Source organism: Polyodon spathula, chromosome 23 (genome assembly GCF_017654505.1).
Source record: "Polyodon spathula isolate WHYD16114869_AA chromosome 23, ASM1765450v1, whole genome shotgun sequence".
Lineage (NCBI taxonomy): Eukaryota > Metazoa > Chordata > Actinopteri > Acipenseriformes > Polyodontidae > Polyodon > Polyodon spathula.
The window spans coordinates 4,565,071-4,637,159 of NC_054556.1; the positions used below are offsets into that span (position 1 = coordinate 4,565,071).

Here is a 72,089-nt window from a genome sequence, read left to right on the forward strand (position 1 = left end):
GCTTCGCTTAAAAGAGAAAGGAAGGCTTTCTCGGGAACAGTGGCTTACTGGTTCAGTGCGACCGGTTGGCCTTCCCGTGTTGTGCCAACTCCCTTATATTGTCAACACGCCGCTGCTAAGGATGTGATGTAACATGTTCAGTTAACATAATGTATGCTGATCTCACTTCAGAGTGGTTAGCCAATGAGGATGGTTCACTTTCACCACCTGCTGGGAAGAGAATTCCATCATTCCGCACATTCTTCACAGAGCCGGTTGACGCAGTGCGAGTTTCAATTCAATGCAAGCGCTCTCTTTTGTCATTGTGTTAGCTCTGGGATAACCATCCAGCACTTGCGCCTTCCGTGACTTAAAAGTGAAAAGGTGTTGTGTGTTCCTCTTAATAATATTAATAACTGTAAAACATCTTCAGCATTTCAAACTTCCAAGACACCACAGTGGCGCTACAAGGTGGTATGTATTTACACAGCGATTGCAACGAGCTGGCTAGTTAGAGATATTGTTATGCACATGATCAAAGAGCAAAGCGATTTTTGGAAACTTAGACCCAGCAGAATGCCATACTAGATTTCAACATCTGAGAACCTTGTGCATAATAATAATAATAATAATAATAATAATAATAGTTCAGCTGACCGACTTGAACAAAGCGCATTTTATTTGCTGTTATACTAGCACATTCTACGTGTGGTGATTTTTTGGTTGCGGTGTTAACTAAAATTTATGACAGTGTGTTGTGCTTTATGGTAATGTAAGCTAAAAGGAAACAAATTAGGCGTTGTAGTGGGGAGCTCGCTATTTATGATGTGTTGTAGAAGAAAAAAACATTTTGTCTATCGGAAACTGCGAGAAACGTTTGGAGCATGTGCTGCGGTTCTTAGTGCGCTTACCGTATTGCCGCTGTGGTTGCATTTCTTCAGTGGATAAAGTTTCTCGTGTTCATTACTAAAATTTTTCTAAAGGATCTACAGTAATGTGTTACTTCATGTGAACTGTGTTATAAAGTTGTTTGGAGACTTGACTATACACATAGGTTTTGTACTATAAACTGTTACTGTCCTGTCGCACTTGCGCCTTCACTGTTTGTGCGTGTTGTTCCGCTGCTTCACGGCATATACGTAGACGTGCTGCTAACACTGTCGCGGAAAGCCACTGCTACATACTGTATGGTGTGCTGACTAATTTCATTGAGAATGCGTGCAGCATGTGTACTGTGTTAGGTGCTAAAACCTGGCCAAGTGTTTACAGAAACTTTGTTAATGGTTTACGGGACTCAACATTTTTTTTTTTTCTGTAGTGCCTGGCAGTGCCACCAGCAGAGCAATGCTGTAGTAATTTTTCCACAGTTACGAAAAATGGCATCATTGCAATGCGGTGTGAGAAGTGCTGAGGGGTTACAGTAGCGCAATCTGCTTTCAGTATGCTCCTGAACTTCATCGTTCATGTATTTGCTGGCGATTTACTCTGTATAATGATTTTAAAACAGAAAGCAATAACCCTTTAGCTACTTTATTTTATTTTGTACCCATACACTATGTTGTGGCAAAGTTTTATTTTCATCTGCACTGGTACAATGTAAACCAAATGTTTAACAATGAAACATAAATATTATGCAACACATTTTAAATACATTTTGGTATTGATATGCACCACACTAAGATTTGCTTTGACAACACTTTTGTGTTTGTTGTGCATTGCAAGTATTCTCAAACAAAATAAAAGACTTGTTTACCATTAGTTGCAGAAGATCCCTGAGTAATCCTTTGCGGTTTGGTTTTACAGTGCACGGTCGATTACTGGGCTACAGCATTATTATCTCAATCCCACATGGTTCTGTTTTCTGTCAACGTTTTGGAGACCTTGTATAGTTTCCTTGTTAAAATGAAACCAGCGACAGTTTGGAGTACAATTGACAACATTTCATAATGGTTCTTTTTTCTTCCTTTTTTTCCTATCATTTACTTATTTGTAGGGTCTTGCCAAGAATGGAGACTCCTTTGGATGTTTTGTCAAGAGCAGCATCTTTAGTACACGCTGATGAGAAACGTAAGTTTGGGCCCTGGTAAGAGCTGGCGTTTTTCACTCTTGGACAGCTGGTTTGTATTTATGCAGTTTGAGGGTGGATTTCTGTAGAAGCACACTGCAGGGATGGGGATAAGATTTGTTGCACAGCAGTGTCACCCATTCCAGGTTTTAATACAAGCTTGATTTGCCCCAGTGTATTGGTAACAAGCTCAGATGTGTCTTGTTAAACTCCCAGTATAACCAGGAATGGATTGAACTGCTATTCAGTGGGAGTCTGTCTTATTTCCATCCCAGGACTGAGTGGCGTGAAACCATATGTTGTTTTTGTATTTCTTTTTGGGCACTGTATTGCAGTGTTTTATGATCACACTTTTAATCTGTGAATTTGATTCCTTTATGTGGCTGCAGAGAATGTATTTAGATAAAAAGCCATCAAATACATTTGCAGGAGGGAGAGTTCAGAAGTGAACTTCAACTTCTTAGGTGCTAGTTAAAGTTTAAAGTAGTCAAGTATTGGTGTACTTTTGACTATATATTTTAAAAACATCTTATATAGACTCCCAAATTAATTATATCTATCTATCTATCTATATATATATATATATATATATATATATATCTATATATATATATATATATAATATATATATATATATTATATATATAAATAAAACTTGGTAGATGTTGTTGGATTAGGATTACACTGAAGAAGTCCACTGCCCATAGTTATTTTGGTTGATGCATAATGATCTCACCATATGGCAAGGGGAGACTATCTGCATATTTACATGATTCAACCCTGGTAAAGAAAAATATTTCAGTGGCACAAAAGATGATCCCAAAACCATAGAAATAAGTTGCATGGCGCAATTTATTGTGTACAATACAATTTCAAGATGAGTCAGTTCAGTATTTTGCTTGAGGGCCATAAAGCAGTTAGTGTAGTCGCAGAAATTTTGACACATCTTACAAACTTGATATGTCACAAGAAACACATTTGAATATGGATGATATGAGTAAACTATTGTTACTGGGCGTTTAGCGAGGGAAGCCAATCAGTGACTCTAAAATAGATTTGACCTGTCAGTACAAGTAAATGATACTCTATACCACTATATATGCCTACTCATTTCTTTCAGTACTGTAGAGAACATGAATATGCTTACTGCTTCAGTTGTAGACTGATCAAAGTTATAATGAAGTAAGATAAGAGAACTGCATTAAAAGGAAGGTTTTCAGTGTATTGCCATTTGCCCATATTGCTGTTTTTTGTGTTGCTACTAGAACTGATATCGCATGTTGGGGCTGGCAAAGCTTTTTTTGTACAAATACAATGCAGTACATCTTTTCCCATAATAGTAAACCAGCATTACTATCAGAGACACATTGTGTAGGTGTTTGCCTTTACAACAAGAAATGGAATTGCTAAAGAATTCAGATGGCGGAATACAGGCCCCCAATTATGTGTTCTTGGTCATGGGGGGGTCTGGTATGGCAGGGATTAGCAGAAGACTTTGGACACATTATTTGAATGTAGGTTTGTCTTTTGCTGTATGTTACTGCTGCTTTAAGGCAGGTCTCCTGCTCTCATGGATATGTTTGACCTTTTGTATTGAAAGCCTTTCTTCTGGTATTTCAGTGTTCGTGTCAATATTACCTCAAGGCTGTTGTTTGTAGCATACAGAAAAGTAAAGTATTGATTTCACCTAGGAAGCATTTGAGAAATGTGTGCTATCCAACACGGTTCTCTCAGTGATGTTTTGTGTACGTTGCATGCTGGCTGACTATTATCGTCAAGCCTTTGTGTTTATGTTTCCCACACAATGGAGTGGCTCTGAAGCACAGGTATGAGTCAGAGTCAGTTTGTAGCTGCACCTGTGTCAACACAAATGAACTGTATTGTTTTGTTTTTTATACCTGCAGCTCTTTATTCGTTACTTTGACAAGCATAAGCATTGCCTCAGTGACAGACGAAATCCTTCTGCTGGCTAATGATTAGACAGGTTTTTCCTCATACCGCATGTCTTTCATATGCAAATGAATCTCCTGAATTGCATTTGCAAAGCAAATGGCACTTCAAAAGTAGACATAGAAAAAATGCATGGGACCGCATGTGAATAATTCCTGCTGCAAAATTGGAATTTACTGTTGTACTACAGCAGCAATCCACTTGTCTTACAAAATGCAAGGGCAAAAGTAAATTATGAAAGAACAAAACCCCTATTAAAACTTGCAAAAAAACTTGAGTTGTATGCAAGCTTTGTAAATTAGGGATTATTGTAGTAAATTGTGGTTAACCAGTTCTGTGTCGCTCCCCGATGAAGGAAGATGTCATTCTCATAAGTTTCCTGAGTGATGTAGTGACAATGAGGTTTTAACAGCAGAGAGCTTTATACCTTTGAGAAATGGCCAAAACAATTAAAAAACCAAACTATATGAACATAATTTAATCTTTGTTTAACGCCATGTAATCAAAGAAACTACAAAATGATATCGCAACAGTCTACCGGAAGCCGTAATAGTAGTACAGAATTTCATGCGAGATTACGAAACGTCACATTTTTCAATTGTTGTCACTAAGCATATGGTAAAACTACAAAGCGGTATGTAATTCAATATGTTAACGTAACATTATTCAGCAGGCTTCATTTAACTTTATGAAGCAAAATGTATTAATTCTATAGGGTGATGCAAAACTTTTGGCCATAGCTGTATATACAGACAAACAAACAAGCTGTAAACTGGTCAACAAGGTCTGCTTCCTGACCAACATTCAGCGAACAGAAGACTACATTTTAGAATACTGTGGGAAACAGACTCCAAAGTATGATATTTTAGTGTAAAAATACTTTAACAAGAAAAGCTGACTGCAGGTTCCAGGTCATTGTAATGTGCGAGTGTGTGGGAGCGTCAGTGAGGAAAATGAACACAAAACTGGCACGTCTTACTGTGTTTGCTTATCAGCTACTTTTCAAGGTCTTCTATCCTCCCCTGGAAAGCAGGAGACGATGTCACTGCCAGCCGATGAGCACAATGGTCCTGGAGAGGCACTCGATGCAGCTCTCTGCAGTGGGAGAGCATGGCTATAGATCCTGAAGGTCTCTGTTTTCTATATAGAAAATAAATAAATAAATAAAAAATGTTGTGAAGTGGAATCCTGTTGTTGTTACATAGCAGGAAGGAGGGGGCTCTTAAGTGTTTCGTTTTGAGTACTTCATCAGAATTCAAAAGAAGCCCAAAGTGCTTAAAAGTGCTAGTAAAAACAAAATATGCAAGGGAGGGGGAGCACATTTGTGGTCTTAAATTTTATTCTTGTCTTTAAGTAACAAGACAGTTGAGGCAGTAATGCATGAACTATTCAGGTGAACAAAATAAATGTATGAAAGACACAAATATGCAATTTGTTTAACACTCCTGAAGGTAACGTCAGCATCCTAATTATCAGTCCTCTTTGATTATGAACCATGTGGTGTTGGTGAATGTGGATGGGTGAGTAGCACTCAGTACTTTGCTGTAGTTGCCTGTTGGAATATTCAGATACAATCTTTTGCATAACAGGCAAAATGCCCCAATGCCTTTCAAAGTATTTACTATTCACAACCACTGAAACAGTGGTGTGAAATGCAAGATGGGGGAAGGGAAAATGGAAGGGGAGGTGTGGTACTTTAATCATCTAGAATACATTTTTACTAAACTTACTTTAGGTGGTCCCATTTGGTACTCACTTAGTAGTGGTGTGAATACATGCAATTCCAGCAGTCTGTGCACTGATACTGTAACAGCTCAGTGAGTATAAACATACTGTGCGTGATCTTCCTGATTGATAGTATAAATTAATTATTATTTCTGTAGAACTCATTTCAACTGCTCAATCTAATTTGGAGAAGAGGAAGTTATTCATCTGGATTACAAATCTGTGAGGTTTGTTTACTGCTGTGACAAAAAAAAAAAAAAAAAAAAAAAAAAAAAAAAAGGATTTACAGTCCAGATACAGTTAGTTAAAATAAATATGTATTTTCTTGTCAAATGATATTTAATAATCTACAAGCTGATACTAAAACACAGTACATTATGAGAATAAATTTGGTTTTGTGTAGGTGTCATGTCTAGGGCTTGAAGTTTTCAGGTTTTATTTTTGATCACATTTAAACTAATTGTGAGCCAATTCTGTTTCCTAATTAAACTCAGAAAAAGCTGTTAGTTGTAAAACAATGTCACTTGTTTTTACCTTCATACCTGGACTGATTCTGATTCTGTTTTGCTTATGTTTTATTTCAACAGACATGACAAATGATGTTAATTGCTCAAAGCTGATCCTAACTGCATTTCATTCTTTCAGTCGCTGAGTTCAGTTCTTTCCCAATCCTGGTCCTGGGGACCCATGGTGCCTTCTGGTTTTCATTCTCAATTACGTCATTGAACTATTCATTAGCTTAAATTAGACCTTTAATTGTTTTCAGCTTTTAAATAGTTGGAGATTTCAAGTTACCGATAAAATTGTATAAGTAACTCATGGGTCCCCAGAACCAGGATTGCGAAACCCTGTAGTTTATCATTGTGCTTTTGTTTTTTCACTTGTTTAACAGTTCAACTGATTTTCTTTTCAGCATAAAATACCCACTATGGAGTGTACACTGATAGCAAGTCCATTTAAAATCTTCATTTGTAGCAAAAAATAAATAAAAGAATCATAAACAACGACGAATTAACATTTAAAAGGGGAGGTAGAAATTTAGAAAATAAAAAAACTAAAAAGCTCAAGCCCTACTTTTGTTTAACCAATGACTGAATATTTTAAATCATGAAAATGTGTTCTGACTAGCCAGCAAGAATCAGTTTCCTGGCATAGCCAAGTGCGGTCATGTTGCTTTTCTGCTACAGGCTGGAACTGTTGGCAACACCTATCGTTAAAGTGCAATGCAGGGATAATAATGAAACCTGAAATCCCTCAATTACTGACTCCACCTAATTTCCTGCATCAGTAATATAATAACTGCAAACCAACATCAGATAACAACTTTCTTCACCTTCTGTTCAATAGCAGCAGGACATCCAGATCATTCTCATTATATATATATGCAACTCTATGCTCATCTGTGGTACACCATTTTATCCAGACTGTTTATATTAATACATTTTTTTAAAAAAAAAACCAAAAACACCCCATAACTTCAAACCGTCTAATAACACGAATTGAATTAATGGCAAAAATGTGTCTTGGAGAGGTTCGCTGTAATTTGCTCCTCTCTTTAAATCAATTTCTTCAGGTGTGTAAATGAACACTATCTGCGTCTTGCACAGTGGTGCTCTCTGTCGTCTAACAGTGCACTGCACAGGTTGTATTTTCTAAGTCCTCTCAGTGTAGTCTATTAAAGGAAATGTTCCTTTAACATGTGACGGTTGTTATGCACAGCCTATCTTATTTGGATTTTCCTGGAAATATCTTTGCAATGCCAGACTAACTTTAAGTACATTTACTGGTCTTCAAATTATTGACTTACATTTTGATCTTGCATACCAAGAATGATGTGTGCTTTTGGGATGAACAATTTTGCTGTTGGTCTGGTGAAATCTTGTTTTTTGTGGGCGCTATTTTGAGTCAAGTTTTCTGCAAGAAATAAAACTGTTTTGCCAGTATTGTATGTGACGGGAAAGGCTGGAAATGGCCCTCTATTTCATGTTCCAAAAAAAGCAGTTTATTTCTGTGGTAATTACTGTGATTGTACAGGGATGAATTACTTCAAGCACTGCTTGCTATTAGCAAGACATACCACCAACCTCTTGTTTTTAGATGGTTCCTGGCAGCTCACTTAAGTGCAGGAAGACAAATAATTCTATGTAGGACTTCATCTTGTTTATAAATAGTTTGTGATATGCATGTTCTAGCCGTCACGGACAGGCAACTTGTGGTGCATTATTTAAAACACAGCACAGGACTACCTGGTATACGGATATCAATGGGTTCATGAAAATTCACTTTTTTCATTCATTGAAACGGAATGCTCTGGTCATTCTCTGGTTGGAGACACTCTGTCACTCCTAACATAAACAAATAAATGAATGAGTATTACACTGAAGACTTGCCATAGTTCCACAAACTTTCTAAAAGCTAACATGTGGTATGCACTGCTTTCCTTTAAATCAGTAGGTGTTTTTGGAGTCCACATCGCTTTCTCACTTAGAAAATAAAGCAGAACTTGAACTAAAAGCATAACATTTGACATCTTGTTGATGCTGTGCATTTTGAGAGAGGTTTTCTTTTAGTCTGGAAAGAGGGGTGCCCCAAGTGCTTCAATGAACTAAGCCTTCTGCTCACATTTTTTGAGCTTCCCTAAACGTGCTTTGCAAGGCTGGAATTTATTATTTTGCAATACAATACAATGGTCTGTATAGCAGGTTTCGTGAGCAACTCAAATCTCCAAGTCTTAATATATAAAACGGCCCAGCAACAATTTAAGCCCACGATCAGGATAAACCAGGGGAATAAGTATTGAGCCTCTACTTAAACACATGAATGAAGTCAGATTCCAAAGGGAACAGATAGCCCTGGCATCCTGGGACTAAAGCAGGCAGATCAGCCTCTGTATCAATGCACATTATGGCGTTTGCTTTTTTTGTTTTCCAAGGTGTGGCAGTCTACATAGAGGGGATCATAAATAAACTCTGATAGTGTTCTAATTACCTGATCAGTAGGATATCTTCAAGGACTTGGGTTGATTTACGCTTTAAGCTTTTGCTTGTGATACCAGTTGGCTTTACAGAAACCCATTTTAAAGCATTATTGAAGAACATGTACGTTCTATAGGTAGTACTGGTATGAAAAGTGATCCTAGGTTTTCAGTAACCTTTGTCCTTGTGACCAGTAACTGGTGAAAGGCATGCTTGACCGAATACACCTTTTGTCTAAATCAGTTAGTTAGTTTGAAGCCAGATGGTTAAGTTTAACCATTTTTAAGCAGCTTGTATGTATCTTTTTAGTTTATTTTTACCAGGTGTTTAGGGCCTTTTTTCACGCTTAGGCGTAAGGTGTTGCAGATACACACCTATAGCCTGTGGAGCTGATATAATTGCTTGAAAATATTTGAATAATTTACATTAATCTTTATCTATGAAACATAATAGTGCAAGCTGCAACAGAACACAGGGAGGAAGGAGAATTACATACAGTAGGATTTCTTCAGCTTCAGAACTGGGTGTTGAGTTTCAGCAGATCACACCAGTGAGGTCATGCTCTGGGGTTTGTAAGTGCGTAAAGTGCTCGACACATTATGTTATAAAAGCATTCGAGAGGGATTCAGTGGTTCAGTCAATCTGACATGAATGTCCCCATTACTCGTATCAGTCAAAGTAAACCCATCCCGTTTTGGTGTAAACTATACCATTTCTAAATCTGAATTGAAGCAGAAAATTTGTGTCAAAGCCTTATGCGCACTTAACTGGTGTGGCAATTTAAGAGGAGTTGAGCATCCATTGCCATAAAAAGTTGAAGTTTTGTCAAGTAATACCTGCACTATGTTAAAAATCATAAGTATGAGAACTACTACAGTGTAATTGTAGTAAAAGTAAAAAAGATAGCCTGTATGACCTTGTAGCAGGATAGCGCCACTGCACAAGCTGTTACCAGCAGGAATGAGACTCAGAGATGGAGAGCTGCAGTTAGAGCCATGGCGCATGCTTATTTACACAAACTAAACAAAAACTCTAGAACAAACAAACAAGGTACAAAATAAAAGGTTTAAACAGTCACCTTCAACTTCACTAAAACTCTTTCTCCAACCTCTCTCTCTCCAAACAAAAGTCCTTGGTTCCCTTTTATACACATGGCCATTCCCCTTATCAGCACCCAATCATCTAATCTGGGAATGGCCACATTGTACACATGGAATTGGCAGGGATGAGATTTAACCCCATCCCTGCCAAACTTCAACAAAACATACATTTACTAGCAGGGCTTCCACCCGGCCACAGACCTATATTTCATTTCTGAAAAAGAAAAACAGTTCATATTAGTCCCATTTTAAAAAATTGACACATTCCCATAAACACAAACAGAGAGAAATAAAAAATTAACCAACAAGTAATGCTCACACGTTGGGTTTGCTTTAGCGGTGAGGGTTAAATATGTGTCAATATAACATCTGTACACATTTCCACTGGGATAGAGCACCTTGTGTAACTGTTAAGAAAACTTCCTTCTCCCTTTCTGCCTCAGGCATGTGCTACGCTGGAGTTTCAGCTCTCGTCAACACCAGGATATCTGGCATTCTGGGATGTCTTTGTGCAGGGATCTTGCTTGATTTGGAAGATAGCATCTCATAACAAATCTGAAAGTGTATGGGTACTGTATAACCCAACAACATAATAATGAAGCCGCAAATGTTTGTTGTGCTCCTGTTTTTTTTTAATTTTTTTTTTTATGAAATGTCTTGGACTTCCAAGCTATCAAAAATGATTTTTTTCTTCATTCTACACTAGCACAACAACCCTTGGAGTGACAAATTAGCTCTTGTAGCACTTGCTGTTTCTGTATAATATTTCCAGTTTACTTTAATTTTCACCTGAGCAAAAGTATAGCTGTCCTGTGTTATTTGTACGTCTGTATATTATATATTCACTGGTTGTGAACCACTGGCTTTGTGGTCCTTAACTACTGTACAAAAGGATCTGATCCCCATTTCACAACTTATTCTCCAGCGCTTTGTTTCACCAGCAGGGGTCAGCAATATCTGAAAACAGAAGTGTGTCACAAAACTCACTGCATATACAGGAAGAATTTGGTTCTGTAAAAAAAATAAAAAAAAAAGAAAGAAAACAAAGAATATATTGAAGAAAGGAAATACTTGGACAGACTAGGAGCGTCGGTCAAGCAGACAGTTGGCAACTGATCCAACAGAATACAATGGGAATTGAGGAATAATGTTAAAATGCTTGTAAATAGTTTGTGTTTCAAACAGTGGTGTTGGTATTAAACAAAAATAATACCCGAAGCAACTGAACATTAGGGTTACTGTGTGGTTGTGCCAGGAGCGATGGTATACAGACATTCTGTGTACAGTAATTTATTACTCAAACAGCTTTAAAATATTACATTTATCAGTGGTATCTGGGAATGTTAAAGAAGGGTTAAGGTATAAATTATGAGAGACCACACAGGTTATAGAAAAACTTATAGTTATACTACTTAGCATGCCCTTAGGCTTTTACTGCAAAACATACTACCTTCTAAATTACATACTTAATAACTTCCTTAATAAAGAAACAGACAGATTACACTAAGATAAGCATAACAGTCTGTATATATTGCCTTTCATAGTGCACCACCATCACAAAGCACTTCACAAGATACAAGACTAGGGTGTGTAAAGTATGCAGAGCTCCAGAGTCACTTACAACAACATCTTAGCTGAAAGACAGAGCACGAGGAGGTTAAGCGACTTGCTCAGGGTCACACAGTGAGTCAGTGGCTGAGCTGCGATTTGAACTGGGGACCTCCTTGCTACAAGCCCATTTCTTTAACCACTGGACCACACAGCCTCCAATAGAGATGCCACTGATAAAAAAAAAAAAGAAAACACCAATGTTTAGATAATTTTTTTAATTATGTTCATGTACTACATGTTTTTTTATTTAAACAATTGATCCAAATTCACAGAAACTGATTCATAGAATAAAAGTAAAACATACAGTCACACATTTGTGATTTCATTCTAAAAACGGTGTAGATTGTGAGTATTGAATTAAAAAACGCAGTATACTTAAACTGTTTCCCCATTCATGTGCAAGTTGAACAGCAAAATAACAAGGAGAAGCTTATACAGTTGGGCTTAAACATATAGGATAATGCATTTTCACCTGTTAACTCCTGTTTTTTTTTTGTTTGTTTTTTTACAAAAAGAACATATAGTTTGTTTAAATCTAAAATTAAATACACAATAGACAACAATAATTGAATAGCTTCTACACCTTCTTTCTGCAGCTGTGAATGCTTTGCTCTGGGCCATACTGATGGGTTTGCTTGTTAAATGCCTTTTACATATCAGTTTTGTTTTAGTTGGAAAAACATTTTAGTTAGCATTGTATCCACTAAGCATGAAATAGTTACCAGAATTAGGATCTGGACACAGGGCTCTCGTGTAAGATCCAAGCATTAAACCAGTCAAATTTTTTGTACTCTTGTCAGTTTGATGGACTTTAATCTACCACTCCTTCATGGGATAATGACCAGATATTCTGATTGTAGCATATATGCAAATAACCTTGGACATGGCTTTGTAAAAAGTGTTTTTTTTTTTTTTTAAAGATGCAAATGAAATCAATTTGCATCAAAACGACTGTAAAATTAGAAAAATTTAAAATAAGAGTCTGTTATTATGCAAAGCAGTTGGAAAACAAATGGATGTCCGGCTTTGCGTCGAAGACTAGAGACCAAGCAAAAGGGCTTGCTTTATTCTTTCACCACAAGAACCTGTGTAGAATAAACCCGTCCTATCAGTTACCAGAATCTCTGTCTTTCCAGTGAAGAAAACAAGTTGGAACACTGCTTTGATTTTATTTTTATTAGTTTTTTTTTTTTTTTTATGAAATGTGAAAACTTTGCCTTTTTGCTTACATTGTTTACAAAGCAATATCTGAAATATTGTTTATGTTTCATACACAAGATCTTGTACAGTACATGCAAAGAAAACATTTTATACAGGGATCTTGGCACATGACATACTTGAGGTCCTCAAGAGAAAATGTAAAAGGTTAGAGAGACCTGACTGGTGGGCCAAGGACCTTGGCAGTTGAGTGAGAAGAGTTGGCTCACATGGTCAGCTGCACATATAAACCAGGTACAACACATTCATTCAGATTACATTACATATTGTACGAATTACTATTAAAATCAGTTCAGCTGCTTTTGCACGAAAACGTGTCTATATATATATATAATATATATATATATAAATATATATATATATTTTTTTTTTTTTTTTTTTACACAAGTAGATAGTGTCCATTCATTGCTCAGGAAATGCAAAACAAAACTTTTATAAATGAACATATTGGAAAATGGGCAAGTCAAGTCGCTTCCTCTTAGCTTGTAATTGGATCCATGTGAAAAGCTCCTGATCTGCTTTCTCTCTAGGCAGCACTGACAGGCCCCAGCCAGAGCTGAAACAATCGTTTAGCACCCAATTGACACTTTTTCAATAATTGCTGCATCACTCCTTTTTTTAAATAATTCCTGCTCTACCTGTTTTTATTGGGTTGATTGACAGGGCATACATTTATAATTATTGTAAGGTTCTTAAGTTCCTGAAGTAAACAATTATTGTTCAATACAGCAGACACAATTTATCACAATAAAACCATTTGTACTCGGAAAGGAGACTTTGGATAGATAACTATGAAGGAACTTTGCTTTAGAAAAATACTGGAGCATGATGCCTGCTGTAGGCGTGTTTTTACAGTACGGTTTTGACTTGTAGAGAAGCAGTTTCCAGCATACTGATAATGCATGCCTGGGATGATCCTTGGTGGTCAGTGTAAATCTTGAAAAAAACAAAATGGGCATAAAATGATGCTTAGTGCTCAGTTTTGATTTGAAATTGATGACGGTAAAAAGTCTGAAATGAGGAAAATGTTTTAGAACTACTACAGACAGTACGGTTCTTGTTAGACTGCTGCAGCTGTGCGCTGTCCTAAAGATAATTCATTTACAATCAGAGATCTTTAAAATTACAGGTTTGCTGAGACCCCACCCCCTTTAGTCAGACTGGCGTGACTAGGCCTTCAAAGGCATCATTATTTTGTATAATATATATAAATAATTTCTCTGATTTAACAATGTCCCTCGGGGCATTTACTGTGAAGTTGAAGGCTTCAGGCAACGCGAAGAATAAATAAGAGGATCTGAAGTCAGTCTACCATCGAATCTAACAGAAAGATTTAGTTTTCTGGAAAATATTTCCAGACCAAACAAGCCGATTCATTTTCATAAGCTTCCGTCCTGAGACTGTGGAGGAGATTCAATACAGTGTGTCTCTTGTTCCTAAAACTGCATGCAGATTATATAGTATAGCAAATACTTTCTTTTAATGTTTAATTTTATTTTACTTATTAAAAAGCTGATTTAGATTTTCGACCATCTCTGTTTTTGTTTATTACTGTTATTAGGCTTTTTATTCAGTTGTAAAACTTTTGTTACATGAACTTAGAAGACATTGTTTATAAAAATAAAATAAAAAACCCAGTCGTCGTTAGGTACTTGGAGACATTCACAGAGTGTTTGCTGGGCTTCTATTGAAATCTGTCATATAATACTGTGGGATTTGAATTGTTTGAAACAGAGGCAAGTCACAACCACAGTCCCAAGTCCATAATGCACAGAACAAACTGCCGGTTTATGAGCTTCAGTAGAATGTGAACATAGATCATTATCCTCCAATTCTGTGCAACTTGGAAGCAACAACTGGTTGTTCACTAGTGAGAGTCACACGTGAATGCAGATATTGGGGGCAGATTCTTTATAAAACAAGTAAAAACATGCATCGCTTCTGTACAGAACTGGGCTTTGATTTGCATTTAAAAATAGATAAAGATGCAAACCCTTTTAAGATAGGAGATAGAGTTTCTGCTAGTGGGCTTCGGGTTAGAAAATTTGTAACAAATACCAACATGTGCACTACATTTAAATCTATATTTCTATTCACACTTGATATTTCCGGTATATCGATATGGTGCATTGTGCCATTAAAATGAATGGCTTGTCACCTATATTGACAGCCTAAAGCAAAACTACAAAAATGTTTAGCTCTCATTGAAGTTGAATGTAAATTATATCATAGCGGCACCATGTATGCTATTACTTCAGACATAAAACCAGAGTTTAGGCAGATAAGTATTCAAAATGCTTGTCAGTTAACTGCAAGACTCCACTCCACTTTTTGCAGTTTGAAGGATCTGACTTGGTAACCTAGTCTGTTTCAGGGTTATTTGTTGTACAGCTAGTTTCACAGACCCAGATTAATAGTAGTCTTGGACTACTTTACCTGAGGTAACTTTAGGATCAAAGCTCTGTAGATTCAAGCTGTGTTGTGAAATACAGTCCTGAAAGTTTATATTGTGTTCAATTACAGTATGTCTTAAGTTAATTGGGGGAGAGAGTAGGATCAAGTGGCACAAAGGTTAATTATTTGCTTGATGACCGCACTGTATATTTAAAAACAAAGTACAGTTGGTGCCATTTAGAAACAATTTAAAGACTTCCTATAGGTGTTCCATATTCTTCTCCTTACACCCCCAGACAGGAAGTGGACAGGAATGTTATTATGCCCGAAACTTGTTTTAGGGGAAACCATTTGTGCCGGAGTGTAATCTGTTTTTTTCTTAAAATAGCAAAGGTGTGCAGATCTATAGTACAGACGTTTCTGTCATGTGTGAAACAATGGCAGCCCATTAGAATTGGTGACTAGCTCTGAGTAAGCAGGGAAAATCCCTTAGTCTTTGTTATTTCACATGTACTGTTAGATACATATAGAGGGCTGAATTCACAAGCCGTTTACTCCAGATTGTCATAGGTGAATTGTATGGGGAGCTGATAAAATAAGAAAGTTTACAAACGAGAGGAGGCCATTCGGCCCATCTGCTCGTTTGGTTGTTAGTAGCTTATTGATCCCAAAATTTCTTGAAGGATCCCAGGGTGTCAGCTTCAACAACATTACTGGGGAGTTGATTCCAGACCCTCACAATTCTTGTGTAAAAAAGTGTCTCCTATTTTCTGTTCTGAATGCCCCTTTTTGCATTTGTGACCCCTGGTCCTTGTTTCTTTTTTTCAGTCCCTTGCGTCCACACTGTCAATACCTTTTAGAATTTTGAATGCTTGAATCTGAAAGACTGAACAGATTCAATTCTTTTAGCCTGTCTGCATATGACATGCCTTTTAAACCCGGGAATAATTCTGGTCGCTCTTCTTTGCACTCTTTCTAGAGCAGCAATATAGCGAGGTGACCAGAACTGCACACAATATTCAAGATGAGGTCTTACAAGTGCATTGTACAGTGAACATTACTTCCCTTGATTTAAATTCAACACTTTTCACAATAGTATCTTGTTAGCCTTTTTTATAGCTTCCCCACATTGCCTAGATGAAGACATTTCTGAGTCAACAAAAACTCCTAGGTCTTTTTCATAGATTCCTTCTCCAATTTCAGGCGTGCAGTACCTTACACTTTTCTCTATTAAATGTCATTTGCCATGTGTCTGCCATGAATATTGTCTATGATCATTTGTATTCTGAAAGCTTTTGAATGACCTGCTGCTGCAACAGTGTTTGCCACTCCTCCTACTTTTTGTGTCGTCTGCAAATTTAACAAGTTTGCTTACTATACCAGAATCTAAATCATTAATGTAGATTAGGAATAGCAGAGGACCTAATACTGATCCCTGTGGTACACCGCTGGTTACCACACTCCATTCTGAGGTTTTTCCTCTAATCAGTACTTTCTGTTTTCTACATGTTAACCACTCCCTAATCCATGTACATGCGTTCAGTTTGAGAATTAATCTTTTGTGCTTTGTCAAAAGCTTTCTGGAAATCTAAATAAACCATGTCATATGCTTTACAATTATCCATTATCGATGTTGCATCCTCAAAAAAATCAAGCGTTAGTTAGAGACGATCTCCCTTTCCTAAAACCATGTTGACTGTCTCCCAGGACCCTGTTACCATATAGGTAATTTTCCATTTTGGATCTTATTATAGTTTCCATAAGTTTGCATATAATAGAAGTCAGGCTTACTGGTCTGTAGTTTTCATTTGTTTTCCCTTTTTGTGGATCGGTATTACGTTTGCAATTTTTAAGTCTGTGGTACCACCCCTGTGTCAAGAGACTGCTGCATGATCTTGGTTAGCGGTTTGTAAATTACTTCTTTCATTTCTTTGAGTACTACTGGGAGGATCTCATCCGGCCCAGGGGATTTGTTTATTTTAAGAGCTCCTAGTCCCTTTAACACTTCTGCCTCAGTTATGCTAAAGTTATTTAAAACTGGATAGGAACTGGATGACATGTGGGGCATGTTGTCAGTATCTTCCTTTGTAAAAACTTGTGAAAAGTAATCATTTAACATATTTGCTATTTTTTTTTTCTTCCTCTACGATTTTGCCATTTGTATCTCTTAAACATTTAATCTCCTCTTTGAATGTTCTCTTGCTGTTGTAATATTGGAAAAACATTTTGGAATTGGTTTTAGCTCCCTTAGCAATGTTCATTTCTATTTCTCTCTTGGCCTTTCTAACTTCCTTTTTGACTTGCATTTGCAGTTCTGTGTACTCTTTCTGTGTACTTTCTTTTTGGTCCTTTTTTAATGCTCTGTAAAGTGCCTTTTTTTTTTTCGCTGAATATTTTTTTTTAATTGATCTATTAAACCATTTTGGCAATTTAATTTTACATTTAGATTTGTCTACTTTAGGGATATAATTGTTTTGCGCCTCTAGTACTACATTTTTGAAGAACAACCATCCTTCTTCTGTGGGTGTTTTCTCTATTTTACTCCAGTCTACTTCTGTTAGTCTCTGTTTCATGCCTTCATAGTTTGCTTTTCTAAAATTGTAAACCTTAGCTTTAGTCTTTACTTTTGAGGATTTAAAAAACACTTCAAATGAGACCATGTTGTGGTCTGAGTTTGCCAGTGGTTCTCTGACCTCTGTTTTAGTTATTCTATCTTCGTTATTTGAAAAGACTAAATCAAGGCATGCCTCCCCTCTAGTGGGTGCCTTCACAAATTGTGTTAGGAAGCAGTCATTTGTCATTTCCACCATTTCTATTTCATCCTTCGCGCTACCCACCGGGTTTTCCCATTTTATATGGGGGAAGTTGAAATCCCCCATTAGTATGGCTTCTCCTTTGCTACACACATTTCTAATGTCATTGTATAACAGATTATTTTGCTCACCGTCTGAATCTGGCGGTCTATAGCATGCTCCTATTATTATGCCTTTTGAATTTTTGTCTGTTATTCTGACCCATATTGATTCGGTTTTATTTTCTTTGTCCAGGTTTAACACCTGGGCTTCAAGACTGTTTCTTATGTATAGCGCTACCCCTCCTCCTCTTCTGTCCTGCCTGTCTTTCCTATACAGTGTATACCCACAAATATTATATTCGTCCCCATCACTCTCAGATAACCACGTTTCTGTAACACCTATCACATCATAGTTACTTGTTAGTGCAGTAGCTTCAAGTTCTAGAATTTTGTTTCTGATACTTCTAGCATTTAGATAAATACATTTAATGGTTGTCTTACCTGAGTTGTTGTTCTTGTTTTGATGCGGTCTCCCTTCTGTTTTTTTGTTGGTTTCTCCCCCCTTCCTTTCTAGTTTAAATGCTTCTGAACCTGCTCGAGGATCTTTTCTCCAAGTAGACTAGGTTCCCTTGTTATTTAAATGCAGTCCATCCCTTTATTTTACCTGTTTGCTAACTATTCACTAGTTAATAAATTGTGAAATGGCTTTGCTGAGTCTGAGCTAGTAACACTGCTGTGGAAGAGGCTGTCAGGATAATTGGCCATAAGTGAATCAAGTATAAATGTTGTTTTGTTTTATTTCTATTAAAAAACAGAAACATTGAAATACTGTATAGATTACACAGCAGGAGTGAATATTTAATCTGGGCTTACATTGTGGAAACGTAAAGTACAGAAATATTGTGAAATCGTCAGTCTCTTGTTTATTGTTTCTGAACTCCAGTTATTGTGGCCATTACAAAACATATTAAGATTTACAGAAAGCTGTCCACATAAATGTTGAAAGTTCTGCTCAAGGTACCAATGCGAAATAATAATTTTCAAATTACAAGGCATTCATTAAAAACCAAAAATGAAAAGCGGTGCTCCGCAACACTATTTCTCCTTGTTGTTGAAGTGAATGACGTCTCTGAATCATCTGCTTCCTGCTGGCCTGTCAGTTCATGCACACAGACTGAAGCAGAACCGTTCAAACGAGCTGATAAAACTGACAAAGAACGTCTTGGCTACAAAGCAGTGAGGAAGCAGATTCATATGCAGTAAATGAAAATGGCCGAATATCCGACACCCTATTTGATGATGAAACACGCAATTTTCCAGAACCCACTTCAGCTGCCATTCCTCAAGTGATTCATGTTGTCTTTGCTCTCAAAACCGAGTGCATAACATTTAACCAATTAAACTGTCGACCCTGCCTTCGTTCCACTTAATAATGAGGGTACAAGTTGTCCAGTGGAGTGCTGGAGCTCTGGTTTTAGCTAAAGGCACCTGTGTATGTCTTGTACAGTACATTTGGTGTGACAATGGGTAAAGCCATAGATTTAAGAAAAAGATTGGTACTGAAGCAGAGTCATACTTTTTGAAAATGATGAAAGGGTGTACATTTATTAAAATATCCCTTCTCAGATTAAAAATACCCCCATATCATAGAATAGTAAATGAACAAAAGGCAGATGTCTTTCAGAGAATACCTGTGGGAGTAAACCATCTGGACAGGCAAAGTCCTTTTGACCAATCCACAAGCAGACGAGAACTACAGCATTACATTTTCATCTGAATAGTTGTGCCAGCTTGTGGATTTTCAATAGCTTATTGTTCAGAAGACCCCCTCCCCCTTTCAAACAATGTGTTTATTAAACTTAACAGTGTCAAATATTACAATCCCTGGGGATTTAAGATTAACCAAACACTCGATATGTTTTCTGTCATTCACGCTAGTTCTCTCGTATCATTTTTGTCAGCGTCAGTAGTCGGGCTGCACTTAACTGTAGGTAGAGTTTCATTGAGACCAAACCATTGTCTTGTGTACGGACTGCCAAAAATCTATTAAACTTGAATGTTGGAAATTACATGCCTGGCTTGTAACTGATAAGTTCATATGTATATAATACTGTTTCGCTATATTGCCTAGGCGCTCTGCTCTTACTGGAAATCACCATGAAGCAAACTGTCACTCATCCACTTAAAACTTATTGTGCCATGATACTTGTCTGTTTTCACTTCTGCTGATACCTAGTGAAACATACTACTGAATGTAAGAATCGTGGCAGCCTGGTAAAGTATATATTCTAAAGCCATTGCAGTTTTGACCTAATGTTTATTCTGAAGTACTGTGCTGTATATTTTAAGGGTGCCAGTTCTATTTAACGGATGGGGCCTGGGCCTGTTGCATGCTGTTGACAGAGACAGTCCAGTTATACACTGTTCGACAGTTGTTGTTTTCTCCTTAAACTGCCCACAATTGTAGACAATAGATTAAGCAGTGCACTGAATGGAGGTACTGTTCTGTCTTGGCAATTCTGCAGTGTGTGTGAAATTTGAGACAATCGCGCTTTAAAACCAATGAGAACCCTTTTATTTAAACCTGAGCAGAAGTGGGGTGGGGGGCTCAGACTTAATAGACCCCCCACTAATCCCTTTTGAAATCAAGTGAGAGAGTGAAGTTATAACGAGGTCTGTAATCTTGGTGCCGAGAGTGAAGTTATAATGAGGTCTGTAATCTTGGTGCGGAGAGTGAAGTTATAACGAGGTCTGTAATCTTGGTGCGGAGAGTGAAGTTATAACGAGGTCTGTAATCTTGGTGCCGAGAGTGAAGTTATAACGAGGTCTGTAATCTTGGTGCGGAGAGTGAAGTTATAACGAGGTCTGTAATCTTGGTGCCGAGAGTGAAGTTATAACGAGGTCTGTAATCTTGGTGCCGAGAGTGAAGTTATAACGAGGTCTGTAATCTTGGTGCCGAGAGTGAAGTTATAACGAGGTCTGTAATCTTGGTGCGGAGAGTGAAGTTATAACGAGGTCTGTAATCTTGGTGCGGAGAGTGAAGTTATAACGAGGTCTGTAATCTTGGTGCGGAGAGTGAAGTTATAACGAGGTCTGTAATCTTGGTGCGGAGAGTGAAGTTATAACGAGGTCTGTAATCTTGGTGCCGAGAGTGAAGTTATAACGAGGTCTGTAATCTTGGTGCCGAGAGTGAAGTTATAACGAGGTCTGTAATCTTGGTGCGGAGAGTTTAGTTATAACGAGGTCTGTAATCTTGGTGCGGAGAGTGAAGTTATAACGAGGTCTGTAATCTTGGTGCGGAGAGTGAAGTTATAACGAGGTCTGTAATCTTGGTGCGGAGAGTGAAGTTATAACGAGGTCTGTAATCTTGGTGCGGAGAGTTTAGTTATAACGAGGTCTGTAATCTTGGTGCCGAGAGTGAAGTTATAACGAGGTCTGTAATCTTGGTGCCGAGAGTGCATGAAGGTAACCTTAACCTTAATGGTTATCAAGGTTTAATGTTTCATTGATGGAGAGGTGGGTGAATGGGATAAGCACCATATCTTAGCAGTCAGGAATCAGAACTGCATTGAAAGTTAGACAGTTGTGGTATTGGGATGATACTGTATGTATCTTTACGTGTTTAATAAACTCAATCAGATATTCAGAGGTACAAGAAATGAGGTCAACTAGATAGATGGTTTCTGCAGTTTAACAAAGGCATGTAGCTGAAGCATTGTGTCTACTTAACGTGTCATTGTTGTTTGTCATTTGATTGGTGATACAATTTCCAGCTGACACAAACAGTGATTTTTTTTTGTTTTATTCATTTTTTATTTGCTTCATAGAGGCCAAAGGGATGTGGTCTATCTATATGTATCGCTAAAGTCTACCGGAAGCCATAATAGTAGTACAGCATTTCATGTTAGATGTCAGTTTTTCATTAAGTATGGAAAAACTGCAAAGCGTTATGTAATTCAATATGTTAACATAACATTGTTCAGCTGCTTTCTGTCAACTTTATGAAACAAAATGAATTAATTATATAGGGTGACAGACACTCATATAAATAAATGTATACAGGTCCTCAGCCCTGCCACAATCCCAAATAAGAGAGACGGCAGCCAAGATCGAAACTCTGGGGGCTGAGGTCTTGAAGCCATAGAAACAACACGAAGCAGTTTGGCTACTTTTCCACTGTGGCTTTTTAGAACTTTGAATGCTTTTTTTTTTTTTTTTAAAGCCACAGTACAATAGGCCCAGATCTTAAAAAAACAAACTTAAATAAAGAAATGATGAGCAAGTACTTTAATGAGATGAACTCCTTCTTTCTCTGTGCTTAACATGATCAAAGTTATCTCAATGTAAGAGGCCTCTTGGGCTGTACTGCAATATTATAAACGAGATTCTGAAGTAATTCTGAAGCAAAGTAGCATTACTTATTGGAGATTAAAAGGGAGTGCGCTGCTGGTGAAAATCCCATGACGTAGATCTCTTTGGAAAGTGTATTCCATAGCTGCACATCCAGATTCAGAGCAATTTACATGAACTATATATAACAATAATACACTAGTAGAGGATGCAGTTACTTGCAGAACAGAGTGTGCAAATGCTGGCTGGAAGTTTCTGGAAAAGCACTTGGGGAACAAAAGGTAAAGTAATACTTAATGCATTCCCCTTTAATGATGGGACATGCCTTGTAGCCTTAATGTTTAGAAGGAGGAACAAAATGCACGAATCTCAACAATATACGGCCTTAACTATATTGACTTGCTTAAAAACACCAGGTTTTAGAAGAGAGAGTTGTGTGTGACATACAGGGAGTGCGAGTTCCTGGTGGTGCCAAGTTGTTTATCTTGGCTCTGATGCTCCTAATTTTAATACAAAACTTGAAATAAAAAAAAACACATCACCTTAACTATGTTGACTTGCTTAAAAACACCAGGTTTTAGAAGAGAGAGTTGTGTGCGACATACAGGGAGTGCGAGTTCCTGGTTGTGCCAAGTTGTTTATCTTGGCTCTGATGCTCCTAATTTTAATACAAAACTTGAAATAATAATAATAAAAAAAACAAAACAACATCACCTAGGTGCACATTCTTCCGTATTACCTTAAAGTTGTACTACCTGTTGAAAAACAGGTGGCCAGCACAGACTCAACACAGCTAACTAATGTAGAGTATTGTGTACAATAAATAAATAAATAAATAAATTGCATATTTTAAATGCACCGCATGGGTTGCGAACAGAGTCTCTTTTAGACATCTGTTTGCCTATTGAGGGTTATTTAATTGTATAGAGATCGCTGGGATTTGTTATACCCCTCACACCCAATTAAACCACAGAGGGAATCACAGTAAATGTGTGTATACTGTAAGGGTGAACTGCACAAAAGCAGCTCCACTTCTGTTCCAGCCCTCCTGCATTGTAATGCTGGGATTATTAACACACATCTTGTAGGTGTTCAGATCCAGGTGGCTACATGAAAGCCGAATTTAGTGTATTGTAAAATGTTTTTGTATGGCTCAGAATGTTAACCTTATTCAAGAAGAGTCTGGCAATTTTTTTTATTTTTTGCCCCCATACTGAAATATGAAAAAAAACGCTGTAGCAATAGACAAGAACATACATGTCTTTTTTTTTTAAATACGCCATTACAAGGGCTGGGCAGTTAATTTAAAAAGATATTACCTAGTTTTCAGATATGGGGGTGGTTTACAGTAGTTTTGAAAGTAAATTGAGTGAAGTCAAAATGCCTACAAAAAAGTTAAATTCTCCTAAAATCAGTGTTGAGATTATATATGAGTGCGGTTTCAAAACGCGTATGTAACATGGCTATTTATTACCTGTTGGTTTGTATTAAGTCTACATATTTATTGTTTAGATCATTTGAAAATAACCTTGCTTTAAGTCTTGTCTCTATCCTCCACAGTAGCATTAGTTCACTAATTTACCTTGTATTTTGTTACGTTCTCTCAAACAGCATTCCAGCTTGTCGTCTCCTATTCAGAGTCTTTCACCAGATCAGCAGTTTTGTTTTTTATGGGTCGTTGCCATGTGTTGACTTAACACCTGGCGAAGAAGAAAGTTTTCATATTTAATTCATACATCAATATTTGCTTTATCTTGACAGTTGTCAAAGTATCTTTTTTTTTTTTTTTTTTTTTTTTAATTATTAGCAAAAATCACAAACCAAGTTTGATCTCCAAACTTCACAAACCCATCTCCAAATATGACTAGCTGTGAAACTGTTTCCCACACTGCTCAATCTTACAATAAGCTGCCATGGACTGACTTTGTAATTATATATATTTCTACTGTACCAAAGCACACTTTAATTGTCTGTTCTACAATCTAATTTATATTTATTTATATAATTGTATTCTTTAAAAAAAAAAAAAAAAAAAAAAAAAAAAGGAGTGTGTTCCACTAGATGGCAGTATAGTATTGCTGTGAATTCTGCCGGCTAAAGGTTGCAAGTTCTATGCAGTAAATCAGCATTCTAACATCCTGCCGCTTGGTAAGCACCCATACCAATGGCACCCTTCAATAACTGCCAGAGGAAGGACTTCACATCATACTGTTGTGCTCGTGTGGGCAGTGGGTTAGCAGACCACATGCACTAATGTATCTGTTTACAGTGGTATTTTGTTACATAAGTATTTAAAAATGATCCTTTGTTATATGGAACTCTTCTACTCTCTGCAAAAACTGTTTTTATTTTGTTTTCCTCGTTGGAACAAGGGAATCTTTTTAAGATACAAGCTGTTTCCCACGGTAGAAAATGATAGTGTCTGTATCAAGTGGTATAATTAAGTGATTAAGAAAGCCAAGGATTTTAATTGCACCTTATCTGTTGTGTTCTTTCCCTGAAAATCAGTCTTGGCTTCTTAGAGAAGCTACTGCTGTTCAAGCTGCAGTCGTGGGTAATAGAGACATGTTGGAAGTTTTTTTGTAACAAATAATAGAGAATTGAATCCTGCTGCGAGTGTCAAAGTCTGCAAGGTCAGTAGTGTGGTGTAGCAGAAACCTGGGTGACACAAAGACATTTTGAAGAAGTGAAGCGATCTGGATCTGGAGAAACATGACCTCTCTTTCATGTAGTTTGTAGAAACTCAACACAGGACTTTCACACAGCCCTTGAGCTTTAGCCACAAGCTTCCTGCAATACTGTCATGTAGATCCAGGCCTGTCACCTTACAGATAAGGTTCAGCTTACCTATGGGAAAGTGAAAACTCCAGCCCCCGCGACAAAAAAAGGTTATTCATGAAGAGCCTGCTATTAGTGGGTCTGTACATTTCACATATCTGACAACCTGGCATTCTGTTTCAATTCCAGGTTCTCATTGGAAATGAGAATGTGTTCAAGTGACTCACCTGGATACGTGAAGGTTTTGACTGATTGTTTTGACTCGAGAAACAGTCTCTCTAGTGCAATACCAATATTAGTCCATCAGGTGGTGCCAGTTGCTTAGTATAACTCCCCTTTTAGTCAAAGGTAACAGTTGTTAGACAATATGGGGTTTAGTACACTTCTGCTTCATATATAAAATTATCAATATTCTAGTTTAAAAAGGAGTTGTACTGCAACTATGGTTTTAAAAGCCATTTAAACCCTCTTATCTTTTATTTTCTTGTTTAGATTTTAATTTGGAAGATGCAGAGATTTTAAATACAACATAAGAATTGTTCACTGCATGTGTTGTAGTTCAAACTCAAGTGATCTAGCAACAACCAGACCATGTGACCTAAAGATACGAGGATGCAACAAATCGATCTATAGCATTGTACAGCATTTCAAATATTTGGATATCCTCAATTAACGTGGAGTAATGCGTTAGTCTGGATATTTGAATGACTCCATAGAACGGGTATAACAAGCAGCGATTCGTTGCCATACATGTGTCCTGAATGAGACCAGTAATATCAGTTGTAAACTATCATAAACAGAGTCCAGTAGCTGACTGCATCACAGGCCCTTCCAAGCTGTGCTTCATATAAAAACAGGTTTCTTGCCTGCCATCAGAAAGAATATGATCTTACAGATTATAAACTACACCGAGAGCAACTGTATATGCTATACCTTTTATTTGAATAACAAAAATAAATAAATAAAGAGGCAATGTTTTTGTAAACGGGAGAGATAGGAAAAGATCCTGCTTTTTTGTGTTAGTTTTTTTTTTTTTCAGGAAACTTGTTAAAGTAAACAATATATTCATCTCTGCTGAAATGTTTAAGGTGACTTCTTGGAAAGAAGCACTGGGGGAAAACTAATTCCAATAGTTATCTTATCAGTGCGCTTTACTTTGCCTTCATCAACATATGCAATGAGCTTTTTACAGCTTAAAAAAAAAATAAAAAATCCAGGCAATAAGCATGAGAATTTACACTACAGACTCAATTAAACAATGCCCAGAGCAGATCCCGATTCCCATACACTACTTTGCCACCTCACATCATGGAAAGGGCAGTATGCTGTTCTTTTAAAAATACTTTTAATAAAATCAAGGTTTCAAACCAAAAGTATTACTTATTTAAATTAGCTAGATTTGTTGTTGTTGCTTGTCAGTGAAATATAGCAATGTATTTGGGGTTTTAAAAGCCACAGCGTTTTGCTTGGAACAGAAGTGAGTGATCCTTTAAGTTGAACACATACGTTTTGTGGAATATAAAAAGGCCCTAGCAGATGCTTCAAGAATGTAAGCAAATATAATGTGTCTTTTGATTTTAACAGTAAAGGTAATTTACTGTAAATTAATTTTCTGTTCTTGTTTGAACAGACGGGTATGACAAATTGAAATCCTCAATTCCAGCTCTCACCAGGATAAATCAGTACCGTTATTTCTGGTATGTTCAAAAGGATTAACTAGTCTAGGGGCTGCATTTTACATGCATTTTGAAAACGGCTTCGCCTTATATATTTCAAGCAAATTGGGTTGGGTGCACTGTGTGCTTTTGTTGTATTTGCATTTGCTGCGACCTGAATCTCATGCACAGTGGTGATGAAAATGTACGGAATATAAATTTGCAACGTGAAACTGTACTGCATTCTTGAAAAGCCTTTCCTGTATTTTGTTTTTGCAGAGACAACACGGTTTCCTGTTTTGACACAGCCCCTCCTTGCTTTTCGCCTCCCTCTTTCTCCCCCATCTGTCTGCATTTGGAGACTGATCTTGCGCAGAAAAAAAAAAAAAATCCCTGACATTTGAGGCGCTCCAGGGATTTAACGAGCATGCTCAGTGTTTCGAGCCTACATAGAGGAAACTGGTTGCGTACGAGTCATACCAAGCATAGCCTGCATGTCAGTGCAGTTAACTTGCAGCGGGCTGTGAGGAGAACTGTTTCGTCTCTTTTGTCACGAAACAGATAATAGTCTCTTCTTTTCAGAAGTAGTACTAAAGACAGTTTATTTCAACACTAAAACCGCGGAAAACGCACTGAAATACTAAGTCTTCAATCCTTGAAGGGGTGAAGTTTGTTTTCTTTTTGTTTTGTAAAAAAAAAAAAAAAAAAAAAAAAAGTTGAAGGCTGGGCCTTTGAGAGAACTGATCTCCGTAAGCTCTGTATCGCGCTTTGGGTGGAAGCAAACAAGCTGGTTTTTTTGCTAGCCCAATAAATGCATTTTACGACAATGGACCTGTTGAATTTTCAGTACCTGGACAAAATGAACAACAACATTGGCATTCTGCGCTATGACGGTAAATTTTTTTGCCATTTGAATAAAATATATATATATTATATATTATATATATATATATTATAATATATTATATATTATATATATATATTAAACAAGTGTATACTCATGTATTATGATAGGATATTTTATAATGGCATGTAAGTAAACTGAAATTGCTGTAACCGTTTCTAAAACAACATTTTGAAGTTATTTATTTACACTATATTATTAGTCATAACAACAAAACAGGCTGTTCATTTTAGGGCAATAAATAAATAGAGAGTTTATTTGTTGCATCTTGAATAAGACCGCTACTGTTGTTGCAAAAACTGTCAGGTACTGTAAACAAAAACCGTGAACTGTTACGCTTCGGGGAGATTGACTTAACTTGTCTGTCTATGTCTGTACTCTGTGTCATCGTAGAACTGCAGAGGATTGTCATTAACACAGGACACAAGGATTCCACAGCTTGGCTGAGGATTGTGACGGCAGTAACAGCAGTGGGGGGTGTGGTGTGGGGTGGGGGGTGCTGGAGTACAGACTAGATCTTTGTTTGACGTATCATTTCCTGGGCAGTTCTATAGGGCAGGGGGAGTGGGGGGTTGGAGTTTGAAAGATGTCTTACTCCCGTGTCAGGTGCAGCCATAGAACAGATGACGACCCCCACCCCCACCCCGAGGCAGACAAATTACATTATTAATGAAACCTTAATTTCATTATACCTAAGGCTACAAACACATTTCTAAACTATTGCGATCTGTCTAGAGTTCGTTTCTAGTTGTAATCGCGATTCTACGTGCAGATCTAACACAGTACAATGGCTTGGCTCTCAGATGGCAAGAAAGGCTTTACTGAACGAATTCATTTTGGTAGAATGAGGTTTTTTTTTTTTTTTTTTTGCTTGAACCACACACACACAGTTGCTGGATATTGTTTCCAGGGCAGAGCAGACATGCCTTTCCAAGGTTACATGGAAAACAAAGAGAAAGGGTATTCAAGTCACTCGCATTGCAAGGCAAGAAGCTGCATTAGAAAGACTGCAAGGCAATAAATCAGCCTTTATGGTGTAATTAAAAAAAAAAAAAAAAAAAAAAGTTTCTTAATCCTGTTTTTTCTTTGGCATGCTACAATTGCTTAATATCTAGCATTCCCAGCTTCAGCAGCAGTGAATCATCTGTTTTGAAAACTGTAGGGGTGGGGTAGCTGCAAAAACATATACACTTAAATTTTTTTGCAACTATGGTATTCAGTCTTTTACAGCCTCCCAGACTAGAAGTGCAGATTTCTTTAAGGGGGTTATTTTATTAATTCATATGGTGGCTGTATTTTGGTGTTTTGTAGAAGGTTTGGTCAGATTATGTAGAAACTACTTTCTGAAACACCACAAATGGTAGAAAAGTAGGTTTATTTGAGTTTTTGGTTGTCATTGGTGCGCTATGCAGTATTCATGTTTTTTTTTTTTTTTTCTTGGCAATATGTTTTTCTTAACAAATCTTACAATTTGTATGCAGTGGTCAGAGTGTTGAATTGGTTTTAAAGTACGTGGCACTAATAAGGTAGCAGGGGGCCATCCTCTGGGAACATTTTTTAAAAGTGATGGTGCTTTCTAGCATGTTTTTTCATGGCTTAAGCATGTGTTAGACTAGTAGTGTGCTTGTAGTGTCTGACAAAGTACTCCATTAGTGCAGTGAAGGAGCTTTATTTCAGCACTGCTCACAGCAAAGGCAAGATCAACAAGTAGTAAAATGGACTTTTGGAGTAACAAGGCTCCTGCAGTTCAAGACTGAAATAAAATTATATTGAGGAGGCAGTGCAGTCCAGTGGTTAAAGTCCAGGGCTTGTAACCAGAAGGTTACTGGTTCAAATCCCACCTCTGCCACAGACTGACTCACTGTGTGACCCTGAGCAAGTCCCACCTCCTTGTGCTGCATAATGTGGATGAGATGTTAAATCCATGTCCTACTGTAAGACACTCTGCATGCACAGTTCATAGCCTACCTCTGTAAAGTGCTTTGTGATGGTGGTCCACTATGAAAAGTGCTATATAAAAAAAAGATATTATTATTAATAATTATAATAATATTTTTTAACTGAAATAGTCTTATTGAGATGTGGTCTCCAAAGGGAAGCCAAGCTTCTGTTCAGCAGTTATTTCTACTTGTAGTTCTTGGATTTCAGTGGGCGTCTCAGAGACAGGAAGTGCATACAAGCAGTTACACAGCAGCATCCAAGTATGGCAGCAGCCAGGATGCACTGTCATACTGTTTAAAAACAAATAACCCACGCAGTACCGCATAAAGAGCTGTGGAAAATTACAGGAACAAGACCCAAAAGTGTTACTAAAACCCAAATGGACAGATTTATTTATTTAACTTGCACATAACTGATAGCCCCCATCAGACCAAAAAACAAATTTAAACAACCAAAACTTCTGTGTTTTACTGTATCATAGAACCATTCACTTTATTATTGATCACTAATCTTTTATGTGGTGAGGGCTATACAAGTGTTCTGTCTGTGAAGAGGGTCCTTCGCAAAAGAAAATAGTAATAATAATTCAGTCCTACCAGTGTCCTGGGTTTCTAAAATATCCCACTAGCCAGCCAGGATATGTAGATTACTTCCTGTGTCCTTCAGCAAACTGCATCAGTTCTTCCCTCCTATGTGTAATGTGTATTTTAGTTTTCTTTTTGTTAGGAAAGAGAGGTACAGATTTATTTTTAATGTTTGGAGCAGCTTTCTCTCCAAACTTTTTCTGCTTCCTCCTCCTCAGATCTCCCTCTCCTATTTGTCGCCTGCTGTCAGATGATAAAGGCTCTGCTGATATCCCATCATGCCTTTCTTAAGGGTGTACAGCCTCTATACATGAGCCCGCCCCCCCCCCCCCCCCCCCCCCCCCCCCCCCCCCCTCCCAAATTTGAGACTGACAGATCAACATATGGGTAGATATATATATATATCTTTACGATCTTATAACAAAAGGAATACACATTTTCTTTTGTTGCATATGTATAGCTATTATGTACTATATAGCGCGCCTTACAGTACGATAACACGACAAAAAATGGACAATGATAATACCCGAAAATAATCTTAGTATTTAAAACCCTGGGTGATAAAACTAAACATTAGTGCAACCATGACAAAATCAAAGGTAGATTTATTCAGTAACCCACACATGTAACGTGTCAGTCTGTGTTACAGGGAAAGCCTAAAATCCAGGTGCTCCATGTGATCTAAGAAGGGTTTTTGTTTTTGAACATTCTGCAACACAGAACTTCTTCTTTACCAAGAAAAGTGTTTTCATTTAAATATTTACCAGTATTTGCAGTCAGGGAAAACAGATTGGTCAGCATCCAGATATTTGAGGGGTTTGCTTATTAACTGTAGTTTTAATGGTCTCTGTTATCTTTAGAGTCAAGGAAACAAGAGCTCCTCCTGTTTTTTTTTTTTCTTCTTCATGGACTGAGAAAGCTTGTGCAGCTGAACCATTCTGTACCAGCCTCCTGTTCACAGCAATCAGTTGTCAAATGACAGCAACTTGATATGGGGTGCATACCAAGCACAGACATCTGTGTTTCGTTTTGGTGTGAAAAAGAAAAAACAGACCAGAGCTTAAAAACACAAGTCTTGTATGAATGCAACACGGGTACAGGATGAACCAGGATGTTACCCAGAATCTGTGTAGTCATAGTGGTATAGAAGCTGAAGTAACTTACAAAAAATAGATGGTGAGTAAGTAGATTCAAGAAAATGCACAGAGTCCTTTTCTTCAATCAGTTGTTGGGTTTATTGAAGTATGCAGGGAGTCTGGTCCCAGGTACAGGACAAACAGAATACTCATCATTACAATGTTTGCATGACATTAAATACCCTTCTCTATAGATGGTCCACCTCCTCTTTCTCTGACACTTAACCAATAGCAAAGGTACTTTAATTTTATTGTGTGTGTGTGTGTGTGTGTGTGTGTGTAGTCTAGAGTGACAACCTCTGAACTCAGTGCATTCTTCACACTCCTGGAGACAAAAGGTCCATAAATCTGCCTTTTGTTATCTTCTTGAGACCCCTTTGATCCCAGTGACATTATCTCTTTTGATCTCTCTGAAGTCTTTAGAGCCTGTGCTAATTGTAGTCCACAGCATTGTTATCTTGTTAGCTTGCAGTCAGTGTTGGGCAAGAAGCTTGTAGACGCAACGTCTCTATCAATGGTTAGCAGTACATGCAATTTGAACCAAACAGTCTGCTATCTGCAACATTAGTCTCCTTTCAGAAAAGAACACCAGTATAGCTCTGCCAGTCCACATGCGTAGCAAACTGCTAATCAATTCTTGATCCATGTTATCCAACAGAAGCAGTGGTAGTGGTTGCTGTAGGTGTGTTAGGGTTGGCAGTGTGTAGTTGTGAAAATAGATGCAGCTTAGATTCCCAGTGGAAAACTTGACTCGCTCACTTGCTTGCTGATTATCACTGGAGTTCATGTTACAGAAAGCAGTTGTTGATAGACCTCCCACCCCCCCTATACACTATGCCCAGATACAAACCATAGTCTTCAAAATATCCCTTTTCGCACCTGGACTTCCCCCAGTTCTCCAGCATTGGGTGCACTATTACAGTGGCACGCTTCCCTACAACCAGAAATGCATAAATAATTCCGGAGTAAGCATCAGTGTTTTACCTGTCGGTTGATGCCACTTTGGCAACTCAAATGTATTTCCATGATGGCTGTAAGAGATGGCTCATTTTAAAACCTGCATCTGTAGGCCTAAATTAACAGGGATGGCAAATTCACATGAAGTCAGCAGAATTAAATTCAGATAAGCAGCACCATACTTAAGTATTGGAATTTAGAGATTCGATATCTGGCAAGGTTTTCATGTGGCTGCGAAGTACATTTCTAGTAAAGATGACACTTCTGCCAATGACCCTTTTACAATTTCTTCTTTGTTAACATTTAGTCTATGTTTTTAAAAGCATGTCATGCTTTTACTGTGTTCACCAGCAGAATTTTAAATGCCATTGTGTTTCCTGATTTGGCCTGTTTGAAAAATGATAAAGATCTGGTGGACTTTTTATGTTTGTTTTCATTCATCAGATGAGCCGACTTGTAGTTTAATAGCTATTTCTTAAATCTTCTAAAACACAGAATTAAAAAGTGCTGAAAATGTAGACGTGAAGAGCTGTCATTACATTGTTCCAATACAAGGATTACGTTTTTCAAACCATAGAAGTTAGTTGTGACTGTAGTGTCAAAGATTTTATGACCTCCAAGCGTTGTAGAGAGGGTGGGATACTATTTCCATCCCCACTCTTTGAAAGATTTACTGCATATTGAGGCTAAGTGGTTCTGCAAGCTTATGTCTGTAACAAAATTGTTCAAAATCTCAGTCTCTGTCTCTCTGAGAAGGATTAAGGGCCTGGGTAGGAGAGATTGGATAACTGAAAACAATTTAGAATAAAAAAAAAAAAAAAAACATAATTTTTATATTGCATCCTGTTATGTTTTACATGAAACAGTTGCTTACTGAATTCCTATGGAAACCTATTGGGAAGCTACATACAGTTGGTACTTTGTCTTTTATATTTCTTCTGGCAGACTTAATGTAGTTTAACATATACAGGCTGACTTTGTGCCAGGCAACAGGGACGATTTAAACTATTCCCAGCCAAGTAGGACAATTCTTTCAAAACATTAAAGCTTTACTAGGCAAACATCAAGTTAAAAGACATTTAACTATATACTACAACGCATTCATTATATTTGATAACATTATTTTCAGGTGAAGTTATCCAGTTCAATTCTGGGGGGAAAAAAAAAGTAAGATCCCAAATATACTGTATTCAGCTTTAATATGAACTGTGGTCCTACTGGTTTGTGCTTAATTGGTGATGTCCAGCATCCAGGGTGTTCAGGTCACTCTTCCATGGTCACACTATGGTCAATTTGTGACTGAAAGAAATCTAAAACCAGGGTCTTCTGGCATCCAGTCCTCATTTCTGAACACTTGGCCATGTTGCCACCTCCTCTTCTGACAAATTACTACTTTCATTCTACACTTCAGGGCTGTTTAATTACAGAGCTCCCACCTGGAGGGGCTTCTGCTCCCACTCTACCATACATGGCTCAGGGATACAAGACAAAAATAAATAGGTTTTGCTAAATAAAAATTACATGGCATGTATGTAATTAGCAGTGCTTTTTCTGTTAGAGGTTTTTTTTAATTTATTTTTTTAAACCTTCGGTATCTGCAGACAATGTTTGTATATGATTGCATAGTTTTAAGCTGTTTAATACATTTTCCTGCATTTATCTACTTTGATTTCTGTCACCATCTCTGGGTGTATTATAATATCTTATGACAGCAGTAATTGCTCAATGATTAAAGGCACAGTGCATTCTTGGATTCAAGAATCATCAGGTACATGTGGGTGACAGGTAGAAAGCTACTCAATTCCTTTTGTTCACATACGTTAGCATCTGACCCATTCACTTAAGAATATGGTAATGGTTCCCTGAGGGGCCTTCCTGCACGGACAGTTTAATCAAAAACCTCTTTATGGGACATCTGGCATGCATTGCTGCTGTGTGCTGTCCACCCGCCTGTGATGGCATCCTTGTAAGCTATTGCAGTCACTCTGTGGTTAGCTTAGATTAACTCACATGGAGCCAGCAGCTACAGCAGAATGCTGACATTACAATTTTCCTTGCTGAACACAGTCAAATGGCTGCTTTCAGCTAAAGGTAAAACACAAAGCACTTCTGTAGTAAAAAGAGAAAAAAGAGGATTATAAGGGATGGATTTTTTTTTTCTTTTTACCAGACTTTTTAAAATGTATTTATTACTGTACTTCAATCTGTAAGTTGACTGTCTACCCAAATTATTGATGCATTTTACCAATATTTTAACGGGTAGGTCAATGAGAAAAGTTGGAAGAGCCTCAGAAGGAAAGAATAAAGTTGAACAGTTACCTATAACAATATACATGAGGGCAAGAATCTGTATTAAAAGTGAATCTGGCCAATTTTTTTTTAAATTGTACTTTTAAAACTTATATTTTCTTTTTTGCACCATGCAGCTGAGGTACAGTAACCCATCCTGAGTTATATTAAAGGGTGCTGTGTACAGTGCTGCAGTTTGTCTTCACTTTACCAATTCAATATCACTGTAGTTGCAGTTAGGATTAAGTCTAGTTGTTTTATAAGTTGTTTAACCAGTGTGAACCAGAACATGGTTTAAAAACTAAGTTCAACTTTTGGCAACGAGGGGGCTGTACAGTTTAAACTTTGATCTCCCGACTAGGACAGAAAGAGTGCTGTGCAGAGAGAGAGACAGGAAATTGGTGACTAGGCTTGTAGTGTGCAGCAACAAAGACTGCAAAGAAACACCATTCTTTCAATGAAATTCCCAGCAATATAAATGTATGAATAGTAAACCACCTTAGACGTGTATAGGAATTTAAATAGAGCCGCTTTTGTGTTATAAATAACATTAAGAATTCTAAATCAACCATCAATCCCAGTTCTAAATCCGGCAGCTCTTGGGTACTGTACAATCTTTGTTTTTGTTATTTTATAAGAAGTTATTACATTGCATGTAGGGTATTTTTCTTTTTTTTTTTTTACTGCATTTCCTGTAAGCAGCTTTGTTTATAGGAAGGGGCACCCTACACATAACTTTTATAAATAAATAAATACAAAATAAATAAATTAGAACCATGCTGAATGGTATTGTGAAACTGTATATGCAGGGTAACCTGTAAAATTACTGTGTAGATTTACTGTGTCAAACGAGTGTAACGGATAGGATTTTAACATGGTTTAATGAGCACCACTGTGACTACCTTTTTTTTTGAGTGCAGTTAAAGATCAGATGGAGTGTTTCTCTACCTCTGTAACATGATCTCATCTTGAATTTACCTTTGAAGTTGCAAGAAAGCCTTTTGTCTTTGATCGTTTTCACTTAATGACCGCCTTAGATTAGATCAAACCTTTAATGTGTCTGCTTCACACCAGATGATTATCTTTATGGTGAAGGAATAAAAAACTTTAAAAAGCTTGACATTAACTGTACTGCTATATGTATCATAAAACTTTGCACAACAAAAGCACCCAGTGTGGTTATCAACGCTTCGGCACCAGCAGGTCTCCCCATGCCTCATCACTTTTTACTGTTGAGATCCCAACTTACAGTGCAAGCAAACACTATGATCTGAGAATAATTATAGAGGACGTGTTTCTCACTATTTTTTATGGAACTTTGTTAGAAAAACATTGGGAACATTGGGTTGGTATTTAAATTTAGTTTAGATTTTACATGACCGTCCCAAAAACAACCCTCTGATACAGTGTGTTGTACTATAGGTAATACTGGGAAGCTAGAACAGCAGTACACAATTCTTCATATGAAACCTTTTGAATAGAAAACAAAAAAAGTGATATTTTATCAACACTCAAAAGTCACAGTAATTTAGGAAATGGTTCTATCGTGTTATTCTCTGGTTTCTAAGGACCAGCACTGTTGCAGGAAAAAAAAGCAAAAAAAGCCTTGATGTCATGGTATGATGGTCAAAAGGCACTGCCAGAGTTTGTCTGACTACATCAGCATCCCACAGTAGTGGACAGATTAACTATAGTACTTGCTGTATTTCAAGTGATTATGAATATGGCAAATAGCTGCACTGTAATGTACTCCAGGAGTTGGGATGTGAAGTATTCACAGTAGTGTACGCCTATCTATTATCAGTAACTATTCCTTGCCAAAACGATGATGTCATTCCTGTTACCATGGAGTGTGGTCGGAGAAGAAGGGAAGCCACTCAGTAAAATGGAGCATTTGTTTAGGAGGCTGAGCTGTGATTTCCCTTCAGATAGAAAGCAAAAAGGAGGGAAAGCACTGCAAACAATACATCTATTTGCTGTAGGGCTAATGGGTTTTACTTGCGAAGAAATAAGAAAAATTATGGAGGTCCTTTAAGGAAGGGGTGGAGGGGTGCTTCCGTACACTACTGTAAACCATATAACTCCACTTAAATGTGAACTGTGGTGTAGAATTACTGGGAACACATTTTCATTGAGGATGTGAACACTGTACTTTAGCTTCAGAAAATGTCTCTGTGGTCAGTGTTTGGGTCAGGTTAGCTAATGAAAGTGGTTCATTGTTGGGGTCTGCTTGTGAATCCACTACAGCGTGAGATTTTGTATTTATTTAGATATTTGTTTTTCCTTCCTGCCCATAACTTATATTGCCAGTGCAGTGAGACAATCTTGTATACTGAATTGTATTTATATGCAAGAATTATCAGAAGCAGAGGAAAAGACACTTTTATGTGTCTGTTTTTATAATAAAAAAACAACAAAACAACACAAATTTGTCTATACAAGCATGAAGCACTGTGCAGTGCATTAGTGCCCTGTTCCATAAATGCATTAATACAATGAATACACTGTAACATATTCGTAAAAGTCTTCATACTTTTTTAGTATTCTACTGTAGTTAACAAACTTAAATTTTCAGTGGAAAGTTCCAATGGATCGTTGCTGCCAGCTGGAATTTTACTGTAGCCTTTCCTTCAGTTATACTGTACTGTAAGTTACTGTATGTTTGCCAGATGCATTTTACAGACACCACAGTTTTCAGGTAAACCTGTTACACACTCATTCTTTACTGACCTGCCAAACTTATGTGTGCTATGTGAAACACTTGTGTTTTTTTTTTTTTTATCATGGACTTGCAAATAGCCATTGACCTTGAGTACATGCTAAATACAAAGTGACCAAACATTAAATAGGCTCAGGGTGCTTAGGTATAAATAACGCCTACACTGCTGAAAATAAGCCGTAAGTGTATCAGTAAACCTGTCAAACTGTTTTGGTTGCACAATCATAAATCTTATTACAGGCTAAATGATCTTTGTGTTTTGACTCGTCCCAAATAGTCGTGTTGAGGGACAACCTTTATTTATTTATTTATTTTTTTAATTTGCAAACTGCACTCTAAGTAAATACTTTGAATGTATTATATTTGTACAACCTCCGAATCTCTTCTATTAGCTTAGTACAGCTTGCATGGCCATGTTATTTTAAAGCCCAGTGTGAGAGCATTCTTTCGGAGGATCAAGCTGGAACAACAGTATGTGAGCATTGGTACCGTATTCCTTCGAATTTAAGACACACTTTTTGACCAATTTTTTGATTCTCAAAAATAGTCTGCGTCTTGAATTCAACTACAGTGTAGTGATGCATGCATTAAAATCGCCAACTAAAGACGTGACTACTTGAGTACCCAAACAACAATGTGACTGACTGCCAAGGAAAGATTAACAAAGATGTCGCTGCCCGATTACACAAGCAGCAACATGACTTGCTGCAGAGAAAAGACGAACCAAAATGTTACTGCCCATTTCTCGAAAGTCAGTCATTTTCAAAGAAGCGTCATTAGCTTCCTGAGGAATTATAAGAGAAGCTTTTACAATTTCATTGTTTCTGACAAACAGTACCAGCTTGGACATATCTGAAAAATACGTTAATCTGTTGATCCGACCCCCGTATTTTTCGACATGCAAAGCAATACCACAGTTCACAAATTGGGAGAAAAACAGGTGTGAGTAATGAGAAGCAGCAAACTGCCTTCATATGCGTAATTGAGATTGTATCTTTGTAAATGCATGTTTATTTGCTGTTATTTTTTTTCCTCAAACTGATGGTGGGAAATTTGGGCTGCATTTTAAATCTGGGGGCGTCTTGAATTCAAAGGAATACAGTAATGAATTTTGGGTATGCATGAAAACCTGTCTATAAAAACTACTTGTGAGTCAAGTACAAAACAGTGTCTTGATTTCAACTAATATTGGACAATCCAGAAAAGTGAATGCAGATATTCCTACTTTTTAGTTGAAATGTTGTAAATAATGATACGTAACTTGTGTTGTAGGTGAAGCAGCGTTAAGAGGTGAACCCAGAATGCAGTCCATCCCAATGTCCTCTGCTATCAGCAACCATCGGACAGGCCCACCTCCCATCAGCCCAAATAAGAGAAAGTACAACGGGGACCAAGGAGAGGATGACGTGGACTGTGACAATGAGCATGTGTCCAAAATGAGCAGATTGTTTGCTGCACAACTGTAAGTTATTATGATTATTAATAGTGTTATTATTTGTAGTAGTATTACTATTTCTGTGTTGTCTATACAGTAAAATACCTACAGTCTGCTACACAAATCCTTTTTCACATTTAATGTCTGGGCAGATAAATCTTGGGCTTCACTGTGTTTGACCTGCACAGGCCTCAAGACGATGTTCAATCACCCCTGGGTATAATAAGAGTGGAGTTTGTTGCCATTATGAGCAACCAGCCAAAACCAGTCCATCAACTATAACATGTCTAAACTTATATAATTATGACAACACATCCATAAGCCTTGAGTGCAGCGAATTCTCTGTAGGCCACGTTGGGGTTACCAGCTGTTTCACTGGTATAGTAAATGTACAAACCCTTACTTGACAGTAACTGAAATTGCTTTAGAGGTGTTTGTAAAATAATCAAATGCTAAAAAGAAAAAACATTTTCCATCTCAGTTCTCATTCTCTGAATAGTGCAATGGTTGGCATGGAGCTGAGGCCTGAGAATTCCTTGCATTCCTGGCCTGTGATTGGAGCACATGGCTTGTTGTGGTGCTTGGCCGTCCCTTCATGGCTGCTCAAGAGGCCCTTTGGATTCCACACATTCCTGCTTGTTTCGGACTGCTGTGTTCAGTCATAAGACTACAGACAGGGCTATTTATTGTTAAATAACTCACTGAGGTGTTAGTCACCACGGCCCGCCTATAGTTCACAGCCTTGGAATTTGTGTAACAAATTAGTGTCAAGTGCTGGAAGGAAAGCAAACAATGAAGGCACACAAATCTTGCTTATGCATAGTTGTGATGTAGACCTTGGGATTGGCTAGGCAGTCTGCACGCCTTTTTATGTGTTGCTGTTGTGAACACACCTTGATGTTCAGATGTGGTTGTTGTTTTCTAATAAGGAAATATGACTATTGACTGGAGGCCATATTTGCTGTACCTTTATTTACATATAATATTTTGAGCTTATGTTTAAGTAACATCAATGCTGTCAATATGACACATTGACCTTTTATTCATCGGTAACACAGTACTGTGCTGTTTGTAAGATATGGTCCAGTGTTCAGCTCTTGGGGTTAGGATGGGGCTACAGCAGAGCAGGCCTGGGTTCTGGGACCCTGTTATTACCACTGGCTGTCTTGGTATTTTAATTGGTGGCAATGCAGTGCACAGGGATTGCCCTTGTACTGAACACATAACTGATACCTGATGCTTATCAAGTTATCTGGAGTGTGAGATGTGTCCGGTTTCTATTATGGTTAGAAAGAAAGAGCATGCAGAACAGTGTGGGAGGAAACTGCTTTACTGCCAGTCCCTTTTTGCTTTAGGATACACTTTTTACACAATATATTGAAAACCGAGTCTCTCTCTTCCCAGTGAAATAGCTTTTAAAATGTGTCAATCACTTGGAAATGTGTGGAACGTTAGAGAATTCTATTATGACAGTAATGTATTTGTGATTAAACATTTGAAGTTTAAACAATGCTGCTCATTTGGGGGCGGGTCGGGGTTTGTAAAGCTTTACAAAGCAACACCCATTGAATAGCTTTTGAAGGGACACTAGTAGTTGAACTGATCTGTGTATAACAGAAGTACTATTTTTATGAAAGGCTTGCATGGTCTTTATTTTGCAAGTTCTGAAATTAGGGTCTTCTCCAAACTTGTGTTTTGTGGAATAAATAAATAAATAAATAAAAGCAGGTTTATGTTTGTGTACTTTTATCACTGTTATTATTTTAAACAAAACAAAAGAAAATCTTATGGATGCTACATTATGAAGCAGAGGGGCTTGGACTGACCTGTGTTGTGTGGGTTTCTTGTTTGTCAGACAGGGGCCATTTTCTCATTTTCACAGTTCAGCTCAAAACAAAGGCCTCCTTATCCTTTGAGCTAGCTGTGCTCAGAAGGGCTGACATCAGCCCCCCCCCCCCCCCCCCCCTTCCCCCCCCAACCGTATAAGAGTTAGTCCTGGGAGCTGGGAACCGCCAGAACAACCCTTTCTCATGGTTCTCTCCCTGCCAACCAGCACATGTAGTTTAGTAGATCATGCCAAGGTAGCCAGTGCTGATGAAATCATCTAATTCACTGTTGTTTTAACATGTACCTCGCTGTGTGGAGCACACAAACTCAGAAGAGTGACCCTAGTAAATCTGTTGCATAACGCAGAATTACAGCTTCACAGTTTACTGTTCTAAGCTCCATCCAGTAGACTGCACTATCTCTCTGTAGTTAATGAGGGTATGAAGATGTTTGATTCACCTTAGCTTCTTGTGTGTGTTCTGCAATGATAAGTTCGATATTTTGGTTTGAACACAGTTTGTACGCATGTAGAGTATCTGTGGACTTGCAAACACTTAGTGATAGGATTATCGTCCCGCTCGCTAGCAGATAAATGAGTTGGTGCCATTTTATACCTTCTCAATGTATTGGGTTGTTTTTCCTTGGAAGAGTAAACATCCTAAACGGAAAAGGCGATGAGCAGAGTTGGCTCTTTGAAGTGCAGAGTTGTAAGTGTGATAACATCTGGAGTGAGGGAGAGCTTGTTCTGCTTAACCTGACCCCGAAGGCTCACAGAGGAAACTTGGAATTACTTTCTCTATTAAAATAAAGATTGGCCAAATGGTAATCTTCATGTATTATTGTGCTATTGGTAGAAGTGAGCAGATTTTGAAAGCAGTTTTATTGTACTTCTGTCCCTTCATTTGTTTTAAGTTCTTCCGTAGATTTGTGTTACTACTTGCCCTGATTAATTTGCACAAAATGAAAATTCAACAATGGTTATTTGCTTTAGATTTACATTAGTTTATTTTGATTGATTTTTTTGTCCTTTACAGCACTGTTCAGGTAATTCTTAGCCAGTTTAAACACAAAACATTATATCGGTAGCTTCACGTCTGATAACACAATGTATGACTCATAAAACTTAACAATAATACACACACAATAATAATCTTGCTTAACTGTGGTCCAAAGTTTAATTGTACCACAACAAAGTATGAATCATATTTAAATTGAAAAAAATGCATTATTCATTGATTGTATTTGTGTTATAAATCGATTTTTGTGTGGTCTTACAACACCTGCAGTGACCTTACCACTTCCCCAGTGTTAAAGTGAACGTTGAAATGAAAACATGTAGGCTACTGTATATTGTACTAATAACAGCAAAACAGAAATCATGTTGCCAGAATATGTAAATGTAAAGATGGTAGTGTCAAAATGTATTGGCATGTTATTTTCAGGTTCTATAGTAAGTGATCAAGCTTTGAAGCATAAATAAATATTAGCATTGTTAAAATAAATAAATAAAAAAGTGAATGGCATTTATTGACATTGAATTTTAGTAAAAACTGCATATTTAAGTTCCATTTGTCATAACTGTACAATATCTTACATCACTGAACTGCGAGGAGTTTCTTATAGTTGTTTAAAAAAATTCCTTGGGCATCTGTTCTGACTGACCTACAGCAGCAGGATCTGTGTGAAACCATCATTTATTTTTTTTTACAGAAAAAGCCTAGCCTACTGTATATAACTCTAATAAGCATTTTCAAGGTATTCTGTTTTTGCAAAGCAGAAGTCTTTGTTGTGTATTGTCCAGAATTGTAAAGTCCAAGCAAAGGCATACAGGGCTGTATTTGTTTGATTTATTAAGCAGTGCTTTTCAGCATAAATAAAAATGCAAAACCCCAGGTTAGAAGCCACAGACTCTTTTTGTCCAGTTGACCCATCTTTCACCGCTGGAGATAAAAGCATAGATTTGGCAAGGGTAGCAAGCTTCACATGTTTCACTCAGTGCTACTGGACTATAATACACTAAATTCTACCAAAGAGACACACAAATGAGTCAACAGGTTTGCTGTAGAAGTACTTTTTATCCTAGTTATGGAGAGGGGTGTTTCTCTCTCTTTTTTTTTTTTTCTTTCTCCCCAGAAGAGGTTAAGGGGAGCCTGGCAGATGCGGGTCTAAGGATATTTGTTTGTGTTTTGTTTTTTAAAATTACGTTTAATATAGTATATAATAGAACAGAAACTGGCCACCTTGTAAATGCAGGTCTTGTCCTAAAAAGTATGTTAACAACATGAGTGCAGTACATACACTATGATCCTGCCACCTGAATGCTTTAAAAAAAAAAAAAAAAAAAAAAAAAAAACGGTACAGATACTGTAGTTTCTACGTCTGTGTTTAAGTTAAACTCTTAATTCAGATGTACTAGCAGCCAGCACTTCTGAATGAACGCTAACAGTACTGAGGGGGTAAATAAGGGACTCTTATTGTGAAGGAGCCTGAAGCATGCCCAGCTTTTTTTTTTTTCCCTCTCTCTTCACTAGACAGCCTGCCAAGTTTCAGAGGCCCAAGGCTTTCTTGTGGGAGGACGCTGGGCTGTCTTCATGCTTCTTGGCAATGGTTAAAGTGAGGTTAGTAACAAAAAAAAAACAACTTCCATTTCATTCCCTTATACTTTTCTTCTTGAAAACAGATGGCAGCCCCATATTTCCATCTGTAGTTCATTGAACTGTAAGGCACTACTTTTCTGTAATGGTAGTTGCTATTATTGGTTATACAGCTATAGCAGTGCTTCATCCCTTTCAATGCTCAAAAGCATGTTTGGAGTTGCAGTAAGAGGCCTGGGGAGCAACAGAACACGTGTTGCCCTTTTTTAAAGTTACTGTAACCTGGGATGACTCATTTATTGTTCTGATTTAAAGGAAATGTGGATGTCAGGTGAGCACTGACATGCGTAAATACATACCTGACCTATGACTGTGTGCTGTTTGTACAATTATACAAGTTATTGATTATCTGTTTGCTATGGAGCTTAGTCTGAGCTGCATTTGAAGTGTCTGATAAAAACAAAAAGTCCTGTACCATATACAACATGGCCAGAGTTATTTTTTTAAGCATTCATAAATTGTTAATTGTAACTCAAACAAGTAATAAAGTAAAGATCACAGCAGTTTAATATGGGGCCCCTGCTGATGTGGCTGTTTTTCACCCATTCCGATGCTCAGTATTACCTATTATATAAAAGTATTACCTTTTTTATTGCTTCTGGCTACAGACTTGGATTGTATCTTAACAACAAGCATTCAAGTATTAACTTTAACCTTCTGGATATTATCTGGAGCATTTGAAGGTAGATATACAAAGTAAAGCCTACAATTAAATCAACAAATAATAAGAATTATGAAGTAGAAGGAAGGACGTGTATATGTTTTTGTATATTTAGCTGTATTCTGATTGGCGTCTATTACTACAGGCCCATTCTCTTTCAGGCCATTTGTTTTGAGGTGAGAAACATTTCCGGCCAGTGCTGCAGTGCACAGTGGATGCTTTCCTCGCCTGTCTGGTTACCTAGAGACTAATTACTTCAAAGGCTTCACAAAGCGGGCGAACAAGAAACGCCTAACTCGCAGCTGAATTGGGAACCAGATTGTTTTAAAAAGAGCTTGTGCCTAGTTTTGGTATAGAACTTTTTTGCGTACATCAAAGAAAGTGCCTATCATTCCAAATCTTTCACCAACTACTACCAACCATTGTTATACTGTAGCAGCAAGGTTGGTCTGCCTGTTTACTTGCATGCAGTCAGAGGGGAGTTGCTGCTTACTTTCTGAGCTATTTTTCAGATTCAGTTTTCAGTCTTAAGCAGCGTTACAGAATTCACCCTGACTGGGCCCCTTTTACAGTTGGCAATATTTCAAGTCTGATCTTTCAGGAAGGGCGTACAGTACAGTGACCTACAACACAGCTACACACACTGACTCCTTTAACACCATTCTTGTAAATTGCTAGTAAACAGTTTGCTGAAGACATCTGCCATTTAAAACCTGTGTTGTAGTTGTTACCTTTAAACCCCAAACTGACATTGCTTTCAGTGAGGGAATGGGGATGGAAATGCATCTTTTCATCTAAAACAGACAGGATGTGTGGTTTGGGTATAACATCCAACTAAACAGGATGTTTGAGAAGCAGTTAGGCCGGAGCATAATGAAAAAAGATTCTAAAGAAGACAGACTTTTCCTTTACAGTGGAATGACTGTTGCATACCTCATGCATATTTTATAATATCCCTGGTCTATATTATTATTATTATTATTATTATTATTATATTATTATTATTATTATTCAGTCTTGTTTGTTACTGTAGTGGTGTCATGTAGCAACCTGCTTTCTGGATTGACACTTCACTGAACCTCAAGTTTAATGTGTCCGTTCCCAAACTAAATTCTCAGTGTATAATTACACTGCTTATTATTTTGGACCTGCCTAGGAAAACAAAGACACATTCGTTGTCAGAAATAAACAGAAAAGACTTTCACCTTTTACAGGTGTTTCATCAAATGAATGCCCCCAGGTGCTTGCCAGTATGATTTAGAGCACACTCGTAACAATAACTCCACAACCAAATTGAGATTGCCAGCAAAGATAACAAATGACTTGATCATTTAAAATACTTCACAGACTTTTTAAGATGTAGTTTTTTAACTACCAGAATATATAGGCCTAGTCTTTGTAATCAGATGTGATGTAGTTTTATGTCTATGAAGCCACTGCTGTCGTTATTCCAGAATATCGGATTCCGAACAACATGGACCTGAATAAGAAAGGGATAAAAACCTAGACCTTGCTTTGCTTTGGCGAGAATATCTTTCTGGTTCTTATTGTGACATAAGACTTTGTGAGCAACTTGGAGTGTTTCTGTTTCTAATAAATCAGGATTAGCGTTTTCAGTAACTGCCAAGCATCATATTTCACATTGCTATCAGAAGCCACACTTTAAATAATAGTAACAAAAAAGAATAAAAATCTTAAACTTATTCTGTTGTACAGTAAAAGCAATGCCTTTAAAGTGTGTGTGTAGTATTGGATTTCCTTTATTTTTTTGGTTTGTTTTTGTGTGTGTGTATAAGAGAAAGTTGTGATTGTATGCAAGGACTTAATCAACTAACTCAGTCCAATAATAATAAAATAGTTCTTGTTAAATACATTTAAATGTTACATACAAATGCTGAGGGTACACTGATAAATGTATTATTTGGAAATGTTCTATATCAGTACAATTAATTTGCAGGCTGAGAGCTACAGTACTGTTATACAGCACACAAACACAGTGGGACACCTGTAGTTTTACAAACTCTTCAAAGTGTAAGAATCTTTGCAGTTTTACAGTATTTCATAGAGCTGCGACCATTTATATTTACAGAGGAAAGCCTTCCAACGGGGATTACCGCAAGGATCACGGAGATCGAAGCCTCAGCCCAGTTGAGAGAGTTGCAGCGCCCACCATGAACATCCATCCGAATCACATGTATGCACCCACCATCCCCAGTCTGGCTATGGATCAACCATTAGCACTGACCAAAAACAGCATGGACGCAGCCAGGACAGTCGGCATCTCGCCAACTGTGAGCCCCATTGAACGGCAGCAGGTAGGAAACTGGGCGGCTTGAAAAATAAAATGTGTTGTACGGTCCAGTATTCATAATGTTGCACCACTTTCAGAAAAGGCTGTTTGACATTTTTAAGCTTGTATTACTGTTTGAAGCTGGCACAGTTTGAAAACCACCAGTTAAACTGGGTCAATAAAAATAGGGTTTGGACTTTCTAAATCCAAAAGCTCTGTTTTAAACCTTTCTTGGGTAAATACAATATACATTAAGCTTAGCTTTTAAGATGTATGCTGTAACTTAACTCCTGGGTAGGGCGTGGATAGCAAAAAGTTGATGCAAAATTAGGTACTTTTGATTGCTTTTCTGTACAGTTGTATGAACCTCTTAATGGATGCTATAAAAAAAAAAAAAAAAAAAAAAAAACAGTAGTGTATATTTCCTAGGTTAAAAAAAAAAAAATATATATATATATATATTTTTTTTTTTACTGCGCTTTCCTATAGTACATTAACCGTGTGTCGTCTTTTCCATTTTAGAATCGACCATCTGTAATAACATGTGCCTCAGCAAGCAATCGAAACTGCAACCTTTCTCACTGTCCCATTACCCACAGTGGCTGTGTCTCGGCCACAGCTTCCAATTACAGGAGACCCTCCAACAGTAAGTGAAATTGTACTCCACTCATAATCAGAAACTTTTAACTGTTTTGAATGCCTCAATTATCTGCAACTGTGATATGAGGAAAGTGGTCATGGATGGTTAACCCCTTGACTTTAAACAATGAAAACACCTCACCATTTTTATTATTATATATATACAGTACCAGTCAAAAGTTTGAGTACACTTGCTGAAAACTAGTTTTTTTTTTCATAATTGACAATGTTTTACGTTATATATGTTTCTGTAAATACTTGAAAATGAAAACACGTTACAATATACAAAACAAAACATAAGGAGTGTCAAAGCAATGTTCAAGAAAATTGGAAATTGTCTCTAAATCTTGGATTCCTCAAAATAGCCACCCTTTGCCTTAATAACAGCCAACATGTCTTCCCAGCTCTTTTGCAGCAATTCCCAGAGATGTAGGGCACTTGTGGGTAGCTTTGCTTTGACTCTTCTGTCCAGTTCATCCCATGCAAGTTCTATGATATTGAGGTCTGGAAACTGGGCAGGCCAGGTCATTAGATTGAGTTGTCCTTCACTTTCCTTCTTCGCCAGATCTTGCACAATTTTGAGGTGTGTTTCAGGTCATTATCTTGCTGAAGAATGAAGGACTGTCCAACTAGCTGTAATCCTGATGGAATGGCATGCCTCTGAAGTATGCTGTGATAGCCATGCTGATTGAGCTTAACATGGACTTGGTAAAGATCATCAACTTACTTACTCTGTCACCAGCAAAGCAACCCCAGACCATGACACTGCCTCCTCCATGCTTGACAGTGGGAACCACACATGCAGAACTCATGCGCTCACCCTCTCTGCGTCTTACAAATACTCGGTGGTTGGACCCAAATATTTCAAATTTTCACTCATTGGTCCATAAGAACTACTTCCACTCCTCAAACGTCCAGTTTATGTGTTTTTTGGCCCAGGCAAATCTCTACCTCTTATTCTGCACTCTTAACAATGGTTTCTTTGCAGCAGTTCTTCGAGTTAGGCCAGCTTCACGCAATCTCCTCTGAACAGTTGATGTCAGACTTGTGACTCGAATGAACTTGTTCTCTGATTCTGAGATCACCCTTGGCCTGCCTGACCTTGTTCGGTCCTCATGTTTCTTTAGATCGTTTGATGGTCATGGCCACATAAGTTACAGACACTTACAAAGTTCTTGCGATTTGTCTTAAAGATTGACCTTCATTTCTTAAAGTAATTACAGTAATTCTTTGCTTAACTGAGCGTATTTTGCCATTTTCTGCTCCCTTACATTCAGGAATGACAAACTTGTGCCTAATCTACCTATATTTATAGTACTTATGGACCCTCACCTGTTAACAATAATTGGTGACAAAAGGTTAATTGGGTTACATGCTAGTTAACTCAGAGAACATCTAACAAAGACACTTTTATACTTAGGCCAGTGTTCTAACACCGTGTATACACATTTCAGACTTTTAACTGACTTGGGCTTTAGACTGAAATCCCCTTGCTTTGGCTGACCATTTCATTGAAATTGACAATGTATACCTTTTCATTTAAAAACTAAATTACATATATAGACAGTATAGTGTTTACAGATAAGTTTATACAGTTAAAAGCATAGATAATCATGAAAAACCTGGTTTCAAGCTGGTGTACTTAAACTTTTGACTGGTACTGTGTGTGTGTGTGTGTGTGTGTGTGTGTGTGTGTATATATATACTGTTTTAACCCCAGTGTTCAAAGAAACACACACAAAAAATAAACTTTTAATATTGCATATCTGTAGTTAAACATACTTTTCATGAGAAAAGAGCTCTCATTGGTCATGAGAAAGGAACTCTCATTTCTCCTGTGAATTTCGTTTTGAAGGCTGTGCTGTTATTTTAGACCCACACAAGGAAGAAATAAAATCCTGTTTTCGGACACCCCAATGAGGATTCTTTTTGGGGTGTTTCCTTGTAATACTCTTGACCGTATAAAAGGCTTTAATCTCTATATTGGCGTTTTAAGATATTGAGTAATTTCCGGCAGCTCTTCCTATCTACAGGAACTGGGATCAGTTAACATTGAAAAAGAATGATCTTTTAAAGCAGCCAAATATGAAGCTACATCTGTGAGACAGGACAGAGGTGGAACTTGTATACCAGCAATTTAGAACACGATGCTGCCACCCGTGTAATGTTAACCATTCTAACTCTTAGCTGGCGTCATGCCAGTCATGACCTCATGCATTCCTCTGAACAGCAGGATGGGTTTGCAAGAAGCAGTGGGATTATGCTGCTGGTCTGTGATCAGTGTGTTTTGCAAAGATGAGGATGCAATATTTGAGTGTGCGCGCAACAGTAATGTGTGGGACTTCGAACACGTGTGCTATGTATACCACATACTAATTGTCATCATTTTAGATTTTTGATGAGTTATTGTGTATATATTTTGTAATGTTTTTAAAAGTGAAATATCAATAGTATATGGCCTTGAAAACCTGAAAAGTTTTTTTCAGAAAGAAGACGTCCACTTAGTAGTAGGAAATAACAGTTTATTGGTTGTGAAAGATATGCCTAGTGGCACATGAACAATTGGCCAACAAGTGGGCCCGACATGAAAACCGTCAGATACATAATACATTCACATTACAATCTGGCCCGTGGCCTTATCCAATGGTGCTCGATAGACGTCCCTATGCTGGCAGAGCTGAGATGAATGCATTACAGTGATTAAGAATGGCTCGGCCAGCGGGCAAGACAAGTGGCACTTGGGGCCACCTTCCCCCTAGACAAGGCACGCTGCAAGGTGGAGGCATGGAGGAGGAGGACCAAACAAAGAAAGGACAGGGGTTTGTGGGCAGAGAGACCTATGTAACTGGTCTCCTTTCGGAAAGACAACAAGTTTCCAATTCTACCATTGGAGACTTTTCTCAGTACAGTTCTGTATGTATAGTCTTCATTAGGTAGCAGAAGAAATTCTCACTATGAGGCAATACAGTATTCATACTGTTGCTGCTTCTCAATGAAAATAATGACATTCTAGTACTAAGCCTTGTTTTCTCCTCTTTAGCTAACACTGCATGTGACCCAGTGATTGAGGAGCACTTCCGTCGGAGCCTTGGGAAGAACTACAAGGAGCCAGAACCGATGACAAAGTCTGTTTCTATTACCGGGTCTGTAGACGACCACTTCGCCAAAGCTCTGGGTGAAACATGGCTTCAGATCAAGGCTGCCAAGGATGGTGTGTCAAGCAGCCCTGAGTCTGCTTCTAGGAGGGGCCAGTCCCCCCCTTCCTCCCACATGGTCAACCACAATCACTCCCCTTCGGTAGTCTCATGAAGAGTGGACCACAAACCCTTCAGCAGAGAAGAGTGACATGCATGGTTTGGCTGAGCTTCGTACTGTGCTTAAAAAAAGAAGGGGGGAGGATCTTTTTTTAAAACATGCTCGCTTACATTGCTTGGCATTGCAGAAATAAAACGGTGCCCACAATAATGAAAAAAATAACCTAGCAGGAACTATTAAGTTTGGAGTTGTACCATACATCATAGTATCCTAATCTCCTGCCTTACCAAAGAAACCTCTGATGCAAATCTGATGCCCCTATGAGAAAAAAAAAGCCATGCTTTCATTGGTAGACCCAAGTGCTTTCTTTTTTTGTGCCTTTTTTCTAGTTTCTTGTGTGTAGAAATGGTGTGGTTTGCTTTTGTGATTTTCTTCTGTTATTAATGCTGTATGTTTTTACTTGAAAAGAGTGGCCAGGTCTGATTTGCACTATTGGAAGATGGGTAGGGGTTGCTTGTCAAATTTACATCAGACATACTTTTTTTTTTTGTACTTTGAGGGCAAACCGCTGACAATAATGGTTAGGTGATGCAGCTTCGTTCTACACGAAAGCAAAACTAGCTTTTGCAAGGGAAAGTCTCATACAGGTTATAGACCTTTCTACATCTCTGTCTTTGGACTAATTTGTATGCTTGTTGCTCACAACTGGACTGCATTATTTTCTAAACATGGGCATTTATTTTCTTTTTCTACTTGTGTGCTAAACACTGCAGTTTGCTAGAGTAGAGCTGATGTTTGAAGGGTCAATAGTGCTAACAGTTGCATGTTTTAAATAGCTGGTATCTATTAATGTATAGACATTATGAATCTTAATACTATTAACTTTCTTTCAGATTAGTTTGTCAGTACTGGTCCTAGATAAACTTACTGCTGGTACAGTTGTACTCCAATATTTTTTATTTTATATTCATTATTGTAGAAACCAGCAACAGAGGACAGCCTCTGGACAGGCCTTCTATATAAACAGTTAGAGCTATACAATGTTAATCCGTGGTACAGGATGCTATAGCTTTGTGCATGACTGAATAAAATAAGGTAATTCTTAACAATGGCAGCCCAGTCTGCCTACAAGTGGACATACTCCCTAAAAACATGTCTGTGCAATCAAACTGTTTTAAAAACTTCTACCTTACAAACATCTGGATTGCATAACAGATTTTTTACAGCTTGTGAAATGATTATTATTATTTTATTTTTTTTTAAACTTATCGACCTGTGCCAAGTCAGCATACATTCCTCCATTAGAGAACGTTGTACAGGTATTCCATTACTTTGTTATTTGTTCTGTATTGATAGCTACTAACTAGAAATTAGGATGATAGAGGCAGTCATAAATAACACAGCTGTGCTTTTACTGAACTACTTCTCTTACATTTGTGTCTTTCTAGAAGTCATACAAATGCCAATGCATTCCATCATCCCAATTCAGTTTATTTTTGGGCTTTTAAAGAGTTACCTTGTAAAGTGCTAAATCAGATTTTGTTAAAAATAAATAACTAAAGGTATCTAGTTGCAACACAGCTGTAAAATAATTGTGCTATACAGTATAGTCTTTGCATTATAAAGTACAATGCAGAATACTTTGATACTGTAAATTCAAACAAACATCTTGAAGAAAAAAAGACACAAAATGAGTTTGGCCCACAGGTTTCTTCTATTGGAAATTGTTCCATATTGAATACTGGGAAAGAAGGTTAAAAGGCTATCACATATACATTTCACTACCATTTTATTTGGTATTTCTTATTCTCTTCTGCTTTGGCACTCAGTATCCTACTCCCTGTAGGAAAATCACTAAATAATAAAAATATACACGTTTTTTTATATAGTAACTTTAAGACCATCATTACGCTGCGCGTAAAGAATGTACAGAAAAGATGCGTAGGTATTTTTTGAGGAACAATTAATTTGTTAATGATATGTAGCTATTTAATTTTTCCCTGTCCTTTTTATTGTAATCATGCAGGTTTATTTTTTGTTTGGAGAAAAAAGTTGATCTTTTTTTTTTTTTTTTTTTTTTTTTTTTAGATTTGTCTGTAATAAGATTTAAAAAAAAAAAAAAAAGTGCAGGAACACAGTTATTCTATGAGAACACTGCATTAGCATTAATAGCCCCTAGTTTATTATTGCTAAAGGCTACTGAGCATTGTAACAGTAGAACACTGAAGATGCTGTTCTGTGGACAGTTGCCTCTTGTGTATGAGACAACTGAACAAAAATATTCACATATTTTCAGATTTACCTGTCTGAGATAGGTAACTATCACATTGAGATCATCACACTTACCTGGTCTGTCTGGGATTAATTATACTTTTATTTAAATAACTGAACCCCACGGCCAGGCAGGTGTGCTTCTTGGAAAGCTGTAAACTGAAACACCAAACCGTTTAGAAGTTGTGTTCACATGGAAGATGCATCTACAGTGTACTTCTAAATATCCTAAACTGTTTGTAATTCTGTATTATATCCTTCCTTTTGTGGCCTTTTTTCTCCTGAAAAAAAAGGTTTTGGCAGGCCACCTTTTTTGTACTTAAAAGTAGCCTCAATGAACAATAAAGTGCTCTTAAACCACGATTTTGTGTTATTTGTATATTTCTGTGTTTGTCAAATTATTGAACCAAGTAACAAGACAACCAGTATGCCAGTTTCATCGCCGTCAACCAATCAGATTTGCTCACATGACAAGGTAAGAGCAAACTGGACATTGTACCAGGCTGGAGATGATCACAGTCTTTAAATCAACTGAGTTTCTTCCCTGGCTTCAGCTTATCCTATCAGTGTAAGTTTTTTTTTTTTTTTTTCTTCCCTTAACTTGGGAAAGGGTCAAAGCTACCAAAGTTCTTTCCTTAGCAGTACACCCAAAAAAACCATAAGCTACGTTTTCTCCCTCAATTCCCATAATAAATGCCATCTGCAAGCTTTTACTATGCTATTGCAACTGTATTGCATCATTCTTCTTGAGGGTGAGACGCACTTTGCCAGAAAATAAATCCTGAACTTTGTTGTCTGCGATGATTATTTGTATGTTTTTTTCAAGAAAAAAATAATCGATAACCAAGACATTGGCCTAATACAGGTGCCGTAATGTGGTCATGTGACTTAAGTTTCTGCTGTACAGAGACAGTACACAAGTTACTAGCCTCTACTCACAAAACTCTTTGGAATGTTTTCTGTGCAAGTTCTGTTGGATTCTGTCTGAGGTTCCATTTAAGGTAGTACCTAGTAGAAATTCACAATTTCACTGCCACACTGTTTCAACCTCTGGACATACCAATGACACAGATCTATTTCACCTATTGATTTTCCTTCATGTTTGATCAGGCATGACATTCCCCGTTAAATATGCCCATGGGGATACCTTTGTTTTTGTTCAAAATGTCAAACTTTATTTCCTTTAAACTGGATTTTCACATATTTGGAGTTATTTCAACTTTGGCCCTGAGCCCTCAAACAACCCCATAAATAAGCTAATTACTCTATTCTTTAGATTCGTTACTCTGTTAGAGCAGCCATGTACCTACAAGCAGAGAAGACACACAGAAATATCTCCAATTGTACCTGAGGGAATTTTCTTTCAATCCTTGTGCCATCACCTTAATTGTTTTCCTTCTACTGAACAACCAAATGTCATGCCTGAGTTATTCATCTTGAAAACTACATGAATTTGCATTGTTCAGAGTAAGCTTACTCTCCCGCTGCTAAGGAAACCCATTTCCTTCATTGTCTAGGTCAGCTTCCTGAGGATGTGGTAACTCCTACAGTCCTGCTACAGAAGCATTATTTGACAGAAAGAGTCATATTTAATTGGAGTGTGTTTACAAACATCCTAAAAAAATAGTGGAATGGTTATGTATATATTTTTTATTAGTATATATTTTGCATCTTTTATTTTTGACCCAAAAGACAAGCTGTTGATGCCTGGAAAAAGGTATACAATTAAGTTCTGTGTAATCCTAGCAATGGAACACATTAAAACAGTGCAGCTCTAATATACAGATTATTAATTCTTAAGAATGTTTTATTCTACTTTTGAAAGCATACTTGCATTTTATATGCACACTGCCACAAACTTAGTTTAACATTTTGCATTTAATTCATCAAAAGTAAATAATGAGAAGCAAAGCAAAAAAAGAAAAAAATCTGTTTCCATCCAACAAAGAAAAAAATCTTCTACATTAGTGAGACATGGTGTATTACAAAACTGATAAAAAAAAAAAAAAAATAATAATATTGTAATCTGCACGAGGAAGAAAACATCTCTCTTTTTAGACAGATATCTACATTTATACATGTTCTTTTATTGCTTTATTATCATTTTTTTTTTTTTTAAGTCACTTCAGTAGTTGTTTTAAAACTTTTAGGTATGCTTAATCTGTTCCAAAATATAGCTTCATGCACCAATGTAAATCAAAGGGTGAAAGACCTATAGGTTCCGCTCACATTACCACACTTACACATTCCAACAGCTATGTTTTTTACAATGTCCCGACTGTTGAAAGCGGCCCAACATCAGATACCAGGTGTTAATTAAGTAGAAGGACCGTCTACAGGATTCTAATGTATTTAATTCAAAGTAAACAAAATAGACAAATGTCTTGGCATCACATTCATGTCACCTGAGATGAACCCACCCTTAACGGCTTTTACGTGCACATTTATAAAATAAACATAGAATGCCCATTAAATGAATGCTTTGTTGACTTTCTGAAAGGTAAACACAAACTGTTTCAAGACTGGAAATAAACGGCAAACTCCCATTTGCTTTAGAGGTGTTTCCCAGTTATGTATTGCTTAGTAAATCAGGGTCAAAATAAGACAGCAATGAAAAAAGTGCAAATACAGAGCTTTTGATGGGAGTTTAAGTGCTGCTGCTTACGCTCGGTCAAGATCTTGGTTTGTATGTTTTTAAACGATGATGAAGAACACCGTGCAGCTCCACCTTATTGACATCATCCTCTACCTCAGATGCTTTCATCATCGCTCATATCCCAGATCAGCAACAGAAGACCAGACACATAAATGACATTCCCAGGATCTGTGCAGCAGTCTGTGACTCATCATGATACACTTTGAGAATGTACTGTAATTGTACCATAAACCCACATGGTTAAAACAAAACAGTTTCAACAGAAGACAAAAGACATTCAAACTACTTTAGTGTAATGTATTTGTAAATAAAAACAATAAAAAAAAAGTACAACGATACCCGATTGGCAGTACAAGTATAGAGAATGCTATGAAAATGCCACTTTTTATTATGGAATAGATCAATGTCTACAGCAAGAGCACAAATACTACAGCAGTAAAATAGCAAATCCCTAAACTGTTATTTATGTTGGAGAACAAAGTTGATTCCAATGACAAACTCAACACAATGTGTCTCACAAGTTTTACAGTATGATAAAAAAATTAATTGATAAAATTTCCATTCTCAATGGGGGAAAAAGCAAAATCCACATATTCATTTAAAATTTAATGAAACTGAAGTTTTATCCCACGAACAACACATACAAATCCCACCAGCTAGAAAGAACACAATAGTATATAAAACATAGAAGAAGAAAAAATCTTGCTATGGTACAGTATTTCAGGTACTGTTCACTCTTTTGCTGACTGTTGTTCTTTTCTATTAGAAACAGATGTTGTTTATTGGACCCTGTAGTTTCAGGTTGGCACAGACTAGTAACATACGAATCTAAATAATTCTGCCACAGAAAAGATATGGTTATACTGATTTGATCTCCAGGTTATTCCTGGAACAAAAAAAAAATATTAACAAAAACAAAGCTACAGCAATTACTAGTATTTTTATATCTTTCCATTTCCCAAAACTGGTATTAATTTCACATAGACACCAGGTGGTCTATTTTAAAGCTCTTTACAGTGACGGATCTAAATGGGGTCCCCTTTTACCCTATAGTATCTATATAGCTCTATATACTCTGTATGATCCTATCTGTCTTGCTAGGGGTTACCCCCAGTGTGATTTAATATCCCCCAAATTAACATCAATTAATACAAATACAGTGGAATGAAATTATTGCTTAGGGTTAGGAGTTTTAGGGTGACTATATTTTAATCCAGATATTTCGTTTCAGATTTGACTCCCAGGACATTTGAATAAACGTGGCGGGGGTTACAATTGAGAAAACATTCAAACAAGACTCAGAAATACAAAGACAGCACACCAGGAGCATTTGTTGGTTTGTCTGCAGCTTTGACAAAAGAACCCATACGCATATACTTGCAAGCTTACTTTAAATGCATACTAATACAATGCACTAATTGGGCTTGTGTTTAATTAGTCATTTTTGAAATGGGTAACTTTTATGTTTACGGTTACATAAAAAATACTTTAGAAATAAAGCATTAAAGCAAGTTTAAATGTAGCAATTTGGTTAGGAAAAAAAAATAAAATTAATACCCTAACTAACGCATGTAACTTCTACTAAATTAAAGCCTGGGTAAGTCTAATTAAATTCTTAACTGCTCTCCCTCTTATTTTTAGATGCAATTCAAAGCTCTCTCTCTCACGAGAATGATCACATGACCAACACGCGGGTGTTCCCAGTGTTTTGCTATGATGAGGCACAGAACCGTCTGTTGTCAGGTTTGTAACTGAAAATGGCTTGGTACTGGTTCCAAATGTGTAAATCCACAATTCCAAAAAACACAAACAATTACACATTGTTCACCTGGCTTTCCAATGAGGAGATATAATGAACTGTTCTGCCAACATAAGCAACATAGACTACAAGCTACAACAAGAAAGAGCTTTATTGACATTTCTAAAAAGTTATGTTTATGCAACATCTCTGCTCAAAAGAGCCCCAACACTGCCGGTGACTTTTTCATATCTCTATCAATAATGCTTTCTTCAATCAAAAATTTACCACAGTATATTTGTTCTTTTTTTCTCATTTGAAAAGAGTGCCTGCAAAGTAATGAATTTGATCAGCTATAAAAGCAGATGCTGAAACAGACCTGTTTACAGCTGTATAATACCAAGGCGCACACTTTGTTGTTGTTAGTGACCCTTTCAAGTCACCTGAGAGGTTATTTTATTTTAATAAGTTGTTAAAAAAGCATATGATAGTGCCCTGCTGCCTATAAAATGTACAGCCACTGGACAGGGACGGTTGTGTGACTTTGTATTTAGTCACTGAAATAAATTGCATTTAAAAAAAAAAAAAAACATGCAGCCTAAAACTTTTTTTAAAAGAACTTCCTTTAAAAACAGATACATTCAAGAAAGCCTTGAAACGTGTTCTGAAAAATATCCTTGATCCACAGAGGCATAACATATGTAGTTTCAATAAACTTGACAAGAACTCCGAAAGCCCTGGGATTATCAAAATCTTTCTTTTTTTTTTTTAAAGCGATCTCATAAGCTTTTGTTAGACACAACAGATTCAAGCATTCAGAGACAAAAGCAAACCATATGAAAAACGCATTGTATATGTATTAATGTCATGTTTTGCTAAGCAGCTGGGATCAAAGGGTTAAGGATCTGGGCCAAAGCCTTTGCTCACTTTTGTTGTGCTGCACACCTGGGGGAGTGTGGGCTCAGGCTGCTGCAGGTTAATGATAGACAGGGCTCACAACAACACAGCCCTTTATTCCTATGCACCTGGGAATCCTCTTGAAGCTTCTTACCTGATTTAGATTTCTGTACCATTCAGATGCAAATTTAAACTTAGTACAAATGTACCCTGTTGGAGACACACACACTCTCTCTCACACACACAAACACAGACATTAGCATTGGTTGTTTTTTTACTCCTTTGAAGCCTCTGGGTCTAGTTCCTGTCCAATGAATGAAGTGTGCATTGTGGAGCTCCCATCTTCCACTCATGAAGAGTGTGACACATTCATTTCTACTTCAAAGTCTGGTTCCCCTCCTAACGTGTCACGCTCCTCAATTAATTATGTTTGCAGAACGTTTCGTTTCGATGTTTCCTTTCCACGCTTGTTAGCTGAGCTCAAATCACTCATTTCAAAAGGCCAGGTTTCAGATCTGAGATGTTTTTGAAATGCTGCTGGTATCTGTTTGTCTGAACACAGACAAAAATCATTTGGTGCATCCCTAAATTCTGATTCTTTTTATTTCAACTTGAGATTTATTTAGCCATTGTATTTGGCATATAAAAAAAATGTCAATAATGTAACATTAAGATATAAGATACCTTAAACTCAATCTTAGTTTATATTTTATCAGATATATTTCAAGATTATTAGATGCTGTCCACACCTTTATCAACACATTTATTTGTTTATATAAGCTTTATTTGGCTCCTGGAGTTTCCACTTTGAAAGAGTGAAGTGTTATCACATGTTTAAATCACAAATCTATACATTTGGTCAAACATATGTCAATTAATCTCTTATAAAAGGATGCCGTGGAAAAACCATGGTAAAAAGCGAATTGATAAAGGCCAGATAATGTATAGTATAGGCATCCGTTAACATGCAAATTTGAGATCCACTATTGCTTAGGTCATTAAAATAGAAAGCAGTGCATTAATGAAACTGTTATAATCACTACAATATCTTCTTGATAACTTATCTTGAGCTAAGGACACTGAACTGCCAGCTGCCATCATATTTTATTATATTACAGTAATATTATAGTTATATTATTATTTTGCAGTAATCAGATTGACACAAGAAGGGTGTTTAAATTGTACTCCACTGATTTTGCTAGTTGGGATAACAAAAAAAAAGTACAAAAAAAGTAGTTTTTATAAACAACCCTTTTTGTGGTTCTGACATATTTTCACTGCCTTGTTTTCAAAAACAGTTCAACTATAATTATGTGTATCATCATTTTAAATTACACATTGCTTCTTAAGTCTTCTAAATTGTTCCAGCATTGTATAAATAAACACCACAGAAGATTTTCTTTTATTTTTTTAATTGAAGCTAATCAATTTGAACATATTTAACTCAGGGTCCCCATATGCTTGTCTTGACTGATCTGACAGCATGTGTTCCTCTAACTTTGTACTTTACTAAGCAAGGTAACTTAATATAATAATATACAGTTAGAGTGCTAAGCTACTGAGCTGTAGTAATGCATCACCCTCCTATATACAGAGGCTTTAGAAACAAATTGCAGCATACTGTATCTAGTGCTTTACAAAATAACGAAGATAACTCTTCAGCCCAACTTTAGGGTGATTTTCAAGCATTTTGGCACTTTGATTTTACAGTTCCAAGGAATACCTGGGGTCTTTACTGTATTAAGTCTTTGAATGTATAGTTAATACTTCTCAAATGCACATGAGACATGAACAGAGGGCGCTAAGAGTATTCTCTGTATTGTACTGTTCAACTGGACAACACCCATGCCTGTCGTGCTATCAGGGCAGGGAGGGTGCCCATTAATGAAAATGATGTCCCTACAAAGTTTGCGTTTTTTCGTTACAGTCACTGACACAGTGGATTCACAGAGTTTCCATCTATAGGCTAAATTACAGGTACCTAAAATCTTTGTCACCCAGGGCGTTTTAAGAAATTGCCATTCTATACTTTTATGATCTCATCTGAAACCTTCATCTATAGTACAGTACTGCATTTTGAATCAAGCTAGTCTGATTTGCAAGCAATTCAGAACATCACACCACTAAAATTGACTGCTCAATTAGGACAGAGCCTAACTACAATGGAAGGGATTTGAACAGGTACCTGAACATATGTGTCTGTCTGAGCACATCAATGCTTCAAACTGCTGGTCATTGTCTATCACTGCAACTTTTGTTTTCTACTGAATATTCTGCATCTGTGGCACAACTAAATATTATTCATTTGAACTTGTTTATGTATGACCAGATTATACAAGTTTAAGAAACCATGTAAAGCTTATGTTAAAATAAACTTACATAAAGCATACTTTGTGCACACTGAGCATAGCATAATTGATGAACTGTAACATGTAACCAGTGCAAACACATAGAGGATCTTGCCACATTACAGTATGAGATCATCAAAAAAAAAAAAAAAAAAATCTAAATTATATACATAACAAACACCAGCTATTGAACTAAATAGCAAAAGTATTGAGTGATGTAACTGTAATTACTAATGCTACAGCTGTTGCCCTGGAAACTATTAACTGGATCTTACTTGATATAACATGTTTTGATTTTCAAAGGGCTGCTTCTTTCACAAAGGTAAGATCACCAAAGAGGCACGATGTTTTGTATACAATACACAGTTTATTAGATTATAACCAACTGTAAACTGAAGCATGAGGCTAGGAGGGTATGATCAGTAGGTAAGGCTCTCCATAAGGACCCTAAAAAAAGGGTCATAAAACTGGACAGTTGGGTTAATGCTTTGGCTTCCAACATACTCTATGCTAGTTACTTCTCAGTATTTGTAGTTCTAATTTTGATTTGTAATTAACTCCCTTTTTTAGCCACGTATTGCAAAGAGGAGATGCTTATTAGGTATGTCGTGAGCAGTGCGGGTTGTTCACATTCACATAAGGCTCTTTTGCCACCGATCTTGAATGCTATTTTGAAGGATATAAAAAATCAACTCATAGTGCCTAACAATAGCAAGAGTTACTTAAGAGCCCTTCATATTGTAGATACAGAATTACCAGCACATGTCATGTTTCAGGTTAACATATGCAAGAGTATGGTAGAATGGTACTATGACTACTAGGCAACTGAAGGGCAGAAATATTGGCATGCAGCAATTTCAAAGCCACTTACAGTATATTTCCATACCTGCTACACTATATTGACATTCCTTATTTTAGAAAAACATGCTGAAAAAGAAGAATGATGATTATATCTGCTATACTGGAACAATTTAATATTTTTTAAATAAAGCCTATTGGTGGGTTTTCATGGAATTAGCAGCAAAAAACATACCAGGTGGAGTTGATGCACGACATTCATTGGCATTAGATGACCACAGTTTCCGCTAACACTTAATTGGTTTTTCCAAGCTTGCACACTACAGAAATATTAAAAGCAGTGTGACCTGTCATATTTTTACCACAGCCCTCTTCCTACATCCTCCAGCGTTTCTTCATTACACAGACTTTAGAAGTGCCAAAATGTCATGAATGGAATGTTGAATGGAATATTACATTTTTGGAGTTTATTAGCTAGATGCCAAATTACTGCTAGAAAACCCATGATGTGGATTGTTAATTGTGCTGGAGCCTTGGTTTAAACCATCCTGCTTTGTTCTGTCGATTCAAACTGTTCACACTTTATTACTTTTAATTGATGTAGTGTTCCCAATGAATGCAGTGCAATGGCTTTCCAGACAGTAAGATATTAAGCCACACCTTTTTTTTCTTTTAGGGAGGCACAATGTGTCCACAGTCACAACGGCAAATGTTAAGAGGAAATGAAGGGGTGGGGTTTAGAGAAAAAAAAAAAAAAGGACTGACATCATCTTCCTGCCTAGACAGCATGCAAGTATAAAACTAACAGAACTGGTAGAAAAGGGCACTTAAAACATCCCTAATGCAGACATGATGTCGTGGTTGTAGTAATTTTGATCTTTAATAATCCCACCACTCTCAAAAAACAAACAACTGTGAAAGCGATCTATAGACCTGCTCCACCACATAGCTTTACATTTGTATATAATAATTAGGTTCTGGATTTTATACAACACATTTTTAGGTGTTTTATTTTTGTTGGGTTGGTGGTGGTCCAACATATTATCTTGATTTTTTGGATGGAAATCTTTATTGATCTTGTGTTGGTGCTTTAATGCTTGCTGTAATAAGACAAATACCCGTAACACCCTGTTTCTGATCAATTTCTTACTGTAAGCAATTGCTCTCAAAAATATTAAACACCCGGCACTGGAATGTGTGCTTCTAGTACATTGTAGCCGTGAGAAGTTGTTGCATCTACAAGTGGAAAACTATCTGGCAAATTTACAAGGTTGGGTATAGCTAGGACTGTTAAACACATGCAAAACACCACCACAGCACTTTTTTTTTTATTTATCAAAATGCAAACATCAAAGTAATACAAAGGCTTATTTCAAAAAGTCATTTTTGGTAGTATAATTTTTTCATTTGCTAATTTTACCTGGGTATTTATGCCTGTATTGCATATATATATATATATATATACACACACACACACACACGCACACACACACAGTATTATATTATCTTTACTTTGTAGCTATAGTTTAACTGCTGACATATTAAATTGCTTCTAAACAGTCACACAGCTGTATAACATCAATGTGCCAGTAGAGATCTTAAAATGGAACTCTATATTTGGTATTTTTTTACACTCAAGATACATTAACTCCAGATAAGATGCTGGTTTATGTTCTCTATTGTTAAGTACACCCAGACGAAGTCAGGACACGAGCAGCGGAGCCTTACTCTCCCTTTGGTTCTTTCTGTTTCGAACAATACCACAAGATCTCAATCTGGGCTGTATAAACACAAGGGGAAGCTGCAAGCAATTAGTTTTAAGCAGTGGCCAAAGAAAGCACAACCTTTAAATGAAACAACCAACTCATACATTATTGAAAATTATTTTAAATTGTTTTGATATTTTAATAAAGATGGTAATGATTTAATTTAATGTTTTAGTGTATTTCTGACAACAAATGTGTCTTTGTTTTCCTAGGCAGGTCTAAAATAATAAGCAGTATAATTATACACTGAGAATTTAGTTTGGGCACGGACACATTAAACTTGAGAGCAGGTTGCTACATGACACCACTACAGTAATAAACAAGGCTGAAGAAGAAGAAGAAACAAACAGTGGGGCTAAAAGGCCAAGCAAGATAATTATTTTACATCTGTTCTGATCAATCAAGTATAGTTTGTGTTCAGCGTGTCTGCTTTTTGACTTTTCAAAAATCGTGTTGTTTACAGCTGCATCCCCTTAAGTCCATATACCAAGGTGAGGACACTAAATTTTCACTTTGATTTTGAATTTTGAATTTCTGCCCAAATTCACCTTGTCCAGAACTGTAGGTGTGTGTTTCTGATGACATTATAGCACAGTTTCAAACTTCACCCTGAGCCTTACAAATGTACAGTGCTTGCATACTGCCGCATGACGTTTTTCACCCACTGCTTCTTAATGAATAGTGGTTGTCAAATCTGGTAAGGAGTGTGAACTGAGCATACAGAATGAAAATAAAATAATGTGGCAATAACAACTGCTCTCCTTGACAACAGGTGGCTCCTGAAAAATAGTGGAAAAGGGAAAACACAGATTGTCCTCCACGAAGATCTGACAGATCGAAGGAAAATAAATAAGTACAAAGGTTGAACACTGAGAGAAATAGTGGGCCAAATAACACAAGAAAAAAAGGCAGGCTGCAATTACATTTGGAGCAGATTACTTTAAGGGTCAGGAAAGGTGCAGCCAAGCAAAAAACAACAACAAAAAAGCTTGCCTGCAGATGAACGACAAGCAAAAAAAAAACAACTTTAAACTGCTAAAATAGGAAAGATTCTAACGTGGACAAAATCTCAGTTCTGAATTGTAATCTGCTTTTACTGATCATTTAACTTTTCATGAGCGACTCTCAAAAGACCGTTTTCCTTATCACTGTGGGAAACAATGTGTATATAGCACCAATACACCACTTAAATATTAGTCTTTAAAAAAATGAAGCTTAGGCTTTAGTGGACAGTAATCTACATAACAAAATCAACCCAAAATTCCTGGGCCAGATTAGACATGCAACTGAAACTAAACTACTCCCTCACTGTGTAAAATATGCTTATTGGAAATCGTAACTATATGCAGGACATCTGCTTTGTGTGTAAATAGAGAGGTCTTCCGTCTCTACAAATGCAAATCATGCATTTTTGAGGACCACCAAACTAAAATAGAGAATTAAAGACACAAAGGCACAATAGGAAGGACTATAATAGAACTATTCCCACAATTCAACCGCTTGTATAAAAAAGGTAAAAACTCAAGCTTAAGATTTCAACCGTTAATTGTTCTGAAAACACAAGCTTTGAACTGTGTTTAGCTGACAGTTGATTTTGTGAATACAGAAACAATTTGTAGGGAGAACACCCATCAGCAAGTAATTACTATGTAACAAACATTTCGCCTTTGATGGAGACCACAACATGTTGCTATTTAAAAGTAAACCCTGAATGCAACACACACTTGTGGTTCAGCTTGTTTGAGTGTCTTAACAAGCCTTAAAGCTGCCTTGCCATTGCTAGTATAACTGTTGTGCTCAATCAAACTTGATCAAGCATGAAATAAAAAAATGACACTGCCATACCCTAAAATCTATAATTTTTACAGGCGAAACCATTAACAAAAACCTAGTACATCTCCTAATTTATTTACAGGCCAGCTCAGCCTTACTATGTTTTTTTTTTTTAAGTTCTAGAGAAATATCAAACTTCAATACTCGCTCTGAGACAATTTACTTGGTTTTATTTGGCCTTTGGCTGCCTCAGGACGCTAAAGAGAAATAAGGGGTTCTGGGAAATGCTGGAGAATAAACAAAAGCAAAATGTACAACCTAACTATCTTCCAGTAAGATATTATACCCAATGAAATTTAATGTTATGTGATTTTGCCAATTGTTTAGTTAAACTTTAACTTAGAAAAAAAGATTATCAGCCAAATTGTTTTGACCACGGGAGGGCTTGTTTAAGAGTTTAGGACATGGCACAGGTTTAGCTTTTGGCAACATCCCATTCCACATGGTTCCAAGATGTTTTCAGGATTCTAGACCGGAATTATACAGCTGGCTGATTTCACCTGATTTAAACAGATCATCCAGTTCTGTACATGTGCACAGAGTAGGAATCTAATCATTAACATCATAGCAGGTCAATATTGCTGTTAGGTCTTGCCAAGGAATGTCTGAACTACAGCCAAAATTCCAATTTGCAGCCAGCTTGTTGTTAGAGATCAGCATTATTAAAATGTTCTGCTTGACAGCAAGATTTACAAAATTAATGTAAATAAATCTGAGGATTCCTAATTGAAATGCACATTGATTTAATAATCCATAGTCCAATGTAGCTGATGAATTACAAACAGTTATTCTATGGGGACATTTTGGAGAATAGACTTTGCTATAAATTCTTCTCCTAACTTCCCTGAAGGAATTGGTGCATTTCAGTAATCAATTACATATAGTCACTTATCCCTTCAGAACAAATTGTCCATCATGGCCTCCCCCCAATTGGTAGTTTTAGGGACAAGAACATGTTTCTTATTTTTTGTCTTACCCCTTTATAGTTGTACAACAACTAGTAGCAATCAGAATCCTTCTTACTGGCTACATGTCAGAAAGAACCACTAGATTTAAAAGGTTATGTACTTATGGGTCACTTATTTAGGGCTAAAGGTTATTAATAGGGAAAGTCCTGGTAGATAAGCATGGTTGGTGTTCAAATTTGGCCTTGACCTTTTTGGAACAAATCCAAATGTACAATGTCACCATTGGTGCATATTTGAATAACCCTAGCTTTAACAAGTAGAGAAGATTCAAGTATAGATTGCAGTGCTCATTCAAAAGATTGCTGTAGGTGCATTGGTAAAACAATAATCTCAAGTTGACAGCAAACAAATAAGTCCTAGAAAGTCTTTACTGTCTGCTTTACTACTGTTTTCTCATTTTTCTCAGTTCAGTCTTGAGAACTTCCAGATAATTAGTTTTAATGCATGCTGCAGCTAGCAGCTTTTTGGTCAGCTTGATAACTTAAGAGTCCCCTTCAGGTTTGTTTGGTCTTGTCTTCTACCATGTGTATGCTTGTGTATGTAAGTGGGTGCTAGAACACATCCATTTCAGCATTTGCACCTGGATAATCTGGAATCAACTCTTTGTGTTATTGCATATTTGGTGAACCAGGGAATACATGGGGAAAAAATAACCTTGTTGAATCAGAACACTTAAAGGTGTACACATGTGGCTTATAAAAGGCTCAATCTGAGTCATTTTACTTTTGTACTTCAAACATTGATTCTGGTTGTGCACAAACAACTGTGCAGTCACCACTTTCACTACAGTGTCCTGAACTGGTTCACTTCTGACTGTAATTGGAAAAATGTATCGGAAAAGGTTAAACTTCTGACTAATTAAAAATGTTAACTATCTTGTAGTTAAAGGTAGTTTCATGGTGGCTGCAACAGTGTCTACATCTAATAGACAGTAAAGAAAGAAATAATATTGGCCACAGTCACTATAGTGTCACTTTTATTTACATGCTTTCCTGCACCGACACCCTGTCCCAAAAGAGCTTGAAATTAACAAAGCCTTATGCCTGATAAGTCGCTACCATGTGAGCCAATTAAAATAAATGAAGGGGAAGCTGGCTGAGGATTGCAGGAAGAACCCTGGATGTAATATTGGTAAACTGTTTGGAACAGATCTCAAGAGCTGGGTTCCCAAGCTTCTACAAAACTCTCTTAAGCGCCTAAATTATTTTGTTTGCTTTGGCCACAGCCTATGGACTATACAAAAAAAAAAAAAAAAAAAAAACATCCCCATTAAACGTAGGTTTAATGACTGACGGTAAGCTTGCCTGTGCCAACATAACAGACCATCAGCAATTTATTTGAGGCAAGTTGGGGCAGTGCTCTTCTAAACCACAGCACACTTTCATCAAACGCCACAGTGATGTTTTCTCTCTGTGCGCAACGTTTTGATTTCACAACAGCAGCTTTCCAAAGGACTTTTTATTGTCAGCCCCTGCTGTCAATATATTTTAAAAGCAACTTCATCCCAAGTTCCTTTTTGGAAGGACAGACTGTACACCAAGACTATGCAACACATGGAGCTAATGGACCCTACACATCATTTTTTTATGACATAATAAACTGCAAAAATGAGACGAGAGCTTACACACAGACATTATCAACCTCACTTTTTGTATATTATTATTATTTAAAAATAAGAAAAGAAAGTAATGAACATTACTTTTCAGCATTAGTCATTTCTCACGGGGGGTTTTTTCTACATACATGACAACACTTTGCCTTTTTAAGTGGACAAATTATGTTGAACTGAACTGCTTTAAGCAACACATACAACGGTACATTATGTTCTATGTCTTTTACAGCAACTCAGTTTAAACCGCAGCAGGGCTTCAAAACCTCTCAAGGGAATGTGTAGACTGTGTAGGTCTCATTCTGTGTTCACTGTGGGTCTGTAATCCTGGGAAGGGGGGCATTTTTATAAGTTCAACAATAAAATAAAATGAGGGAATATAGGATAAATTTCTGAAGTAAATACATTTGCTAAGGTTTTACTTTTGTCTTTTTTATTTCCTCTGTCTAGGGGTTCTGAAAATTAAAACACCACATCTCGTTGCCGGCTGGCAGTAGATCCCATCCTCTCCCACACCTAAGCAGCCATAAACCAAAAGCAATTTGCTTCTCAAAAACAATTCTGGGTAAATTCACTCCAGAGTGTGACACACATCACAATGTGGTTTTCTGAGGTAAAGATTAGACCAAATCACAAATGTACACCAGGCCCAAAGACATAAGCAAATTGTTAAAACCAATTATTATTTTTTTTTTTTTAAATGTTATTTTGTTTTTAAAAAATCAATTTAGAAAATAAGTAAATAAATATAATACATATAAAAAAAAACATTTGTGCATTTTTGTGGCGATTCAGTACTGCTGTGCGATATTGCCTTTTTTTTTTTTTTTATAGCTTCATCTTTGCACTAGTTCAAAGACTTAGACACAATGCATTATAATTGGCACATGCAGGCTCAAACTTAATTAGAAGTGTGGCCTTTCAAAGACAGGATTCTCACATGCAAGTTGGGAGATGCTAATTTTGTAATGGATTGGCATCTCAGCCTATTGTATTAAAAGCAGAAACAGGGGCTGGATCAGCATCACGAACATCACGACTAAGGGACGAATGTCCTACCAATCAACTAAAGACCAAGCTCGCCAGTTGTGGTTATGCCAATGCTTGGGGGAAGATAAAACGTAGCACAGTTCAGATAATTACGTCATTGCAAACACCTGATGTCTTACATTGAAGGTGCTACAAGTATCATCTAAATTTAAAATCTGTTATTCTGCACACACACTCTAATGTCATTGACTACATTAATTTTGTTTATACCAAAAACTTTATAAAAAGCAGACTCCATGCAACTAGCATATACAAATGGCTTACAAAAATAAATTAACTTGAAAACATATGGTTGCAAGAACTGTGGTGCTTGACACAGATCCAAGATGATAAATCCCAACAATAACTATCCTGTAGCCGAAGCCGGCATAATAATACTTTTCAAAGTTCTGAAGCACCTATTATAATGAATTGTGCTGGCCTGACATTGCTGTTCATGGTAATAAACTATCAATGTAATGTTCATTATAAGAGACTTTCTTTATTATCAAAACATGATCTGGTTCTCCTGACTAACACTGGGTGGCTATAGAGAGACGGGGGACATGATCCTTCTTGTATTTATTGCTCAGTAATAAATGCTGTAATAACAGCAGGAGGTTTTAAAGCAAGAAAAAATACAGGATTCAAATTCCTTCGTTATTGCTAATGTCTGCGTGTGCTGTATGTGCTGTAGGCATTTGACTCTGTGTGATACACCCTCTATATCTCAACTACATTTTGGTAAATTTGACATTTTTGGCAACACACAGTTAGACAAATTACAATCAACAAATCTGACAACTAAGCAATAAAATATACTGCTGTTTCTAACCTGAGCACTAAAAACGCCTGTGATTTAACAAAATGTTAGAATAATAAGTTCATCTTTTTTTTCTTCTTCTTGAAATTAGGCATTATTAGTAAGTGTACAACAATGCCAAACCCTCACTCATCCATGTTAGCCATAGCTAACTCATACCAGATGGTAATAAAGTTAAGATCAACCAAGATAAACTAATAAGTAACATCATTGAAAATGTGCTGCAGTTTAAAGTATTATATAACAGTGGTTTCTGCCACAGAGAATAGTGCACATAGATTCTAAAAATCAATTTAAGGTTTGAGGTAGTTCAATCTGAGATGCCCCACTAAGAAGTACATCCATGCACAACAATACAGAGGGATCACATGCTTTATAGGCAATGTTTTCAATGCTTTGTAAACTGAACAAACTTGATTAAATGGTAATGATAAAATTATACCAACTTTTTTTCTTTTTTTAAACTGTGGATCATAACTCATAAATTCGAATTGGATATTTAGAGTAAATTTCAACAGCTTAATGGTAAAATAAAGCATCCAGTGTGCTTTCACAATACCAGTGGATATATAAAGGTGATTTCTGCAAGAGCAGCAGCTGTGCATTGTAAATGTACTTCCTGGTTAGGAACTATTCTCAAATTAGCAGTGAAAGAGGGTCCCACCAACAACCACAGATGGCCACTTTAATGTCTTATTTCATTGTCCACCCATTTTAAATAGTTCTTAAAAAGCTAGCTGGGAAAGTAAATGAAAAGCGCTTCAGAACATTAGACCCAAAGTCAAAGGATGACATTCAGAAATCAGTTGTAAAGAATAAGTTAAGACTGAAATGTGATTTACAGATGACCTCTGTGTAAATCTACAAAACAATGTAAATAGCAGAGTTACAGTAGCCATAAGTTTCACACATCATGTTTTCTCACCTTTGTTTAACCTGGTGACAATACCAGTAGTAGTTCTGTAGCTCGGGGATACTAAAACTAATATTTAAATCTCAATAGGTTTCTTAAATGCATTTACAAGGTATTTCCCAAATGTTATTAGAATGGATTTAAAAACCTTGGTGATTAAATACTGCAGTACATCTGACAGTTAAACCAATGCAGCTGTACAGTAAATTAAAGGGTGGTCCATTTATGGAATGGAAAATGAGATACACAGGTAGGTGATGTAATTAATCAGTACGCAGTCTCTTGCAACTGAAATGTGTTTGTCTCCAGCCTCAAGGCTCTATTCTGGTTCCTGAAAAAATCTTAAAGAAAATGGCAGGTAGAAATTTGTTCCTTTTTTTTTTTTTTTAACTGTTTCTCTGATTTCACTGAAGTCAGCTGCAAGCAGATTTGTGGTGAAGGTTGTAATCATATACCAATAGTGCCTAACACATTTTCAAAGGTCAGGATTTCTGGAAAAAAAACCAGTAATAAAGAAAAGAAAAGCTTTAATGAAGATAACTGGAGAGCTGCCAAGGACTTAAGGCAATGTACTTGAAAGCCGAGCATGGATTTGGGATGCCTAATCTATATTTTGGATCAACATAAGCTTTTAATTTAGCTGGTTGAGTTTAAACAAAATGTTGTGTTTGTATTAATATTTTGACCAGACGTTAATACCATCACAGCCTGGTTTTCTTTAAGTAAATATTTTGAGCCGCCTCCTGCTTTAAGAAAAGCCCTTCTTTTAATAATAGTATAATTTAAAAAGCACAACTTCACCAACAAAACACACACACACACACACACACACACACACACACACACACACACACACACACACACACATATATATATATATATATATTTTCATTAGACTGGTACATTTTTAACTGTTGGAGAAACAAATGATAATAGCGCACATCTGGAAGGCTTATGGGATAATAGTGGTCTGTGATATACATATGAGATGTGACAGCAAATCTTCAATTAAAGTGTTTGGCTAAGCAGGTTGAACATTGCTCCTCAGGTTCTGCCTGCAACCACCAAGTTTAATTGCAGTTCTGGCAAGAGACAACATGTGCCAGACCACCACCTTACACAGTCAGCACTGAAGACTCGAATTTCTACCAATAAACATGACGGAAATGTAATATATAAAAAATATTCACATGCAAGTAATTAAATGAATATAAGAGAGCCAACTTGCATTGTTAGTTTACAAACCATAAACAGCTAGACCAATTAAGATGTATTTTGTAGTGTGAATGTACTGTAATATGATACACCATGCATGCATTTAACATGACTGAATGCATAAATCTTTCATGGCGTCAAGCCACTCCTAGGGATCATGCTTGCTACTATAACAAGGTCAATTGTTCAGTGGTAACCAGAGTGTGCCTATAGGAATAACAGTCTCAAATGCATTATTTAGTGCTCAATAGTTTTTTTTTTTTTAAATACAAAAACTTAAACCCAAGAGACACCCAGTGCACAGCTTTAAATGTCAGGTTCTGGCTATATATAAATGTTACCCTCCCTGAACTCCTCTACCTATTTGTTTGCTTTCTGTAAATAAAGGCTTTATATTTAGTGTTATATGACCATGCTTCTATTTACTGGTTAAATCTTATTAGTTTTAACTTTGTAAGGTTTATACAATGATACACAGCAAATGTATTGCACTTTTTAGAGTGCTGTTTTTCATCCTCTTGTCTCCAGTATTCCCAATCTGCAACTCATTCTACAATGTTCTTTGTGTACGAGGGGAATTCTGTTGTTGGACAGTGACAAGGGTGCACGATCATTTATCATTGCTGCGTTCTGTTTGTGAGGTCGATGCAGCCATACTGCGGTCAAAGAATACATTTAGACCAGTAGTTCCCAACCTGTGGTCCGCGGACCACTTGTGATCCATGAGTAAACTCCAGGTGGCCCACAAACAACTCCCAAAATGTGGTTGCGCAGTTCTTGCAAAAACCCATTTCTACTCAATCACACATTGTCCTATTACAGTAAGTATTACTAAGCAACACAACAAACAACAGCTTTCATCACATAATAATAATAATAATAATAATAAGATATGTATGTAGTCTGCATTTCTCCCCTTTATCTGTTTTCTTTTATTACGGGTGTGTTTATAAATTAATATATATTACAGCTGTCTTTGATGCAATACCAAGCATTGCCTTCAAACCCGTCATTAACTGAAACAGCTTTCTATACTAACCAAATAACTATTACACATTATGAAGGCACATATTTATCTTGTCAAAATTACAGACATTATTTAAAAACAAAATCTACATCTAGCATTCATGTAAATGCACCTCTTTCTAATCTGTGCTCATTCTACTGTTTGTTTTGTTTTCATTGTTCGGGGGGGGGGGGGGGGGGAACAGGGACTTAATCGGGCTGTCCCAGCATTTTTCCTCCACATAAAAGTAACGCAATGCATTGAATATTCCTCATTTGGAATGACTAAATAAAATAAAAAAAATAAAAAACATTAAAACCACAGCTTTAGTTCT

The 72,089-nt window shown here is 36.9% G+C and overlaps 1 protein-coding gene across 4 annotated transcripts; it reads left to right on the forward strand.

Annotated features, from left to right (window-relative positions):
* Positions 1-255: 255 nt before the first annotated feature.
* Positions 256-52,519, forward strand: LOC121297757 (transcription cofactor vestigial-like protein 4). 4 transcript variants are annotated; one of them, XM_041224235.1, is made up of 7 exons: positions 256-453; positions 1,973-2,046; positions 38,397-38,586; positions 42,918-43,004; positions 45,791-46,016; positions 46,514-46,637; positions 49,671-52,519. In XM_041224235.1, the coding sequence occupies exons 2-7, from the start codon at positions 1,986-1,988 to the stop codon at positions 49,937-49,939; spliced, it is 957 nt and encodes a 318-aa protein (XP_041080169.1). In that variant the 5' UTR covers positions 256-453; positions 1,973-1,985; the 3' UTR covers positions 49,940-52,519. The 4 variants fall into 4 exon arrangements, with proteins under 4 accessions (XP_041080169.1, XP_041080171.1, XP_041080168.1 ...); XM_041224237.1 differs by lacking the exon at positions 42,918-43,004 and having other exon boundaries at positions 258-453; XM_041224234.1 differs by lacking the exons at positions 256-453; positions 1,973-2,046 and adding an exon at positions 26,756-27,487.
* The last annotated feature ends 19,570 nt before the right edge of the window (positions 52,520-72,089 follow it).

Excerpts from the sequence above, each read along its gene's own strand:
- LOC121297757 (XM_041224234.1), top strand. The coding sequence starts at position 27,406 with ATGCATTTTACGACAATGGACCTGTTGAATTTTCAGTACCTGGACAAA. Across the intron at positions 27,488-38,396 it reads TGGCATTCTGCGCTATGACG|GTGAAGCAGCGTTAAGAGGT; the intron begins GTAAATTTTTTT and ends CTTGTGTTGTAG. Across the intron at positions 46,638-49,670 it reads TTACAGGAGACCCTCCAACA|CTAACACTGCATGTGACCCA; the intron begins GTAAGTGAAATT and ends TCTCCTCTTTAG.